The sequence below is a fragment of the Ostrea edulis genome, chromosome 5 (assembly GCF_947568905.1).
Source record: "Ostrea edulis chromosome 5, xbOstEdul1.1, whole genome shotgun sequence".
NCBI classification, from domain to species: Eukaryota; Metazoa; Mollusca; class Bivalvia; order Ostreida; family Ostreidae; genus Ostrea; species Ostrea edulis.
In genome coordinates this window covers 84,930,133-85,002,221 of record NC_079168.1, presented here as the reverse complement: position 1 = coordinate 85,002,221, position 72,089 = coordinate 84,930,133, and the positions used below count along the sequence as shown (strand labels likewise).

Genomic DNA, 72,089 nt, shown 5'->3' with positions numbered 1-72,089 from the left:
CACGTAAATAAAAATGAACCAACAAAAATATAAATAGTCTATACAAAGTTTGGCCCTACCCTGGAGTCAGAACCTCTACCCCAGGGATAAGAAATTTAAGATTTTGGTAGAGGCCTTCTTGTTCTACCTGAACATGTATTTGGTGTGCAGTATGTGTAAAGAAGAGGATTTTTAAATATTGGTATTTTTGGCATTTTTTGTCCTGCCCATAAGGTCCCAGAGATGCATGAGTCTTGTAATTTACGATTTATGTCCCCTTAGTCCCAAAGATGCTTCATACCAAATTTCAAAAGAATTGGAATTGTAATTATCAAGAAGTTTTAAAAATACATTCAGTTGTTTATGTTATAACGCACAACAGACGCTGACCATTTCGAGATACGGATCCACTTTGACTTTTATCGCACATTGAACGTAATTTGTAGAGCATATCACTTCCGGATTACAATAACAACTAAGTAAATGAGCATGGAATGCTTCAATTGCAATAAAATTACTGTATTAATATGCTACCTTTCAAAGAAAGGAAATATTACAACCATTTATAGGAAAATGCATTTCATTAAATAATGTGAGTTATCGAGATAAATCTAGGGAATATCTTGAGGATATCGGTAAAACTTCACGCCTTGCATCAAAGGATATGCGTCTAAATGCGCATTTTCCTTCCATCCAATTTACACCCAGGTACTAAGCACTAAATGCAACAGTGACTTGGATCGTCTGACATCATATGACTGTGCATAGCTCTTTACGGACCGTCTGCTAGCAAAGCACCATTTGTATCGATGTCAACTTTGCCCTACAATTGGTTAAGTACTATCACATGACCACGGTGTATAGACGTCAATTCTAATCCGTTGTTCCAGTACATCCTGAAAGTTCCTTATTGCAATAGGTCACCTGAGCTTACTGTGCAAGTAAAAGGTTAAATTCAACCCAAAGCTCAAACTCCTAAATTGGGGGTGGGTGATCCTTCAGTTCAGGAATTCAATTCATTGATTTCAAAATTATACTTCAAACAATCATTACTTTAATTAGAGGATGATGCTCCCTGGTGTTTCTCTTGTTTGAAACACTGTGGAGTAGCTTGGCTATCTATAGCAAAGATGCTAATTGCCTTAAAAAAGTAGGATAATATTGTAGCCAACCAGTGAATCAAACTTTACATGTAATATAATGGTTTTTGCATGTAAAAATAACAGATAAAGTATATTGTCCAAAATAAGTGGGGGGAGACAGGCAGGCCCCTCCCTCCCACCTCTTTCTATGTGCCTGATTTACCCAAAGAGACTTTGTTACATAATCTTCAGCGTCCCTGTCTGATAAATGATTGTACAATTTCTTAGTATCAGATGAACAAAGTAGTGACAGTCTAAACTGTACTAAAAGTCAATGAATTTACAACAATGTAGTACGTAGCATATAATGCCGTTAGTCAAAGGATTACATTGTAAAAGGTGTATAACATCAAAATACCAAATCCTATTAAATTTATGGTAAGCATGGAGTATGAATACATTCCTATGAGAGCACTTTGTACATGTAATAATTTCATGATAATTTTGTGATTTGATTCTGTCCACATTAATTTTTGTATTCTAAACGAGGGGTTATTTATATTCAGTTGGGATAGGAATAACCCCCTCGTTTCCACCATTTCCACAGAGATTATGTCCACCTTACTTAGCACATAAATGTAATAACAATTTTTTTCATAATTCAAGGGGGCGGGGGCTTTGCCTCTCTAAATCCACATGATATGTAAATGACTATAATGAAAATATTCTAAACTTAGGGGTGGTGGATTGGACAGGAGGTTAACGAGGCTACTTAGAGACCATCAACCCAGAGTAGTTATTCAGATTAAAACAACACTTTCTGCACTTTTCCAGTTTGTTTTCTTTCTTTTAAATTTGATATCTACTAGATATAATCTAGTAAAATAAATTTGATATGTAGTTAAATAGTAAATTTATCCAACATACATATCGGAATCCTACTTTAAAAAATACATATAATAATATAATGCATATTTCATTAAAAAAATATAATTAAAAGATCTCTCAACATAAGTCGATAAGGAAATATGTCCGACCTTTTCGTCCACTTGTTGCTTTGGTGGTTGATGGGCTTCTTGTACAACAGTCCGTGTAACTGGATGTCCTGCGTCCAGTCATACGAGTTGGAATTTCTCGATTCCTGCGTTCCGTTCATTGTTACTGTCGAGCCATGCTTGTATCTCCGGCAGAAACAACAAAAACAATCCATCTACTTCATCACACTTCCTGAATGCTGTCAAAAACCGCGTAATATCCGCACTACTTCCGGATTTCGCTTTCGGAGAGAGTTCCGAATATGACATTTGGCGGGAAATTTCAAAAATTACCAAAATACGTTTTTTAACGATTTACACTAGACCTACACACCTCTTCTAGAAAAGCAATTAATCAATTAAATAAGAAAAATATAAATGGAATAAACAGTCTCTCAAATATTGATAATTTTTTTTGGGCAAAATATAGGTTAAATCTTAAGGTAGTGCGAAATGCAACATTAAATAGCACAGGCACCGGTTTATTTCATCAGCAGTACTGTAAATTTATATGACAAGTCACGAACAGTTAGTTTTGAGTCCTATAGATTTAAGCCCGTTCTTTTGCGAGAAGAAATTGTGAAAAGAAGACGTCCAAGGGCCCCGGGATCCAGGTTGCCGGAGTCTCCGGGGGGGGGGGGGGAGGATTAACCTTCCTTCATTCCCCAATATGATGAAATATCAAATAAAGTATATTCACTCGTTCGTACAAGTACACTTACAATCTATTAATATTCACAAATTTTTATATTCAGTAACTCATTCATTCGTGATAATGTACATAAATATCATCCTTCGATCATTATATCCCATTATATGGGGGGCAGGGTGGCAACGGGCATGGTATTTTCCGAGGGTGGCATCGGGCTTAATTTGAATAATTTTCCCATTAAATGGGTGGGGGGGTGGTAGCGGACAGGTATAATACTCTGAACCCCAACCCCCTTGATATTTTTGCGGCGATAATTCCTCCGAAATGTATCGATTCCCTGCCTATATTTCATCCCTCTTTCGAATTAAATGTAATCGTTTCACGCTTTTTGTAAACAATAAAGATTGGCCTTCTACCGTCCGGTATACACATTTCAGAGAAATCATCACCACAAAAAAGAAATTATCAAAAAGGGGGGAGAGGTAGCATCCATACTTCAGGTGCCTGTGGTCCTAGAGTCAGAACTCTGGGGTCTAAATTTAAAATGTTTTCCAGTATATGCATGAATTTAGCTTTTATCAAAGTTTCACATGTACTCTGGGATCATGAAATTTACAATTTTGTTCGATAAATAATTGAATTGAATTGATTTCATTTCATATAAAGACGACTCTCATCACCGGATACTTTCGTTATTTCCAACCAATGAAAATTGTCCTTGCTGTAATAGACCGCTGTTGTGTCATATTACCCACAATGCAATTATTGCACATACATCTCAAGATCACAAGATTATAGAATATGTACATCACAAGATATAGAATATACATCACAAAATTATCGAATATACATCACAAGATATTGAACATACATCACAAGATTAGTTTAAACAATATTTATTCGTAAATAATTCGATAATGTTTACAAACAATGTCTTATACATGAAATAGATTGAGAAACAAGCCAAGAAGCAAGATTATCGAATGTACATCACAGAATACAGAATATACATCACGAGATATTGAACATACATCATAAGATTATCGAATATAGCAACTCTACCATAGTATTATTATTTTTTTTCATTAGCTCTAAGATCATTTTGGTGACGAAATTTGTTGTTGCCGAATTGTAATTTACTATTCTGTATTCGGTGGGGTCGTTTAAAAATCTTCTTCTCAAGAATCACTGGACCAGATAAGCTGAATTTGCCTGAAATCTTTCTGACATAGTTTAAATGCAAGTTTTTTTTAAAAACCAACCCATGGGGGTAGGTTGGGGCCACATAGGGGATCAAAGTTTTACATGCGAATATATCGGTAAAATCTTTGAAAATCATCTTCTCCAGAACCACTGGACCAGAAAAGTTTATATTGACATGAAATCTTCCTGACATAGTGCAAATTCAAGTTTGTTAATACCACGCCCCCCCCCCCTCCCGGGGGGGTAGGTTGGGGCCACAATAGGGGACCAAAGATTTACATTGGAATATATAGGGAAGATCTTTAAAATTCTTCTTCCCAAGAACCATTAAGCCTGAAAAGTTTACATTTACATGAAAGTTTTCTGACATAGTGAAGATTCAAGTTTGTTAACATCACGGCCTTCGGGGGGTAAAATGGGGTCACAAAAGGGGATCAAAGTTTTACATACAAATATTTGAAAAATCTTTAGAAATCTTCTCAAGAACCAAAGGGCCAAAAATGTTTACGTTTACATGAAGGCTTCCTGACATAGTGCATACTATTTCCCTTTACGATCGTTCAAATATGGAAACCATTACCAAATATGGAGGCAAGTCAAGGTCAAGTCAAGGTCAGGTGACTTTCAGTAGTTACGTTTGGTGTAGTTTCTGTGGAAACGAGGGGGTTATTTACACTCGGTATTTCCTATCACCCTCGTTTGGGGGGTAGGAAAGACCGAATATGAATAACCACCTCGTTTCCACAGAAATTGCGCTTGGTGTAGAACAGCTTCCCAACACGTCGATTACACTCAGAATCACATACAGACCAGATTACACTCAGACTCGCGTACAGACCAGATTACACTCAGAATCACATACAGACCAGATTACACTCAGACTCGCGTACAGACCAGATTACACTCAGAATCACATACAGACCAGATTACACTCAGAATCACGTACAGACCAGATTACACGCAGAATCTTATACAAACCAGATTACACTCAGAATCATATACAGACCAGATTACACTCAGAATCATATACAGACCAGATTACACCCAGAATCACATACAGTCCAGATTACACTCAGTATCTTATACAGATCAGATTACACTCAGAATCACATACAGACCAGATTACACTCAGAATCATATATAGACCATATTACACTCAGAGTCTTATACAGACCAGATTACACTCAGAATCATATACAGACCAGATTACACTCAGAATCATATACAGACCAGATTACACCCAGAATCACATACAGTCCAGATTACACTCAGTATCTTATACAGATCAGATTACACTCAGAATCACATACAGACCAGATTACACTCAGAATCATATATAGACCATATTACACTCAGAGTCTTATACAGACCAGATTACACTCAGAATCACATACAGACCAGATTACACTCAGAATCACATACAAACCAGATTACACTCAGAATCACATACAAACCAGATTACACTCAGAATCACATACAGACCAGATTACACTCAGAATCACATACAGACCAGATTACACTCAGATTCACATACAGACCAGATTACACTCAGAATCATATATAGACCAGATTACACTCAGAATCATATACAGACCAGATTACACTCAGAATCACATACAGACCAGATTACACTCAGAATCACATACAGACCAGATTACACTCAGAATCTTATACAAACCAGATTACACTCAGAATCATATACAGACCAGATTACACTCAGAATCATATACAGATCAGATTACACTCAGAATCATATACAGACCAGATTACACTCAGAATCACATACATACCAGATTACACTCAGAATCACATACAGACCAGATTACACTCAGAATCATATACAGACCAGATTACACGCAGAATCATATACAGACCAGATTACACTCAGAATCATATACAGACAAGATTACACTCAGAATCATATACAGACCAGATTACACTCAGAATCACATACAGACCAGATTACACTCAGAATCATATACAGACCAGATTACACTCAGAATCATATACAGACCAGATTACACGCAGAATCACATACAGACCAGATTACACTCAGAATCATATACAGACCAGATTACACTCAGAATCATATACAGACCAGATTACACTCAGAACCATATACAGACCAGATTACACGCAGAATCTTATACAAACCAGATTACACTCAGAATCATATACAGACCAGATTACACTCAGAATCATATACAAACCAGATTACACTCAGAATCATATACAGACCAGATTACACTCAGAATCATATACAAACCAGATTACACTCAGAATCACATACAGACCAGATTACACTCAGAATCTTATACAAACCAGATTACACTCAGAATCATATACAGACCAGATTACACTCAGAATCACATACAGACCAGATTACACTCAGAATCACATACAGACCAGATTACACTCAGAATCATATACAGACCAGATTACACTCAGAATCATATACAGACCAGATTACACTCAGAATCATATACAGACCAGATTACACTCAGAATCACATACAGACCAGATTACACTCAGAATCACATACAGACCAGATTACACTCAGAATCACATACAGACCAGATTACACTCAGAATCACATACAGACCAGATTACACTCAGAATCATATACAGACCAGTATATTTTCATTGATTTACCAAAGTTTTCGGATATTTTAGATGTGGTAGTTTACAGGGTGGAAGATATAAACGAGGGGTGTTGTCTCATGTAATTTGTTGTTTTAGTGCGCTGAGTTCTGTAGAATTCTGATGTATCGCACCGCATATACGTCAAATATAGAAGAACTTTATCTATTCACAGCATAACATATAACCTCTCAACATTTTCGTCAGATTTAGAATATTTATTTTTTTGTTTTTACTCATTTTTCCCGACAAATTACCAATATATATATAAAGAAAGAAAAATAAATGAGTAGATAAATAAAATATACGTATTATATGTTTAAAGTGACATTCAAGTCCGATAGGCCGGGTGTTTTGTACAATGTGAACATATTTACTAAAGATCAAGTCGCGTGTAAGTCGTAATCTTGCAACACGTGTAACTGTAGTTATTGTAATATATTTACTTACATAGAGAATTGGCGACAGAACTTCGTCTCTGCATGTATTCTGTCAAAGATTATGCCAGACAACAGGTTAAAACTTGATACCTTGTCAGGATGGATAAAAGGTGTAAAGGAATACTAAAATCTCGCATTAGACACATTAGAACAACGGTGCGTGCCATCTATATCTTTAGACTGTAAACCAGAAGTGATGAAAGAATTGGATAGGTTACACGAGAACATATATCAAATGGTTCCAGCTTGCAAAACTTGTGACAACATTATCTTTGTAAGGCGTATTTAATATTACAACTGTATTCTAAATGAACTTGGCTTTATTTTTGCATTTGGTAACCCAACCTCTACTTTTTAAAATTCCCCTTTCACAAGACGAAATTCTTCAAAATCATGCTTCAGTTTTGAACACATTTTTAAATATCTCAGTCAATGTGACAAATGAATATGAGTTTAAACAAAAATTTACAACAACTCTTTCAAATATGCATTGCAGGATCAAGTGTTTCGGACGAGACCGCAAAAACCGAGGTCCCGTGTCACAGCAGGTGTGGCTGGATAAAGATCCCTCCCTGCTCAATGGCCATAAGCGCCGAGCATAGGCCTAAATTTTGCAGCCCTTCACCGGCAGTGGTGACGTCTCCATATGAGTGAAATATTCTCGTGAGGGACAATATTCAACCAATCAAACCCCTATCTTTGCTCCTCATTGAAATATTAACAGCTGTGGAGGAGAAACTCCAGGCGTATTGTAACAATACATATTCAAGAAATGACGTAAGTCAAATGTGGGTTCTTCAAAAATCCAAAGAACTTTTAATAAATTTCAAATCCCAAAATTGTTCCCAAATCAACGGCTTCGAAAGGTATGACTTTCCGACACCCTACACAACCATTTCACGTGATAAACAAAATACTGGGCTCTTTGATATCATAGACAGCTGCTTCTTCAATTAAAACAGAAGACGATAATATTCATTTCTTGTGATCAGTCATTCAAAAAATTACGTTGTTAAATACCATTCTGATTCTCCGCACAAGTTGATATTAAAAAGATACATACTAAGAGTCAATCGGATCACGCGCTCGTCTTTTTCCGTAACCGGTAACGGAAATAGCCGAGTAGTTACGATTGACTAAGAGTCTGGCGAACAGGTCTTCTGACGATCTGTTGGAATCCACATGGGCACGAATTGCGAAGTAGGTACAGTTTCGAATGTCATTTGGCCCAACATATCGATGATTTCACATGGAGCTCAAACCCTGGCATTCAAATAAAGAATAGATTAGCAAACCTAAACTCCGCTCAGTTTGATCAGCAAAACGATTTGTGTCATATGACGAGAGCTTGAAGTTGGCATAAAATTGCAAAAATGCCATTTTCAATGAAAATATCCACAAATTCAGGTGGTTTTTCTTTCAGAAAACATACAGCGCATGCGTCGAGCAAATTCATATTCAAGTATGTTTTTCATTTTAAAATACATGTAATACACAATATATATCATTTTCGTGCTGCTCGACAAATGCGCACATCTTTTCCTGAGCAATAATCTGCATGACATTTGACAGTGTTCAGGCTTATTTTGAAAGAAAGGCGGGAAATGTCTTATTCATGATGTCATAATGCTATCCAATTAGGAATATCATTCTGATTTTGTTGACATAGTATACCTGGCATATATTTTACTTTCTTAAAACACAGATTAAGGTTAATTCCAGACACATTTTATAGAGAGGAAGATTTTGAGCCTTTTTATGTATACAATCGTACCTTGTTCAGAAATTTTCCTTCACTTTCATAATTTAAAACTGCTTTAAAAATGGTATTGCTTACAACCTAATAAACTTAATAAACTTTTTGACTATGGTAAAGGCAAAGGAAATATCATATTACCTGCAAATTATTGGCACAGCTATGGGAACAAAAATGGCACCATCGTATGCCAACATCTTTATGAGGAGACCGGAACATAGACTTCTACATTACGCACCAGTAAAACCCCTTAGTTGACTACGTTTCATAGATGACATTGAAATGAAGTGGGTTGACGGTCGTGAAAGCCTGGAGGATTTTATTGAGATGACAAACTCTTCACAATTATATCAAGTTTACTGTGGAAATTTCCACCTCAAATAACACCTTTTTGGATACCAACGCCACATTTAGAAATGGGGAAATTGAGTTTAATCTTCACACTATACCCACTAACTCTCATTTGTACCTTATGCCATCCCGTTGTCACCCACCGCCTAAGGGTTTGGCTACGCGCATCCACCGCATCTGCTCTACTCTTACTATTTTCCAAGAACAAGGAACAATCCTCAAAACTCATCTCACTAACAGAGGATATTATCCTTGCAAGGTACAGTCCACGATTGATGAGATGTCACGACAGGACCGACAGTCCCTCCTCCAGTATAAAGAAAAACCTCAGAATGACAGGGTTCCATTAGTCACTGCGTATCATCCCACCCTCAAGAACATCAACGTTATTCTAAAAAAAAAAAAAAAAAAAAAAAAACAACACTTGCCCATTCTGTATGCCAACAAACGAATGGCTGGCTGGTGTTTTTAAGGAACTACCGATGGCATTCTCCAGACGCCCCAGAAACCTGAAGGATGATACTAAACTGGATAACCCTTAAATACCCAATAGAAGTTTCAAAACATGCTCAGACTTCAGATGTCAATTATGCAAATATAGCTCAGACACTGAGGGTTTAAACAGTCCTGTCACAAGTCGCAGTTATAAAATATTGGGAAACCTTTCCTGCAAAACCAATAACTGCATTTATCTCATCAGTTGCGATGTCTGTCTGAAGCAGTACATAGGAGAAACAACAGACCTTCGCAGACGGGTCAACAACCACCAGTCCTCCATCAGAACCAATAAAGATTTTCCAGTAGCAACACATTTCAATGACAATAACCACCAATGGGAGGACATGACAGTAGTGGTTATTGATCATGACCTAAGTTGGTCAGATGCCGAAAGAAAGCAGAAGGAAAATTCTGGATGCACAGGTTGAAGTCATTTGAACCGCATGGTATCAACAGACCTACTGACTTCAACAGGATGAAAACGGGCTAAACCTGTACTAGACTTTAAGCTTCATCTAGACCTATTCGTCTGATCATGTCCCCAACAGTGGTACTATGACAATTTTTGAACATTTTTTTTTTCAATTCTGTTTACAGAATCAGCCCCCACCCCCTATTTTTTTTTTTTTACTATGACCTTCATAACCTTCAGTTTCCGTGATTCTATGTTCTTTACACGTCTACCCTAGATATGATCAGTACGGGAATGTCTGATGTTGATTCGGTATCCTGGGCTGCTTATTAGCTCACCTGAGCGGAAAGCTGAAGTGAGCTTTTCTGATCGCCTGTTGTCCGCCGTCTGTCTGCCTGTAAACTTTTTACATTTTTGACTTCTCCAGAACCACGGGGCCAATTTCAATACAAACTCGGCCAAAAGCATCCCTGGGTGAAGGGCTTTCAATTATATTCAAATGAAGGGCCATGTCCCTTTCAAAGGGGAGATAATCACAAAAATGCAAAAATAGGGTGGGGTCATTTAAAAATATTCTTCCCAAGAACCACTGGGTCAGAAAAGCTGAAATTTACATGAAAGGTTCCTGATATAGTGCAGATTCAAGTTTTTAAAATCATGGACCCCAGGGGTATGATGGGGTCACAATAGGGGATAAAAATTTGACATACAAATATGTAGAGAAAATCTTTAAAAATCTTCTTCTCAAGAACCACCGAGCCAGAAAAGCTGAGATTTACATAAAAGCTTCTTGACATAGTGCAGATTCATGTTTGTTAAAATCATGGACCCCGGGGATCGGATGGGACCACAGTAGGGGATCAAAGTTTTACATACAAATATATAGGGAAAATCTTGAAAAATCTTCTCAAGAACCACTGAGACAGAAAAGCTGAGGTTTACATGAAAGCTTTCTGACATACTGCAGATTTAAGTTTGTTAATATCACGCCCCCGAGGGTAGGATGGGGCACAAGGGGGATCAAAGTCTTGCATACAAATATATAGGGAAAATCTTTAAAAATCCTCTTCTGGAAAACTACCGGTGTTGTATAGCAGCCTTTCCCCCATAGTAGCTTTACCCCCCGGAAAAATAGCAATATAGTAGCCTTTCCCCATAGCAGGGTTAACCCCCCACCCCACCCTCCCCACGTTGTTGGTTTTGATTTTAGAAAACAGATTATGGAAAGTCAATCAGGCTTTGTACAACAAATATTGATATTGCATAGATCTGAGTATTGAATAGTGTATGTAGCCGATAGTTTGAATGTAGATACATGTATTTTCACAGAGATACATGTAGTTTACGGTATTACTGAGAAAGTATAAAACACACGAAATTATATATAAATTCATAAAAAGCATTTTGTGGACAACAAAGAGTCAGCACACTTACAATTTATCAGAATAAAATGATGTTCTGCATTCTTAATTGTATCGATATCTTGAATTAACAAGAGGCCAATAGGCCTTGACGGTCACCTGAGCCCATGCAGGGACCTGTCTGAAAGGTTCTTATATGCACAACCCCCCAAAGTCTTTACAATTGAAACATTTGGTAGACTGCATTATGTAACCTCTTTACAAAAACATTCAGTGTTTAATATCTCAATATATTTTGGCAGATTAATAGACGGAATTTCAGACCCCCCCCCCCCCATCCAGCAAAGTCTTTCCCCAAAAGTATTACTCGGGTAGGCAGCATCTTGATCACCTCATCTTTCATCTTTTTATTTATCTAGTTTTCACATAACATCAAAAGAACTAGACATAAGGTTTTAAGCATTATAAACATTAACTCTCTTTGACCATTTACCCCCCCCCCCCCTCCCGCATCCTGAAACCCTGCAACCTACAAATAAACAATTTTGTTAGAGGCTTCCTTCCGCATCATTACTATATACACTCAGTTTGTCTAATATATTTGCCTAGTACTAGAGAAGATTTTTGAAGGAATTGTCACTATATGACTTTTATGGCCACACCCTAACACAGGAATCCCTTCCCCGGGGGTCATGAAATTTACAATTTTGGTAGAGGCTTTCTGGCTCATCGTTACCACATATTCAGTTAGTCTGCTATATGCCTAGGAGTAGAGAAGATTTTAAAGAATTGCATAGATTTTACAGTTTTTACCCCAACATTAAGTCCCATTGAGATGGTGGGTCATGAAATTTACATTTTCTGGTTCCCTTCTCCTACAGATGTTACATGTCAAATTGGGTAAAGATTGGTCCAGTAGTTTTTGAGAAGTTGTTAACGCTGGACGGACAATGGACAATGGACGACGACTGACGCAGACCAATAGCAATAGGTCACCTGAGTGACCCAGGTGACCTAAAAATGTTTATTATAAATGGTAATTATAAGATGTTATACTGAGTTCATTTAAGACTTTAAACTGTATCGGAGAACAGTTACGTAATTTATGTTCCAAAAACGGCTACTCAAGCAGCAAAGTATTAGCATTTTACAAGGAGACAAAATAGGGAGAAAATTAGTGAATCTCTTATATTCACCTTTAGATGAATATTTATAGGATTTCCAGTTGCATTCTAGAAATGAGTTTGAGTTTGAAACATTCAAGAATAGTCGCTTTTTCATTTTATTTGTAAAAGAATATTAACAAAATAAAATCCACAAATCAGAGAGAAACGCACATGAATGGATGTGCAGGACTGCAGTTTTAACTCTTGAATAATTCTATCCTACAATTTTATAAAATTGTTATATGAAACTTAAAAAGTAACGAGAGGCCCATAAGAAACATTGCTTACCTGAGCAGCAGATCCTAGCAATAAACAAGCTTGAGCAAAACTATCATTACACTAGTACTTTGATTCAGAAAAAAATTCAAAGGTAATAAAAAATAATTCAATATTTGATTATTATATCCCCCTGTAGAGGCCCTATGACCCTTCATTTAAACATATCTAATCTAAGAATGTTTTGTGCCAAGTTTGGTTGAAATTGGCCCAGTGGTTTTGAGAAGATTTTTAAAAGTCGTCAACGCATTTTTACTATTTCGCTGTTAATGTGGTCCTTCATTTAAGTTGAAATTGGTCCAGTGGTTCTGGAGAAGAAGTCGAAAATGTGGAAAGGTTGCAGACGGACAGACGACGGACAAGAGGTGATCAGAAAAGCTCAGTTGAGCGAGCTAAAATCGCGTTAGGAATGCATACTAAAAATCAAAACTTTTCCAGATTATTCTTTCGTATAGGAATGATGACGTTGTCCATCTGTCAGATTCAAAATAAATTCATCTCTGGAAAATTTTTGTAAACGAATACGTATAAATCAAAGTACTGACAGTACAGCTGGGACCGAGTTGCACCGCCTGGAATTATTACGAGTATATCGATAACATGTTCACATCTATTAATCCATCAATGACCCCAGAACAGTTGGGGGGAAAGTGTTCTCTCAAAAACATCTAATTCAATTGAAAAATCCCACTTCCCCCTAATGAGATGTAAAGAATCACGTCTAGCGAGAGAGCGAGTTGATTCCTTAGTAGCGGGAATTTGGAATCAGGGGTAGGCAACCAACAGAATTGTACATTATAAGTTTACTCTACTATCTGTATGAAAAGTTTTTGTGTTAATCAATTGGAGAGAGACAATTTTGAATCCTCGCACAATAAATACTTATCCGTTTAATTAACAAATTCTGAGTTGCCTAAATATGTGCTGTTTTAAAAGCACGAACTATTCTGATTTTACAATCTAAATACGTATATGATTGTTTTATATAACATTCGACTGAATGAAACGATGTTTGTTGAATTAATATATATATATCCAAAAATCCCAACCAAGGGGATTCGGAAATTAATTATCCATTTAGGATATAAAAGAAATGAATAACCAGAAAAGGATTGATTTCAGAATGGAAAGAATATGTATGGGAATGGTCCGCCGTAAACGTAACCGGAATGAAAAGAAGGAGGGAAATCTACTAGATCTATATAGTAGGTTTTCCTTGGGGGTCATCTGGCTATAAAAGGGGGGAAATCCTACTATATAGCCACATTTCCGTGGGAGGGGGAGGGGGGAGATCTACTATATAGCCATTTTTCCGGGGGGAAAACTATTATATAGCCATTTTTCCGGGGGAAAACTATTATATAGCCATTTTTCCGGGGGAAAAACTATTATATAGCCATTTTTCCGGGGGGAAAACTATTATATAGCCATTTTTCCGGTGGGAAAGGCTACTACATGAACACCGGTACTGGGCCAGGAAAGTGGAAAGAACAAGGGACGTTATTGGCCAAAACCGATCATATTTTGCAGGTAGAAAGGTGATAATTTTCTCGTTTCATTCATATATAACATGTACCATATACTTGTTGCTGATATTGAGAAAATAACGTTACAATATTGCATTGTTAACTCTGACGCTATCTTCCGACGGTCGCTTTTTCGGAACGAGGTCATCGACCTTATAGGATTTACAGTCCCCTGATTCTTCCAAAATATTTTTCTAAAAGTTACAATTTTAACTTTTTATATAAAAATACTCATTAAGATCAAAGACTATTGAAAACTAGCATGCTATGGAAAATACGTTATTCATTTACTTGTAACTCTATAGTGGTCATAGACATTTTGCGGAAGAATCTTGTGTTAATCAGAGTGAGGAAAATAATGCGTGTATTTGTCAAAAATTGTTGAGTAGAACGCAATCATATTTTCGAAGGTGCTGTTCGATGTTCTATTCAAATGAAATAAGGAAAATAAATGGCTCTTGAATTTTATTTTTCCTGTATTTTTTTTTTTTTTTTTTTTTGGTCATAAATATAAACACTTCGATTAAAAACGTCTATTGAGTCGGATAAAATTACTTGTTATGCCATGTACACCAAGGACCATATAACAGGTCTGCTTACATGTGTATGCAATATACATGTTACAGTACCTACGAATAAAATGTGTCTACCTGCTGTGGGTATTTACAAAATATATTTGATAAAGTGTGGTAAATGTACATGTACTAAACGATACAAATTTAAGTTGCATGAATGGGATATCATTTTCGTGGGTACAGCAAAACACGTCAAGTAATATGAACGTAACTTCAGATGGTATATTTCATATCGCAAATGCATTTAAAAACCTCACAAAAATGCGTCCGTGTTTATATCTTTACATTCCCCTAAATGGCCAACAAAGAGTTGTTCCAACTCTCTCTCTCTCTCTCTCTCTCTCTCTCTCTCTCTCTCTCTCCATATGGTGTTCATCTTTGATAAATGAAAATTACATCAGTCAGTGGGCATGTCATTGTATGCACCGACATTCAGTCTAAATCTGGAGTGGACTCTGGGAAGTTGTTTGAGTACATGTATAGACAATGTGGTATATTTAACTGCTTTTCCCAGGCACTTATTTTCATATGCGAATAAGGATATATTGAGTGAATTGAATGAGAAATAAAAATAGGCTTAAAATTATGAATTGAACCCATGTAGCGAAGGATACCCCCCCCCCCCCGACGATCTAAGAATTCGAAGATCAGGCAAAAAAGTGTTTTTTTTTCATTTGCTAATTTACTACCAACTTATCCTTCGACCCCCGTGTCTGTTTCCAAGAGACAGTGTATGTAACAACATACTCTTTTTAAAAATGAATTTAATAAATATCATGCATGTATTTTCGTTTTTCAATGTGCGGGTCAGGCCTATCCAGAACACCTTGACGAGAGAGAGAGAGAGAGAGAGTTAGAGAGAGAGAGAGAGAGAGAGAGAGAGAGAGAGAGAGAGAGAGAATCACCTTACGGTTATACTCCAGTTTTCCTAATCATGGAGGGGGCATACGTCAATACTAATATAAACTTTTAGTAACAATCATCACAACACATATATCATATATTTTATAAGATTGATAAAAGTTTAAGTGTCATTAGGCTGGTCAAGTTGTTCCTATAGCAAGGAAATGGTCGACATCACACACACCCCTAAGTCGAGGGGCAACCCCTCCTCGATACTACGGTGTCTGAATATTTATATCTATACAAGATATGAATTTACAAAATCCAATTCTGGCCATAAGATTTCTTTAGAAAGAAACAAAAGAATATGTGAATTATGTAACCTTAATTGTGTTGAAGATGAATTTCATTTCCTTACTGATTGTCCATTCTATGTTGAAGAGAGAAATATGTTTTTTAATGGTATACATGTATACAAGCTCAACAAAAAAATTATCTATCTAACAAATAAGGACAAATTTACTTGGTTGATGATTAATGAAGACAAACCAGTAATTGTCAAATTGAGTGAATAGTTAGTGCAAACTTTCAGAAAAAGAAGTGATGCTTTAAAACTGCAAAAATCATTATAGTTTATTATTCATATATTGGTATAATACCGATACTGTCCATCTACTTGTATATATACATGATTAGCAATTCATATATGTATGTACTTGTTTCCCCAACATGCTGCATCCACATGCAGTTTGCAGTCTATGTAACCTGTAGTTAATGTTGTAAACTTTCTTTCTTTTTTGAATTTCCTTCTTTATAAAATGTCTTACTGTTATGCCCTCTGGGCCCAAAATTGGAATAAACTTATCTTATCTTATCTATACATGTATATATACACATGTACAATCTGCGCAAAAACTGAGGTCTCGTGTCACAGCAGGTGTGGCACGATAAAGATTCCTCCCTGCTCAATGGCCATAAGCGTCGAGCATAGGCCTAAATTGTGCAGCCCTTCACCGGCAGTGGTGAGGTCTCCATGTGTGAAATATGCTCAAGAGGGGCGTTAAACAATATTCAATCAATCAATCATATGCGAAATAGAAAAAAATCTGCCACAACAATGGTCGAAGTTTCAAATCGATCACAGTTTTTCGACGTTTTAAAGAAACCACATCTCACTGGAAGACATAAATAATGATTTGCTGTTATTTTATTTTTAATTTAAACCATTTTAAGAACCTTTGGAATCAATATCTAATTACTAATGTAGTAATCTTTAATTTCAACATGCATCATATATACATGCATGCATGTACGTTAAAATTGATGTAAGAAAACTGCTTTTAAAAAAAAAACTCGCACAAACACGTCAATATTATTAACAACAAGTTTTATGCATTATATTTGATATATTTGTATTAAAAATAGTTTAAAATTTAGCGAAAAAAGTAACAGACATCCCAACTATCTAGCTCTTGAGATATAACGTATCAGTACCCATTTTTGCCGAAAATGAACGAATTTTGGTCCGATTTTTGTAAAAAGAAAATAAATTCGAATTATTAAAGGTCTATGCGTGTCTTTGATTTTATTATTTTTTTTAAATTCAATTAATCTTACGTGCTAAGGCTAGTTGTGTTAGCCAATCGTAACTGCTCGGCTATTTCCGTAACCGCAAATGAACCTTACCGGTTACGGAAAAGGACGAGCGCGTGATCCGATTGGTGTGTTAGCGTGAATCTTGCGCGACGGCACGTTGTATGTTTTAAAAGCGTGTTAGCGGGACAGTGCGACGGCGTGTTTTGTAATAGCGCGATGGCGTGACAGCGTGTTGTGTGTTAGCACAATCTCGTGTTAGCGTGGTAGCGCGACGGCGTCAGGCGCGTAGCTGCCTATACGCAAGTACACAACTGAGTACACATTATTTGAGAAAGAGAGAGAGAGAGAGAGAGAGGGGGGGGGGGGGGAGAGAGATACTTTGCCGTTAAGATAGTTGTGCCTAATATAACTGCATTATATAATGATAATCCCGGTTTATGATTTAATCAGGATCATAATGTCCATTCAATAAATTTATCATTTTAATGTTCATTATACAGTGAATGTACACGTAGTACATGTATACGGATTAGGATATTCTTCGTTATTGGCACACTGATTTTGACTACGGATAACTCCGTTTACCTGGTCAAAATATAGGGCTCACGGCTGGTGTGACCGGTCGACAGGGGATATTTACTCCTCCTAGGCAACTGATCAAACCTCTGGAATATCCGGTGACCGCCCAGTATTCCGACGGTCCGATAGTCCGACGGTCCGGTAGTCCGACGGTCCGGTAGTCCCGACACTCCGATAGTCCGACGGTCCGATACTCCGATAGTCCGTTAATTTGTGGACACATATAAGAGATCGCTATGTAACAGCAGAAAACAGAATTAAGTGCCGTGTGCCAGAGCAATTTTTTACGTCACAATAGCAAAACATCGCACTGTGGGAAAACTTTGAACGGGTTCGACCTACATCGGGTATCTGTAAAGTGCGAAACGAGACGAAACGAAATCTACCGAAATGTAACCCACCGAAACGAGACGAAACCCACCGAAACGAGACGAAACAGATTGTATAACCGAATTCTATCAATTATAATAATTAACAATGCTGTATAACCGAACTCTATTAATTATAATAATTAAAAATGGTATCTTAAGCCCCTGTTAAAGTTACCACATATAAATAAAATTCGCCTCCCCCATTGATGTAAGCTTTCGGCTTGACAGATACGAAGTTTTAAAAGTTGGAAGGGGGTGAGTAAGCACAAAGTTCATATCCGAAGTTGATTGAATACCATGTGCAATTAGTTTCGGATCCATAAATTTTAGAACAGAGGGTTAAAATTCGGCAAAAATACACGTTTCAGTATGTTTTGTTCTAAAGACAAATATATATATACATGTGGATATTGTGCATTTGTATGTAGTATATCAAAGGTGGATTCTGAGTATGTCTTCCCGTTCTCTTTGTCATTTCTGTAAGCCTTTTGAGTTTACAAAATGCTGACCTCCTCCTGATATTATTGCATAAAAAAATTCTGTTTTCCGTCCCGTTTTCAATTCCCCGTCTTAGCAACACCACAAATGTATAGAGTTATACTTAGACTCACTACATATCAATAATAATTTTTAATAGCACATGTATATATATATCTTACCTAATTGCATTCATATAATATGGTATACTATGAAACTTTTTCCATTATTGAAAGTACTCGCACCTCAGCAGTTAGAGATAAGATAAAAGGTTAAGAGCTCTTTCTGCTTTCAAATTTCTCAGACACCAGTTTATTAAAACAATGTATCTATACCCAAAGGCGGATCCAACGCCAGCGACCCCATCCCTTGTTTAGTGTGTTTCGCCAGACCTCTGAGACTGTAACTCTCCGTTCTGAAATTTATGGATCTGAAACTAATTGCACATGGTATTTAATCAACTTCGGATATGTACATTTTGCTTACTTACTACCACCATCACCCTTTCCAGCTTTTAAAACTGCATATCAGTCAAGCTGAAAGCCTACATTAAAGGGGAGGCGAATTTTATTTATATGTGGTAATTTTCACAGGGGCCTAAGATACCATTTCTAATAAAAGAGTTCGGTTATACAATCTGTTTCGTTTCGTTTCGGTAGATTTCGTTTCGTTTCGCACTTTACAGGTACCCACCTACATCTACATGTATATATTTCGGCATCGTCGGAAGCCCACGGTTGATTACGCTTCGTTCCTTTCTCCATCACCCGTGGGTTCATTCATTCCTACTCGCTGTGTGTCTGTCTGTCTGTATGTATGTATGCTAAATTTAAGGAACATTTTCATTTTCAAATTGCTAATTTGTCCGAACGATTTTCTATTTCGTCCGAACAAATAGCTAATTCGTCCGAACGAATAATATATTTATATATGGCCTTTCTACGCCGCCGTAAGTTCACACTTGATTGATTTGGGTCAGAAATTGATTGTCTGATTTATAATCAGGCCGTGTCGATTTTGGCGGATTTTGGTAATTTCCATAAAATAATGCCAGACATGAATAAATTTTAACTCTATTAATTAAAATTTTTGGTGATGGTCAACATGTCGGACTATCGGACCGTCGGAATATTGAACAGTCGGACTATCGGACCGTCGGACTACCGGCCCGTCGGACTATCGGACCGTCGGACTATCGGACTGTCGGAATACTGGGCTTGAACCGGAATATCCAGGGGTCCATGTTTGTCCAACTCTCTGTTTTGTGTTGCTTATAGGAGTTATGAGATTGATCACTATTCGTTATTTTTACCTTTCATCAGTAACATTTACCATACATGTTTCTACCAATACCATGCTGTCGAAAACAACGGGGAAAAATCATATAACGAATGTAAAGTCAGCCCACGTACACACGATGAACACTATAATTTTGTGAATTCTTTTGGGTTTTGAAATTGACAAGAAACCCTGTTTCTATGCACAAAATAGGTGATTTCATTGGTAAAACCCAGGAGCTACCCCCTGGACCCCCACAAGGACTTTGCCCTGGCCGCATGGCGGCCCTCAGATCCCTTGCTATGCTTCGCGTACACTTCATTTTCTTTCTGGCTACGCGCCTGGGCGTGTTGTGTATTAGCGTGATAGCGCGACAGCGTGGTGTGCGCTAGCGTGTTGCGCTTATGCACATGGCCCTATCGGGACACCATACTAATAAGGGTTTGTCATCCTATACGCAAAATTCCGAGTGAAAAAGATTTTTTTTTTTAATGCTACTGCTTTGAATTCCAATATAAACAGGCAAGAACAGTTAAAATCTATATGACAGATAAAGCATGTATATGTATTCACTCCCCTTATCGATATTCGGACTTCATCTCTGATCGACCAGGAAAATCGAACATTTTAAAAACACGTTGTCAGCTAAATTCAGTGATCATTATGCTCTCTTATAATCTGTTACGTACAGCGAATATATTTTTCATTTTTTTTATTAGGGACCTACTGCAAATATATACATAACTTGCATGGTCATAAATGTTAGTAAACTACACGAGGGAATCAAAACAGGGCTAATCTTAATAGAATGGTTATTTTTGTTTGTTTGTTTTACAGAAGTTTTATAAAAAATATAATATAAATACCTTTATTTAATATTAAAGACTCAATCCACGTCTATGTAGCATGTGTACTAGACTGACAACAATTAAGTTTCTCAAGTAATAAACTATTTATTACATTATCTAGTACAGCGAATAATCTTTAAAAAAAAAAAGAAAAAAGAAAGAAAGAAAGATCTAAATAGATGAATAAAAAACCCAGCTAAAGGACACCAATCAATCCACTGGAAAAATAGTTCTGATTTCATAAATGCTGAGGTATATACCCGTAATGTTATTTAATCTTGTAAATAGGCCTACATGCATATTTTATTGTACTTTCCGGAATTTTGCTTTCCCAGAAATATGGTCACATGGTTTACGGAAATGACCGGAATTTCACGATCGAACCCACGCGGCAGCCATTTTACTGTGATACCAAAAGGAGAGAGAAGCGAATACTAAACGGCCAAATTCCATCAATGCTGTAGTTTTAAGGTATTACATGAGTGATATATAGCTTACGTTTTTGTAAACATCTCTTAGGTTACTGTTTTGTATTCATAAGTATACTGCATATAGTTTGCTTAGTCATTTTTTATTGCTAAATTATTTTGAGTCATAATGGCAACCCTTTGTATTGCTTGTCTCTTGTACGTGAGCGCGTAATATTTATGGTTTTGCACTTTTGCCCCCACAACCTCTGGAGCAGATATATTATAAAGTTATAATTCAAAGAAGCATAGTTGTGATTGGTTAATGCGTGTGCTACAGACTACAAGACGTCGTTTGAGGACGAAAAGCATGCACAGACGAGCACATGGTCACGGGGCGGATCTGTAATGGCGATGATCCAAACCCTTGTTGTTTATTGAAACAGTAATGCGGCGCGCTAACCTATAAACCATAAATAGCGAGGGAAAAGGCATAATTTACCAATATGATTAATGCTGGAAATTGGATATTTCTTACAATAGGTTTTAGTAGATTAAAATATATTTTTACAATTTTACACCCCTGGCCTGGAGATGCTAGAATGTGTGGTGGACACAGAAAGTTGTCACCACACTTTCAGTCCCAAATCCGTGCGGGACTGGAATGCCTTACCATAGAACATCACCTCAACCCAGTCCTTAGAGGATTTCTGAAAGCTCTAAACTAGGTCAGAGACTGAATCATGATGCTCTTTAAGTACTTAAAAAATTTTAATGGGAACTCCGAGGCAAACTGTTTTTATCTGGGTCAGAGTTTAAAAACGCTCAAAAGATGATCTCACTCCAGAATGGAAGAAGATATTTTGGAACAGACTGTAGTATGCAGATGACTATACCCAGCTGAGGAATGTGGTATCATTATGCCGTCTTAAAACCATTTAACCCTCAACACAGGAAGTAGGGACTGGCGTACTAGAAACTATGTTATATTTTGTCTGACACCATCAACACATATGGGAAGAATTTTAAAGCTCCGTTGATTATCTTAAAATAAAATGCATGATAGCATGTAGCTCTTACAAGGGAGTCTGCCATACTTTTTAGTCTCTGTCAGATTTTAATCTTTAATACGGAAGTTCCGAGATCCCCAAAGAGTTATTTCCCTTTGTCGAACTCTTCCGTAAAATATGACAGTGGGTACATAATGCTAATTACTATCATTGTATTATTTCTTAAAAGATGATGTCCAGAGTCTCAGGGGAAAGGCAACTTTAGTGAGTTTATGAGTATTAGATAACAAAATGGCTCAAACAAATACTGTTAATTGCCATCTTTCTTTGATGAAAGCGTCACTCATGTAGAAGAGGAAACGAATAATGATTTAATAGCCAATTTGATAATCTTATTCAAACAGATTATGCTTGATATGGCCAGAATATGCATACCAGTGATTGATAGGGAAATAATTTTTGTGTAACTCGGAACTTGCGTATTGGAATGCAATTGAAAGCATTTAAAATGTGTTAGTGTAATTTTTACATCATGGTAGTTAATGCAATGTAGTTGAACAATATAGAGACATGACTGTAGACTAATAATTTATTACAAGTTTACTGCATGTCCTGTTCCTGACTTCCTCTCATGTTGACAAGTTTGTCAAGTATATGTCAGATTTATTAATTTAATTTTACCCATTTTTTTTATGCTGGTTGGATTAATAATATGTATTTTCATCCAACAGTAGGACCAAAAACTCTTGCTTTTACATAAGTATGCTTGTATAATTACACTGAAGTCTACACAAAGTGAACAAAAGGTTTACTCAACAAAAGAAACCCAAGACACAGTCTTCACGAAAACATTTAAAGCTTACTGGCCCCTAAATTTCCATATGTTTATCACATACATTATGGAATGCATGGTAAAATTGTACAATTAATTTACTGAAACTATGGTTATTATTTGTATTCATATCCACCCTAAGACATCCTTTCTGCCGATACCGTACATTGTATTTTCTCTCTCTTCGTCTGCAAACAACAAGACTACAAATTCACATATTTTTCATTAACGTGAAAACAGCCTGAGTGCACCTTAGGAAGTAGCCTTCTCTACTAATATCAAATGTAAACGATTAATTCTATAAACTATAGAAATTGCATAAAATCAGAGATAACTGCAATTGACGAAGTTCAGTTTAATTGGACATTGCAATAAAGCAGCAATTACCGGTGTGCAGTGTGATACAGAACGTGGCCATTTTTGTTGTTTCAACAAGTTGTTCGTTTAATATTCACATGGTCAACATACAAGTTATCTTGACAATTACAAGTATAGTTATCGTTCTTTATGAAATAAACTGAGCTATTTTTTAAATTGATTTTGATGGTAAACTTAAGCAAATAAGACGTTTAGAATATCTAAATCCAACATATATTTAATTTGACTTGCAGAAAGTCTACAAGCCCATCGGATGTCCTGATTTTTAATTTTCACTGATCCGACTAAAATTCACTGGCCTCGGTCTTCGGACCACTGAGTTTTCGTGAAGACTGTAAGACACAATGTAAGGTCTTGTATTCAAAATTTGTTTTTTTTAACCACCAATACGAATTCAATTATCTGTTGCCACTTTTGAAAAAAAAAAATGCAATTGGCAAATTTAGTGAAACCCAGTTTGAGCACTGGACTTGTGCTGGGTTACAGTTTAAAGTGCAGTGTTGTGGGTTAAACTTCATGAGGTGCTATTCAAAAAAAGGTGCATATTATACTGATGTGCTCAGAAAATAAATTCGTAAATTCTGATGTAATTTAGCATATATAGAATGCAATCAAATTCATGGAAAAGTTTAAGAAGGGTTTAGAATTAACAGTTGTCTTGGATGACTAAGCACTAGTACAATTGATAACATTTTGATCGAGCACATGCCCGTTTGGCAACCAGAATATCTTTTGAAGTTGCTGAATAAATTTGCATTACAACCTTTGTTTTGTAGTTTTTGTTATATATGATATAGAAAAGAACATTAAAAAATACTTGCATGTAAGGCCAATTCAACTTAATTGATAGATTATCATCCCCGCCCCTCAAAAATTGGCCCGCCCGGAATTTTTTAATTTTGCGAAACGTGCGATTTCCGGAATATTTTCATGTCCAACTCCGCTATTTACATTTCTTGTTTACATTTACAAAAGCCACGTGAAGAAAATAGATCTATATGGTTTTCTTAATTTCTCGCGTTCTTACAGACGTAATCTTGAAGAAGTTAGGTATGTTTCTGTTTTATCCTTAAATTAAAGCTTAACCTGGAATTAGTGTATGAAAATAGCATAGATTGATATCCATCTGCCATTATATGATACGGATCTGTTTAAAAAAACTCGTTTGTCTTTAATATTTTTCTCAGAAAATAAAAAATAAAATCCTCCCACACGCCCCTATACTTTTTGCTGACCCAGGATGATAATCTACTAATTAAGTAGAATTGGCCTAAACTTAAACAGACGTACTTAATGGTTAAAGCACTCATTTTGTCACAATAGTTATGGGTTCAATTTTCGATCCTGACGTGTAAAACCCAAGACATTTTAAAATAGGTAGTGACTGTCGCTTCACCAAATGTCCAGCAGTAGCAGTGTAAATCATTGGTCTGAGATAAATCCTATTAACTGCCATGGTCCTGAGTCCTTGGGCAGTCTTAACGGGTCAAAATTTGTGGCACATCACCTAAAGCTGGTGAAATTTAAACACAAGTCAGGGGCTGACAAATAAATTTTTTAAGCACTTGGTCCTTGGGCAAGTGGCTAGGCAAAATTTACTTGCCCAACCAACATTGCACATTGTGGTAGAAATTTTAATTAACACCCAAATTAAAATAAAATGTATACAGTATTTGTGTTCTTTTTTTCACTTTTCTCAAACTTTATATCTTTAGCCACGGGAATCGCGTTTCACTTGCGATACTGATATAGTAAGTAGCAAACAATGTGTGAACCTCACTGATTTGGTGAGACTTCAGGGATTCCACGCGAAAGAGTTTGCAACCCTTAAAAAACGAATTGTTCTTAGCGTTACTAACAGTAGGAAACTCCCTGCAAATAGTGCAGTGCACTGAGTTACTTTGAACATCATATTTCGTCCACGGCCACGTGTCCTCCCATGATTTGATGTAACACTGCTTCCTCTGAGTTTTCTCGTACTTTGCGTGCTTTGATACCGAAGGTCTAGGATTTTCGCTGTTTATCAACATCAACTAATTGCTGGTCATCGTGCGTTTCCGAGCCTTTTCGCTTGACTTTAGTTATAAATTTGTCCATGCTTGAATCCGCGCTGCAATGTCAACAAATACATATATGTTTTTTTATGCACTTGACCTTCAGGCTTTACCTTCATTTCATAAAGCGTTTTCGAGACTAAAAATTGTCAATTGTTAACTCATACGAAAATATACTTTCATTTCCAATGCAGAAACGATAGTTATGGTCTAAAAAATCACTTGCCCACGGGCAAGTTCCTACTTATTTTTTACTTGCCCGATCGGAAAAATCACTCGCCTCGGGCGTCAGGCAATGGGATTTGTCAGCCCTAGCAAGTGAAAATTCTTGAATTAGACAAAACACAACAAATTAAAATCTAAGTCAGTATGATTATAAATCATAGTGATGAACCAGCTCAAAGCACTGGCTCTTACTGCAAGCTCTAATGAGAGAAAGTTCATGAAAATGTCCAAGATGGAGTTGCTCATTCGTCAATAAAAAAAAATTTTGCAGAGGTCTTGCAAAGTCACATCTCATTAATTGATCTCAGATGATGGGGACTTGTGTAGATTATCTCAATTTCATCCGAGTCTTGTGATCCCATGCACAATGCAGTGTGCCACATTAGGCCTAATGTATAATGAATTGTAGTACTGAGCAAGGTGATAAAGGTATAGATTTTGATGTCATGATACAACAGAAGCAGTGTCAGATCTGAATTAGGGGTTGACAAACCACTTCCATGGGAAACATTTCTGGATCCGCTCATATGTAGGGAGAGGGCTAAGACGGGCTGTCTGCTGCCCAATCCTATTCATTTTTTGATAAAATATTGTTTAAATAAATATGTACATGTAGCTGCGCTCACTCCAACAGCTCAGTCAACATATATCGTGGTTTTAACATAACAAATGTGAGGATTCCTTGGGGGAGTGAAGCCTACCAATGAATGATTTGTGAAAATAAAAGAAACCATATATAAATTCAATGATCACAGTCTATGCGAAAGACGTCGGACCTGACCGATGTGCAGTGCCTCAGGTCCGATGTGTCATTTTTTACACCGGACCGGAATGACCGATGTCTCAGTATTCGGTTTTAAGCTTTATTTTGACGCGGAGTCAATTAAATGTTTGTTATAAGTAAAAAATATCACACAAATCCAAATACGTAAATGAATGTGATTAAACCGCATGGACCGTCTAAAGTATTATGCGGGAGGGATCCCTGGTATAGTACTAGTATAATAAATAAGATTTCCTTGGTTTTGCATTTTCACGTGTTTCTCTTTTTTACATTAGGTTTTTTGGTCTGACAAAATTTGGTTTGGTCCGGTGTGTTCATTGATTACACAGGACTGAATGTCCTGTGTGGTCCAAAAAACTTTCGTATAGACTGTGATCAGGGTAAATAGAATACTAAGAATAGTACTGGTGACGTGTTTGGGACGAGTGGAAATTGAGACCGGATAAGTACAATTTTTATGCTTGTTTGAAAGGCTGAAAGAGTTAATGTGTAAAATGTAGAGTTCATAGTTCAATGGATGTACTAACACTGGAATTAAAAGAGTGTTTAGAAGATATAAGATATAGAAGAAAATTTGTCCTATGTCGAGTGTAGAATGTAAAACTTCTGGCATATATAATGAATTATTGTCCATTGTCAAGGAAAGCTACTACATTTCTACACACAACACCCAAAAATTGAACTTCTGATAAGACATGTTTGAAAATCAAGATCAATAGGAGATATGTATTTAACCTAAGCTTTTAAAAAAAAAGGTTTTAGAATGGAAGCAAAATGGATGGCATTTTTGTTTATTTTAAAAGGATTCCCTAGAATGTAATATATTCTATGTATTTGTTTTGTGATCTTCGTCATACCTGAATTTATTTGGATTGTACAGATAGTGGTTTAATGTGTTGTTGAGATATGCTTATCTTCTAGTGAAGTAAAAAAAAAATTACCCTAAGCCTACTTTACTAATAGATAAGTTTCTTAGTCTGCTGTCAAAAGGAAAGTAGATCTACTTTACTAATAGATAAGTTTCTCAGTCTGCTGTCAAAAGGAAAGTAGATTATGGGGATTCCTAACTCTTTATTGTGTTATTTCACTTCCTGGTTGATTTCCTTGGAATTTATTTTTGGGTAACTCATCACTTTATCAGGTATCGGTAAGTTGAATAAATTGAGAATATATTAGTTGTCATGGTCTTCATAGAGGAGGGGGAAATGTTCAATACCTTTAAAATTTTCAAATTGATTAGATGATATTTATTTTGGGCGGGGAATTGTACATTTTGTACCAGTAGAGCAAAATCCTTTCTGTTTAGCTGTGTGTTATAGAATGTGAAAAAGAAAATTTTGTTAAAATTGCAGTTCAATTGGCTACCCTTCTTCTACAGTAGAAGAAATGGTGTCTTGCAGATAGAAAAATAGCTTGATGGAATGAACATGTTGAAACATGTATAGTTTAGATGTCTGTTATATTGCTTGTAAAAGAATGAGTAGGTACAAAAGGCGAAAAATAATATTCTCTTTGTTTTTTATCCTGTCTGACTGAAACTTTAACCTTGCTACAGTTCATAACATTTGAATGGTGAGTGATGGGGCTTTCGCATTTCATATATTGAATTCCTTGTGATAAGACATTTCTTTTGGTACCAAGGTACCGAAGAGTTTGACCTGCTTGGAGCTGAAATTTATAAGTCTCAAGTATATATCTAAATGTTTCTTAGTCTTATGATAGCTTCATAAACATGCTTGCTGAACTACAGATAGTTTTCTCAGAGTTTTTAATAATTGTTTACATGGCTGTCTGTGCAGAGGCTGCAGATAATGGATTCTGGTGTTTTGATGTACATCTGTATATGCATGTATGATTCCAAGAATTGTTGAAATGCTGTTCCCATATTTTAAAGGAAGGTTGAGGGGGAAATAATCAATGATGTCATGACGATGGAAATGGAGACTTTCTCGCCTTTCTCCTAACCTATCTTAATTTCAACAACTTACATTATGAAAACTTGATGATTAAAGCTGTGATTTTTGTCGGATTGGATGTTGGTCTCTGACAAAGGTGAGAGAGTGTTCTCACCTGAAAACTATCTCCACCTGTCCAATCAATACCACAGCTCTGCAGTTTTTATATCAAAAGTCATTAGCTGAGGACAACTTTTTACAATATATCAATTTCTATGAATAATTCAAGACAGAGCAACAACAAAGATGCTTGTAGATGAAGAAAAAATCATTATCTGAGACAATACCCCAAGTTTTCTAAGGTTTGCATTCACGGTGAGATTGGTAAAAGGGGATTGTAGGTTTGGTTGGTTTTGTTTTTTCAGTCGGACCTATTTCTTCCTTTTTTCAGTCAGAAATATCAAAGGCTCCACTATTCTATGTAGTTTGCTGGAGAATTTGAATTATTGATTTTTATATGGTTGCCAGGTGATGTTGTACTTTCTATAGATGTTCATACATGACCTTGTGTGTTTAGGGCTCTGTAAAGTACCAGTAATGAAATATTTCAAAATATGCAGTCATTATAATTGCTACAGTTTCTGATGTATTGTTTCTTGAAACATGTATAACTGTTCAAGTATTAGTCCTTTAGGCTTTTATGCATTGGATACCCTTTCCACCACCTTTAATGTCATTAAGGTTTCTGAGATAGCAAATTTCACTAGTGTCACCATGCAAAAGTTTCTGATGCTTGATGCATTATATGATTTATGAGCAAGACCAAGATTCCCCCATTGTTCAATTTGTTATTCGTGTACATATATACGAAATTGTTCCTGAGAGCTATAGTTTTGTGTCCAAGCATCCTTGCAAATTTCCGTAAAAATAAGTCCTTATTAATAAATTAAATTTCACACTGATCAGAAAGAAGTAGGTGTTACAGGTAGATTACTAAACTTGGGCTACAAAATCTCGCTAAGTATTCCTTGATTTATAGATATGTAACATTGTAAATGGAATCATAAAGGATGGAAATTTTTTTGTAATATTTGAACATTCACATGTATCTTACCGGTATGTATGTGCAGTATGTATCTTACCGGTATGTATGTGCAGTATGTATCTTACCGGTATGTATGTGCAGTATGTATCTTACCGGTATGTATGTGCAGTATGTCAAAACGCTATGGTGGATAACTCTGATACCTATAGAGGGATATATTTTATCCAAAGAAGGATTTACGGGTATTCACAGTACTGTAGACTTCTAAATATACACGAAATATTTCTTAAGTAATTTAGCAAGAACCATCACTCGGGAAATAAAATTACTCGCTTTTATTTTTGTATTGCTGGAATACATGTGAAAGTTCTTGATTGTCAATGCACTCATGAATGCATATTCTCTGAATGCCTTTAAATGTCATTTCTAGATATCAAGTGAAATCAGAAATCTTTAGTAACTTGCTGGGTTGTGGCCTTTGAAATATCGAATTTTGTCATTGTATGTAAAATTTACTTTTTTTTTTCAAATACATGTTACACGCCCAAGAAATGGTCTTTAGACTTTTTGACCTAGTTTTTAAAATGACATAAAATCTAAGTGAAATCTCTAGCACATCACAAGTGCCTGTGTTAGTAATTCGGTACGACATTGTAAATTTTGTATTTTTCTGTATAGGTGCTTATCGTTCCATTTCACAAATTTTCATAATTGAGCACAAATTCCAAATGGAGAGTCTTTAAACCAGAACAATGCTGTAACAGTGTAGTATGTGAAACAAGGATTAAAACATGGATCTTTAAAACAAAAGATGTTTTTCAGTGGTTAGTGAAAAAAGAGGCAGTGGGCTTGCTATCCATCAAGGCCAGAATAAAAATATCGAATGCTTCCCCCTTCTGAACTGATTCTCAATTGACCCTTTTTACCTGTTTTGTAATTTTTAGAATACAGATGGGTGTATTGGTCTAACTAGGCCTAAATAAATGATAGATATTTCTTTCTGTCCTCTTCAGTGTCTTTCATCAAATTCTGATATTAGGGGTAGAATAAAATATGATTTACATGTACTTGCAAAGTCTGAATCCAGATTTAGAATTGCAGAAAGGGGAAACCAAAGAACTATTATCCTTTTTAAAAAGAAAGAAAGATCTATGCTGTTAGTAAGACTAAAGACACACATATTCTTAATTAAACAGATGTGTATTTTCGTTATGTTTCATGCATATCGGTATATTTGCTGTATGTTTCTGTACGCTGCATGCACATTCCCTTCATTCAAGGTAAATAGTGCTATCAATAGCAATTATCAGAAACAAAGAACTATTGTCTTTTGATGATGGGATGCATTCATGTCTTATCTCGCATCATTAAATTTTCAATCTGTATATCTCTTTAGAGGGGAAATAGTACAGTCAACTCAAATTATGATTATTTGGTACTTGTTTTAGGTTATTGATTTGCTCGTGAGAAAAACTAATTCTGTGACATCCATTTAAAACAAGCACCAACAATGTTTGTCCAATATTGACCAAATTTGGGAACCTGATGTCTGTCCCTTTTGCCTTGTTTGCAGTGGCTGTTGATCAACAAGATAAAAATTGCAGGTTCTTTGTTAGAAAACAATGCTGACAAATGTTTCAAAGAAATATAGTGTAACAAGGGGGAACAGGTCGATTGAGAGAAAGGACCAGGGTGCTACCTTGTAAAAGCTTTGTCAATACAAAAGTTTTGTCAGATCAATTGGAACCATTTGAAAAAGAAAGTGCTGGGCATTAAAAATCTATATATATACGAAAGCTATCCTTGGCTGATTAGTAAAGACGGGACACATGTCCTTTTCTGAGGATCAGTCAGGGTGGCTGTGGTTTGTTCCGTCCTTGCTAATTTGTCAATGTTGAGAATGCTGAAAATGCAGGCTTTTACATTTGTCGGATGTCAATGAGTTACTGAATATTTTATACCTGAGCTTGTCTTGATTTTGAAAAAAAGGGAAAGTGCAATGAAGCAGAAAGATGAAGTGATAAGGTATAATCGATGTGGGGGAAATTTCAATGTTATAAGTGGTGCCTTTGATCATGTGTCATAAGAGAGACCACTTCCTATACCATGACAGCAGTACTTGCCGTGACTAATTGTGAAATGAATCCCATCAAGGCAACAGCTTTTGAGTGTTTTGTGCAGATCAAGAGCCATGTGACTTTATAATTTTGTTATTTGTGATGTTTTTTTAATTTTTACTTTTCTTATTTGTTACAGATTGATTATAACAGCAGAAACTTGTGGATAAAGATCAGGGAGCTATTTTGAGAACTTACAAAGTGTCGCCATGGATGATGATAGTAAGAATATCGTTATTGCGTTTTGATAAATTTCTCTGCTGCATTCTCATTTTAAGACTTTCGTGAAGACTTATTAATATAATTAAGTTCTGAAGGTGCAGTGACACATGACAATCCTGGACTTCTTTTAGCAGATTGAGTAAGGATTCTGGGTAACCTGTTTGAAAGAGGTTTTAAGGAAAGCTAGCATTTTCTGAGACTGTGCATGCCATTTGAAGTTATTTCCCTTTGAGGTAGTTCTGTTTTTGGGCTAAAAACCTAGTTGTGTGGGTGTTTTGAGAGACATCTGACATGTTGCTACAGGTGTATCATGTTGATGGGGACCATTGAAACATTTTTTTTTTTTGCCCTATAAATCAATAAAGCCACTCACTCGCATTGTGCTCAGTATTGTATTGATTAAGTCAACAATGATTGCATTAAACAAAAAAAAAGGGATTTGGATGGACAAAAATTAGCCTGTTCCTTTGTACCTATTATTGATTGGAAGAGGGCTGTGAGAAATATCATCTGATAGTCTTACTATGATGCAATATAGTCCACAACAATGGATGGACGAGCTGTACTGTTAGTTCCTCAAGCACCTTCCTTGTGGCAGAACCTGATTGGCTGTCACCTAGCAACCACAATAACAGAAGCAAAGGAAAGGTAGCAAAAATTGATCAGGAGTATATGATGTGTTGTCACCTGAGGTCTGGCAGTAAGTAGGTGTAGGTAGCAGAGATACATTGTGCATGTGGTATAAAGGCTGGAAGAATCACAAGGAAAGGAAAGCAGAGAATGGAAACCAAACTGGAGAACTCGAGGCATACGGTAATTCAGGCATAGGTGGGAGTAGGATATTGATTTAGTGCTACATTCAGTATTTTCTCTGGCGGGGTTTTTTTTTTTTTTTTTTTTGGTGTGTGTCAAGAATTCTGAGGATAGTTGTTCGAGGAGCATTGACAATTTATTGGGTGACTGTCTAAAGCAAATCAAGATACATGTATATATATTTCTGTATAATATCGGGTTTTGTGTTTCTGTGGGTTTTTTTAGCCACTCCATCTTTAATAACAAAGGAATATTTTAGGCTTGCATATAAAGCTAATTTTGATACATGAAGTATGGAAGGAAAACTTGTGTCTGTTTTGGGGACTGAATCTTGGAAAGAACATCAGTAGCCTATTCTATTTGATGTCCACCATATTGTTTTAACATGTTTCATCTTGTTTTCCAGTGGGAATGAAACGTCCATTGGACGATGATTACGAGGAGGAACAAGATGATCGTAAGAGGCGTCGGGGTGATGGACCCAAAGTGGAGCTGAGATTCCTCCTGGCCAGCAAGGTAGGACAGTCACAAGAATGGTTAACGTTATCTTTTGCATGTATGGATTTTTATTGGCTGTTTCTTGGGGTACGTTTTGATATTGTATAAAAATTATGCTTTCTGGGGGCAATTGGTGAAAAACATGGTTCGAGAATCTGATGATGGATTAAAGCATCTTCTGGTGAATATTTTTATCCCATTTATTATTGCCCTAACTACTTGTATGACAAACAAATGTCCATCTACAGTTATGGAAATCACCTGGCACGACTGAGATCTGTGAAGTAGGGGGAAGAATGGCTTCTATTGTAGGAAAATATACATTTGCAGCCCTCGTATCTTTGCATTATAATTCATACTTTGTCTAAACTGGTAGTTTGAAATGTTAATTACATGCAAAGATACACAGGGTGGAGATGAAAATTGCTGCTTATTACTGTGTGGGAAACATTTTTGCCAAAGGGAAAAATGATAACTGTAATGCTATGGTTTTGAATAAGTGAGTCTAAGAGGCACAGTATTTTATATTTCAAACATTTGGAAAAACTTGGTATTATTTCCAGTAATTTGGAAAAAATTGGAGCTTGATAAGAGAATTTGGGATCAAGTATCGGGTTATTACAGGTGAAAATTTGTCACCTGAGGGGATTAACTGGTTCTAGTTTATTGATTCAAAAGCAGTGCTTCCTGGAACTTGAGCATTCAGTAATTAGTAGAAATACAAGGAAATTATGAGGCAATGTAGTCCAACACAAACATCTACTGCTTCCTGCAACAAGAAAGGAGAAAAATGTTCAATTACATGAACACACGGTTGCAGGCTAGTTCATCAGGTGAAGAATGGGAATTTCTTGTGAAGTTGGGGTTAAAATATCGAAAGTATTGATCTGAGAGGTTGTGCCTGGGAGCAATAATTGTATCAATTTATAAACAGGGTTATTGATTTTATTGGAAAGGCTTTGATTTTTGGAAAACTTGTACTATTGTCAGTTGTGAATGGTAGTACAAAGTTGATGACAATCTTGTGTTCAATGAAGAATTATTCACTTGGAGTATTTAATCAGTATTTGACAGACATGTTACTTTCAGTGATTGAAAAGTAGGTCTTAACATTTCTTGTTTACAGATTTTAATTAATGATCAAATTTGATGAAATAATTCATTTCAAAACTATTGGTTTATTTGTTTTATGAAGACAGAAAGAACATTGCAAACATTTTTAAAACTGCTGCAGAAGTGTTTTTTTGTTTTTTATTAAAAAGAAACAAAAATTGTACTATTTGAAGAGGTGTATGAATTTGATAATACCTCTTGCTATGTGTAAGAAAATAATTACCGTTTTAATTTTTTTCAGAATGCTGGAGCTATCATTGGAAAAGGAGGCAGCAACATCAAACGGCTGAGGCAGGATGTAAGTATATGTTTCCGTGACAATGTGACTGCACATCATATGTCACATAGAAATTTTGGCAAACATCCACAAAAAGAAACAAAACAAAAATTAATAAAATGTTATCCTGATCCTTATGCAGATTGAAACAGTTGGTCTGGAGATCTGATATGTTATCTTGGATATGAAAACCAAATATGCATAAAATCCTGAGCACACAAAGCTGATCCTGACATCTATTTAGATCCATGTAGTCTGATCCGTGAAGGTTTTCCCTGGGATCCTAATGATAAATTTGAGCTAATTCCTGGGCACCTATAGGCCAGGGACTGTTGATATATATCTCTGTTGTATAATCTGCAACATATTATGACTTTAACATTGTAATGATATTGATAATCTACCTGTCTTGTTCTTTTCTGCAGAAAAATGATCTTCCAGATTTATAATTGTTACGCTCCTCAGAAGATTAAATATCTCTATGCTGTTCTGATTCAATATTGTCTTTCGTACATTTAAAGACAATTGCTTTTACGCTGAACATCTGTTTGATAGAACAAAGATGAAATTAAGGAATTATATCTGTTAATTTAATGAAAAAATAAAAGAGATTGTTTTGAAGGTGAGCAGTGTAGTTATGCCGTAAAATATGAACACCATGCCGTAAGACATTGCTGATGCCCTATGTATAACTGATGTGAAATTTTTTCTCCTTTTCTCCCACCCCTCGCCCTGTCCAATTCAAATGTTTGAATTGATTCCCGTGACCCGCCCACTGGATTGCGTCCACATGGTCTGCCCTATCCCATGATGCAGTACAAAGCCAGTGTAACAGTGCCCGACTCGACAAGTCCCGAACGGTATGACATCCACCAATTCTCGATATTGCAGAATTGGTTCATTTCATTTTTTCCTTTTCATCATATGATTAATCATAAACTCACCCTTGAGCTGCTATCATGTATGTAATGAATCATGACCTTATTTTATTTAAAAACAAATATATTTATGTTTCTTGTCATAATTTTAATTTGTTATTAAATTAGTTTATTATATGTATATATAATTTCTATACAAGTTTAGAAAAAATTCTGAGCGAGTTTACACTTCAGATATGTTTCATAAAAATCGACATTTAGCTGATGGAAATTAACGTCCACATTAGTGTGTGATTGCGAAAATAAACAGATCTTTTTTGCTTCCTTTGTAACTGCTTGGCCTCGTTAATATCACCCGTAGAATTGCTGTGTGTTAGAATTCCTTGTGTAAACTCGGCCAGGCCCTAACCTTCAAAGGTTGGTGTGTGTTTTCTTGATGACGGTGATGTATAGTACATGGGGTATGCCTTTTGTGATAATCCTATCTAGTTTGTTGTTTTAAGGTTTCTGCACAGTTTAGTGTAATTTGTAAGATATCCTCTTCCAAGAGGTTCTACTATTAATAGAAACACTCTGCAAGCTGACCCACACTGAATGAATGTAGTTGTGTTTTTGTGGCAGAGGATAATGCACTTGGGAGGGTCATACATGGGGGAAGTTTGGTAGCAGCTCAATAAAACCTGGGGCTTTTTATTCTCAGACAGATGCTTGAGATGCCACTGAAATATTTGACAAGCCTTTTTAATACTGGCTTGACACTTCTCTACATCAGAAATGGAATTCCCATTCAGTGTGACCTCAAGGCCTTGATATTTTTTCAAATTTTGTCAGTCTTGTAAATGTTATGCATATTTTCTTTCATTTAACTCAAATTGTTGTAATGTGACCCTTAAATTCCTATCAAGGGTTTCTGTCTACTTTGCCAGTGAAGTAGTCAAGCTTTACCAGACCCCTCATTTCTGTTGGGTCAAACACAGAGCCCTGTCTGGTGTGGGGTCAAAGTTGTGGTGACTTTACGGTTGTGAGGGGTCATGCTTTGCTGTCTCTATGCACTCTGCCGTGACTCTTAAGACTCACCATTAACATTGTGAAGTACCGTGAAGCAAATTCCTCAACACTTAAGCATTGTATCAGAATAATTCAAGAGTTTTCTTTCTAACGCTTTTATAATGGAATGCAAATATAATAACCAATTAATTGACAAAGATCGACACTCTGCAAATGCAACATTTCTTCTTTTAACATCATTGAACAAATGCACCCAATTTTTTTAATTTTCTCTGGCTGTTACTATACATGATACATGTGTGGGCAGGTGTTTGGATTTTCAGTAATCGGATTCCGTATTCTTACAGAGTGCTGACCATTGGAGCCAGTCTTGCTACAGCACTTGAGTGTGTCCTTGACATCATTCCTAAATTAGAGGATGTGAGTATTATGTCTTCAGAGTTACATCCCGTAGTTTTAGAAACCAAGATGTATGCCTTTTATACAGGGTTCAAAATTACTTCCATGGCCGCAAGTCCAAGAATACTAAAAAGCATGTCGGACTAGTAAACTTTATGGCACTAGTCCACATGGACTAGTGATAATCCAGATATCAATCTTCAATTGGTTAAGATTTTAGGAAATTTGTTGGAGTCTTTTAAATGTTTGAACTTATTGTCGAATATCCATATGGTTAAGTATTTGCATGACAATGACATGCTGGCCTTCTAAAAGAAGTGGAAGTCTAATTCATAAAAGGTGTTACGTGAGTCTCTTTAAGGTTATTGTATGGTTCTGAAGAGAAATAGTAAAGTATAGTTGTCTTTTTCTACTGTGGGTGTCAAACTGAATTGATGCTATCATTTTATATGATATTGTGGACAGACTAGTGAAATGCTTTATGACTAGTGAACATTGATAGTCACTAGTCCATATGAACTAGGGCCTGAAAAGGTTTCGAACCCTGTATATATACCAGTCTTCACGAAAACTCGGTGATCCGAAGACCGAGGCCAGTGTTTTTATGTTCGGGTCAGTGAAAATAAAAAATCAGAAAGTTCGATAGATTTGTAGACTTTTTGTAAGTCTCATTAAATTATAATGTTGTATTTAGATATTCTAAATGTCTTCTTTGCTTAAATTTACCATCAAAATAAAAATAACTCAATAAATATCACATAAAGTAAGTGTTTGGACATCGTGGTTTGTTTATTTCTTTAAAGAACGATAACTGTACTTGTAATTGTCAAGATAACTTGTACATTGATCTCGTGAATATTCAACAAACAACTTGTTAAACAACAAAAATGGCCATGTTCTGTATTGCACTGCACACCGGTAATTGCTGCTTTATTGCATTGTCCAAGTAAATTTCACTGTGGGCCAGTAAATTCAGACAGTTCACTGCTCCGACCGGCCAGCAAGTTTTAAATGTTTTCGTGAAGACTGATACACAGAGATACTTAATTATCTGTATTACTGAATTGTGAAGAATTAAGTTTAGAATGCAGCTGAAGTTGGGATATATATGTTATAGCATTAATCTTGTGTTGACTTGTTTCAGTATAAAAACTACAGGGACAATGACTTTGATTGCGAGATGCGACTGTTGGTGCATCAGAGTCAGGCAGGATGTATTATCGGGAGAGCAGGTTTCAAAATCAAGGAACTCAGAGAGGTTAGTGGAAATCAAAAACTTCTTTATTTCATGTTAATACTCCTTGAAGGGGGGTGGGGTGGGGGGTCCTGATGTGACCTAAACAAATTTTATATACTGTTATATATTGAGTACAATTCTAATCTCGTACTCGTCTGGAATTTGGCCAAAGTTTCATCTATATTGCAATTGTTCTTTACTTCCGTTTGATATAAGCATTAATTATATTGCATTCAACATGAGAAAGAAAACTTATATCATGTTCTTGAAAGTGTTCCAATATTGAATTATTAATTACAACTTCATTCTGACAAGAAATGTTTGAAAAATTTTACAAAGAAAATATTTTTAACGAATGCAATGCATGAGAAAATTTTCAAGATTCATTAAAAAATCCTTATACAAAGTTTGGAATGGGTTACTAAATAAAGGGGTTGTTTTGTTCAAGCAAGAACCAGTACTACTTTTACATTAATACTACAGGCACAATATGATTGTTGAAATTCTTTACTGTTATTCCACAGAGAACTGGAGCACAAATCAAAGTATATTCCCAATGTTGTCCGGAATCCACAGAGCGAGTAGTGGCAATTGGAGGAAAACCAAAGATAGTGGTAGACTGCATAGAGACCATCCATGATCTCCTACAAACGGTGAGTTGTGAGCAGTGTACAGGATTGAGTGGATAACAAACTGTTTATATGTTATGTTGCTTTATTGAAGTATTTGCATTCTTTAATAAAAAATTAACTGACCTATGGACCTTCATGTATATTTGTTTTTTTGTTAAAAAAGATAAGCATATATAGAGATGTACTTCTTCATGCATCTTCACAAGTCAAGGGTTATTGATTCGTTACCTCGCACTAACCCTTGACATCAGTCGCTATTTAAAAGTTGGGCTCGAGAAGAAGGATGACGCAATACGCTAAAATTAATCAGCCAATGGAATTTCTTGTTTCAGATGAAAGTTTGGTAAGGGAATAAACAGAAAGTAAAAATTGGCGTCCGTTGACGAAAAGATATGTGAAAAACATCAAATCGATCATTTGACTGAAAACCAAAAGCTTTCGATATCATGTATCAGAGAAGGAAAAGATGTTTTTATTGGGACTAAAACCGGCAGTGGTAAATCGCTATCTTACGAAGTTGTTCACATTATTTTGGACAATTTGTTTAATTTGTTAAAACATAGTCGACAAACGTACTTCGACAATCCATCATTTTCATTCGGATCATACCCCAAATCCTCGTCTAATTGTTTCTTCAAGCAAAACGAACTCCCGAAAATCAATCGACGGTATCTGTCTTGTACTAATTGGCCACAAATTTTACACCATAATGCCTTCGCCATGCGTGTTTACTGTTTAGTTTTGTTTTCGACCGATATAAAAGCCGTTGTCTGATTGGTTTGCAGCTTCAGACTGCAAACCAATCATATGCTTCTTCTTGAGCCCAACTTTTAAATAGCGACTGATGTCAAGGGTTAGTGCGAGGTAACGAATCAATAACCCTTGACTTGTGAAGATGTTCTTCATGTAGCAGAATCAAGAATTCAGTGCAAAGGTATTTGTTTTTCAGGCACCACCAAAAGGCCCTAACCAGCCTTATGACCCATTATACTGGGATGAATTCATGGTTCCAGATTACGGTGGATACAGTGCATCAGAAGGAGGCCGTGGGAAAGGTGGTCCCAGAGGAGCACCACCTGGTGGCAGAATGGGTGGTGGCCCCATGGGCATGAGAGGTGGCAGTGGTGGTGGGAGGTTAGTTATTTATATTAATAAGTTATCTTGTATTCCCCATACATTATCTGCAAGGACTTCAAATTAATTAGATAGAAGGTGTATTCCAAAAATCAGGATACCACTGCAGGTGACACATATTTTCTAATTGTAGTTGCAAAATGTGTTGCCTATTTGTAACTAAATGCTTTGATATTGCAGAGGTATGCGAGGAGGAGGAGGTGGAGGAGGAGGTGACTATCGCCGAGGTGGAGGCGGTGGTATGATGAGGTCTGGAGGCAGTGGTGGAGGCCGAGGCGGTGGTGGTTTTGGTGGCAACCGTGGCAGCAGCGGTGGATTTGGAGGAAGTGGAGGAGGTTTTGGAGGTGGAAACCGTCAGGGAGGAAACCGCCAAGGAAGGTAAGTGTTGGAGATTAATATTGGGTGATCAGGTTTGTTTTGTTATTTTAAGGGGATGCCAAGATCCATATATGTACCTTGTATAGAAAATCCAGTGTGTCAAGAAAATGAAGAGTGTAACACCCAAGGTTGTAAGAGACAGTTTGTGAAGTAAATGGTGTGGAAAGAGCTGTTACGAGTTCTTCCATGGTGGAGTGATTGTTAGAGAGTTAGTGAACTAATGGTGTGGAGAGAGCTGTTAGGAGTTCTTCCATGGTGAAGTGATTGTTAGAGAGTTAGTGAACTAATGGTGTGGAAAGAGCTGTTAGGAGTTCTTCCATAGTGGAGTGATTGTTAGAGAGTTAGTGAACTAATGGTGTGGAAAGAGCTGTTAGGAATTTTTCCATGGTGGAGTGATTGTTAGAGAGAGTTAGTGAACTAATGGTGTGGAAAGAGCTGTTAGGAGTTCTTCCATGGTGGAGTGATTGTTAGAGAGAGTTAGTGAACTAATGGTGTGGAAGGAAAGAGCTGGTCGTGCACAAACCTTGGTGGATGGTTAGTGTATGGGTGGTTTTTCATATTTTCAGGGGCGGTGGAGGAAACTTTGGCGGTGGGCCGATGGGCGGTGGACCTATGGGAGGATATGGGTATGGTGGTGTTCTGAGAACTAAGCTCACTGAGCCATGTGGACCCAATCATACTAATTAATTTTACTTCCTGCTGATAAAGACATAACTTCCTTGTAGAGTTTTTATAGGTGCTGGGTGCTACATACAGAAGAATATATTTTACCGTTAAAGATTGTTTTAGGGTAGGCATTTAATTTTGGTTCCCCCTTCTTTTGCAGAGGCAGCAGCTTTGGTGGTGGCAGTGGAGGTGGTGGCAGTTTTGGAGGAAGCGGAGGCAGCAGTGGTAACTTTGGAGGAGGAAGCATGGGAGGAGGTGGAGGTAAACGTCAGCATACATATCGGTCATTTTAAGTCAGAAGTGGTGATAGGTTGGTTAGCTTGCATAAAATGGTGGCTTCTAATCTGGATGTGGCCTACTATATGAAAGTAATTTTTCCTGTAAATATGGAAAATTTGATGGGTTTTTTTTCCTGCCATAATCATTCTTTGTTTTTCAAACTGGGTCTAGGGTCCATCAAGTGGGGGAAATTTAACATGCATAATGGCAACAATGTGTACTGAAATATTAGGTAATGAACAAAATGTGAAGAAGAAAATATTGTGTTAGTAACAAATTTATTTTTATATCATCTCGATGGAAAAATCTAGGTATTTGAATGATTGATTGATTTGAACTTTTTTGATTATTTCTTACATTATCATTTGGGGGGAGAGGGGGGGGGGGGGGGATTTTGCGAAATTTTTGTTTGTTTGGGTGATCAATATTTTGAATGAACATTTTTATACAAGACCATCTCACTTCTCCAGTATACAGGATATATACATGAAAAAGGGTACCTACTTGGTGTACATTGTTTTCACAATTATTGGGATGAAAAGGTTATCCAATGATTCTAGTGGCCAGCTGTTTGTTACTGTAATCGAGAAGTTACGTTTGAAGCTTAATGGAAATCAGTTTTTGGTGTTCATTTGTGTGAATCAGATGTTGTGATACAGTAAGTTACTGTGTTATTAGTGTGGGCACTTTCTTCTGGGTTTTTTTCAGGATATGGAGGCGGCGATTACGACAGTTTTGGAGGGAATGACAGCTATGATGATAGTTATGATAACTTTGGAGGAATGGGACAGAATTTCTCTCAAGACAACTCAGTAAGTCATTCATAATTTTCTGGAGAATGAAGATTTTTATGGGTTTTTAAAAAAAAAATTATGATTTATTTTTATTTATTTATGATATTGGTAAAATTCATAGAGTGAAGAGATGAGTAGGGAGATGGTATTCTAAGTTATATAGCCCACATGTTCATTGAAATTTGTGCATATCATATATGAATAGTAGTACATGATACCAAGTCAATACACATGTACAATAGGTGATAAAATTGCTTATCTAACAATACATGTAACTTACTGTAATGAGTCAAGTTAAACCATGTTCATCTCTCGGCAATGTTTATTAATTACATGTACAGGATGTAATAAACGCACCGTATCTTTAAAGGTTATATGACACCTTAGTGTAAGGCATAAGACCCTAATAAACTTTATAATGATGTCACAGTCTAGGGTTTGATCTCATAATACAGCTGAAATGGTGGGGGATTAAGTGTCAAGTACAAGATTGAATCATGTTTCACTCATATTTTTTCGCGGACTTAAACTCTTTTGGTCACCTTTAAAAAATCATTTGCTTGCCCTCTCCTGACCCAGCATTTAAAATATGGGTAGGTAGGTAGTGATTTTTTTTTTTGTAAAATATTTTACCAATGCTAAGCTTTAAAATTTATGGAACACAGCATTGTTTTGCTTTAACATCAGCGATACTAAATTTTATGTCGGTCACCAACATACTTATTGATCCAGTAGTCTCAAATTTTAAATTAAAACGGATGTTTATAGCATAAAATGATTCTGGAATGTTTAGAAAATAATTGCATGATTTAAAAAAAAAAAAAACTTTAAGGCTGAAAATGTCAGGCTTTCTTTTTTTTTCTTCTTTTTTTGTTGTCAGTTGGTCGGATGTGGGCAAACAGATAATTTGTAAAGGTGTCTTTAATTATTATTGCATTATCTTTGTAAATGGCACTGTCACAAGAGATATTTGAATAAAGATGATGCTTAGAAGAAAGTAATTTACAATTTTCACTGCACAAAACCTGGTGGATATACATCACTAATCTCATAACCTAATGTTAAAAAACATTGCAGTACTTGGATAAGTTAAATTACTAACTTTGAGACATCTTGGTATCAAGACAATGACAGAATGTACAAAATTTTGTTCAATGCAAGAAAATAAAGAGCAAGGGGCAGAAGTGTATATACATATTAACTAAAAAAAATTTAGATAGATGTGTGAGTTGAAGATGTTTATTTTTATATCCAACAATCAAACCATGCAGAAGTCGTTCTACACTGAAAAGAAATATTCGTGCATGATATTTAATGCTCAAAAAATGTGTTATGTTTGAAACAATTGTATTCTATTTGTGAATCAAAACTTCTACAGCACAACAGCCTGTTAGATGACGAGAAAATGCCACAGTAAGTCACAACCTCGGACCCCGTTCCCCCCACATCCTGCCCCTTTGACCTTAGAAAGTTGCCCCACTGTCCTATCAAGCTCCTGAAATACCCGATCACTTTAAATGATAAAAGATTTTCTCTCTCAGAAAATTGGATTAGGTCTTATTAATATTGACCCATGTTAGAGCAGGTTAGGTATGGAAATTTCCCATTCATAGGTTTTGTTTGATTTAAAACCTGTGAGTAATCTCCCTTGAATCTCTTTCCACAGGGTGGTATGGGTCAGATGTTTGGAAACGAAGGAAATTTACCCTCAACCCAAGTCACCATTCCAAAGGACGTAAGTCTTTTCCTGAAGATTCTTTATCCTAATTCAGCCATCAAACCCAAATATTTGGCACATGGATTTTTCAGAAATTGTATAAATTTTCCCCAAATTAAAATTGTGTCCATATTGTAGCTTGCTGGTGCTATAATTGGAAAGGGTGGTGTCCGTATACAAGAAATACGTCGACAGTCTAATGCCCAAATAGTCATAGATGAGGGACTGCCCGGGTCAAATGACCGAATCATCACTATCACTGGGACCCATGAACAGATTCAAAATGCCCAATTTCTTCTACAAAGCAGGTAGGTATTTCTTGCCTAATCAGAGAAGGGTAAAGGTTGGTATCGGCTTTGTAGTCCTTTCCTTCACCCACCCGCAGTCCCAATCTGAGGTTTTGGCTTATGCTGGCAAACCGCCTCTTGTGACAAGTGGCGTGAAAACAAGTCACTTGTCAATGGCTAGGTGCTGAGAGGGTGATATCAGTAGAGAGTTACTTAGGTGTGGTGTTTTCCAGGACAATAGTGGTGGTGGAGGAGGGGGCCGCTACAATAGGAGTGGCAGTGGATACAATTACTAGGTGTGGTAAGTTAGGCAGCAAGTTCTATTTATAGTACAGTCAGTTATTATCGAGCAGTAAATCCAAGGTGTCATCAAAGAGATTAAATTGCTGTTCAGGACAACTGGGTGTGGCAGGTATAGATATAAAAGCTATCCGGCTGTCAGCATTGTGAAGGGTTGTGAAATGGGTTGGTATCTGCTGAGTCTCGTAATTCTCAACTGTCTTACGAGGATGGTAAGCTGATCTATCCCTGTATGATGCGGCTGTAGCATATTAGTTATTCCAATAATTAAAAACTATGGACGGTAGCCGTGGTCACATGTACATATTCACTGTTGAATGTACACTAGTTTTCCAGAGATCAGGATGGATACCTTTAACAATATTTGATGACATTGTGTTTAATAAATCATAGTAATTACATTGAGATTGGTTAGACCAATTCAGGTTGCACACATCATTGCATATAGGGAAGTCATTCTCAAAAGTGATAGTTAATCTGTCAATATTATTCTGGGAATAAAAGCCATATTAAATATTAATATACAGTCAGCTTCGTGGTTTGGACAATAAACTTCCACGTGTCATCTGATTGGACAGCTGTAACGGTAATTAGGTTGCTATGGTGACAATAAACTGTTGAGATGATTGGATACATGTGCCAGATGACGGACACTCAAGTGTGATGTAATTATGTAGTGGACAGCAGAGCGGGTTGGACAGTCATTAAATATGTATACCACTGGATTGATTATCGGGTTCCTAGGTGTTACAGGTGAATGCTTCAACATTGTCAGGTAGAACTAGTCATTACGAAACCAGGGAGTAATATAAGCATGCACCATTAAATGTGTGGTATTGTTACTGAAACTGCTTTAGAAAGGTAAGATCCATGTACAATATCTGCAAGAAGTGTTGCTCTGGCAATAGTAACTGAATTGATTGATTGGTCTGTACTGAAGGCCATTCTGCTTATAATTTATCCAAGTAACATTTTCACTGTATGTTAACAGTATTATCTTTGTAATTATTCATTCATGGCATTTTATATATAGAAATACTTAACTTTTCTTACAACACCTCTGTACTTCTTGGCATAATTGAGAACTTGTGGCATGCTTTAATTCCTTCATTCTCACGATAGGAATGCTTTAATTCTCACTATTGGATTGCTTTAGGCATAGCTTGTTTTCTGCATGCTTGATAAGGTGAAAGACTGCATTTGATTTCTACAGTATGAGAAGGGTTACTTTCCATGGGTGAATGTTTTGAGAATGGCCTCCAACTAAAGAATATATTGCAAATCTTGCTGCATGGTGGAGTTCATGTAACATTAATTAATAGGATATCACATCTGAATTACAATCTTGGACCTATTTCTTATCTCTGCCAGTGTTGGAAATTATTGCAATTAAATTTCTTAGTCTGCCAAACAAAATTTGTTATAAACAGGCTGGTTTCTGGTTTGTACTTGCTTGGTGATGGGAATGCATTAGAACCAGACATTAACTGATTCTTAGTCTTTGGCATGCTTTGTGATGGGAATGCTTATTAATCTTATCCAGTGGGTTCTGGAAGACCTTGGCATACTTGGTGATGAGAATGCTTTGATATTAATCTTTATCCGATGGGTTCTGGAAGATCCAAGTCTTTGAAATGCCTTAATATTAATGTTTATCCAGTGGGTTCTGAAAGTCTTAGTCTTTGGCATGCTTGGTGATGGGAATGCTTTAATAATTAATCTTTATCCGGTGGGTTCTGGAAGACTAGTGATTTTGTTGTTATTATAATCACAAACAATAAATCACAGTTTTCTCCGATCTCACTTGGGTGCTTGCTACTAACCATCCTGTATAACCATTACTGCTAGCATGTACTCAAAACTCATGGGAAATGGACTTGTCCACAAGTGGATGGAAATTTTCAGTGTCAATGCGGATGATTGTGGTTTTACAAGTTCTGGAGTGTTTTGAGCTGTACTTAATAGAGTACTGTATTTTATGGTTGTCTTGTTTTAGAACATGATTTGGAGATGCAAGGTTTGAACAGTTATTTATGCTCTCATCTATACTTGCTGAATTGATGGAAATGAAGTTTCTGTAGAGACACGATTGTAGTTGATTACACATTTAATTACATGTCTTCTGAATTAGTAATTCTTTGTGAGTTGTTGGAAGAGTTGAGTGATGTCTGTGAGGACTGCAATGATGTAGTTCAGTCAAATTTGTGGAGGAGTAGTTGTAAAGTAAGCTGGTGAAGGTGTTGTGTCCAGAGTTTGACGAACTGGTGGTTTTGTTTTGTTCTTCATATAGGCTAGTCAGGACTGACATTCAAAACCAACTGTCACTCATTTATGCATTTCATTTTTAATTTCTTTTTCTTCTCTTTTTTTTCAGTGTTAAAAGATACTCTGGGAAATACTGAAATATGCTGTGAAGAAATTGTTAGGACTTCTAGAAACTGTGGGAAAGGAATCTACAGTATAAAACAAATTGCCATGGTGTCCAGCCATGGACAGCCCTCACCAGAGACATTTTGTCGGAACATTTAACTTTTAGTATCACCTTCCATTTTCATAGTGTAGAGGATGCCATTATTATCATGACAGCGGTCCCAGCTGTTTCTCATTATGTGTCAAATCTCATTTTCTCTTTGAAAACAAAAGGATTTTGTACTTCGTCTGTAGATTAATATCTAAGTAGACAATGTTCTGATTTGCATTCAGTTTTAATTATGTAAATATCATCAGTATTGTTGTTTTTAATAATGATGCAGCAAGTCATTAATAAAATATCATGATTTCAACATTCTTTGCTTATTAACATGCTACTATACTGCTACTATACTGCAGTAATGGACTTGTTTTTGGGTCGGTCATCATTGGAAAACTGAAGATGTACACACATTGTTGGTGTGTCTTAAAGGGACTGATTCACGATTTTACCCAAAATTTTCTTTTTCACTTTTAATGATCAAAATCTACTGTCTAATGTTTTTAAATGAAAATTAGGTTACACATCATCACAGAAGCTCATTTTAGAGAGGTTATTATTTGTTTTGTAAACAAAGATTGCATTATGTTATTGTTTATGAAATTTTCAAAAGAAATGGATATCGATCTAAGTTTGTTATATCTCTCACATTTCAAACATTTGGGGGGTAAAATGTGTCGTATAAAAGTTAAAATTTGTGACTATGCAAAATTAAGATGAATTATATTACAAAATCAATATTTCACTCCATTGTTTGTTTACATAAAAAGACTTGAGTCTTTGTTTACATAACACAGATTTAAGTATGGAACGCCGCAGCTGTCTTAAGGCTATAAAATATGCAGTATATTGTCACTGATATATAATATCAAGTTTATTCCTTATTCAATGGGTCTATTCTCTATACCATTAAGGCCATTTTTTATATCATTACGTCTACTTGATATAATATGTAGTGAAAAACCAATAACATGATGTCAAATCAATGTATTACATAGTTGGGTATACATAATATTCAATCTAAAATCTATAATATGTTGTCGAGGTTGTATTTCATTAAGTCATATTCATAAATCAGAGGGTTCAGACGTTATAAGATGACGTCAAAACAACATGTCACTCCGTCGTTTTAAACAACGACATCAAACACACACAATATCAAGTCTATCCTCTGTATCATCAAGTTCATTTATTATGACATGCAGTGAAAACACTATAATATGATGTCACAACAATAATTATACAGTTTGAATTCTGATATAACTTGTGAAAACTATATACCAATAAGTCATTTCTGCATGACATGTGGTTCAAATGTATCCACATGATGTCAAAACACCTTACTATCATTTCATTTTCTTATAACAGTTTGATGTGACTGTATGTTATTAAGTCATTTTTATATGATAAATTGCGAAAACGTTAAAATATAGGGTTTTAATTCTATATCATACAATCGTTTGCATATAAAATGTAGCTACATCATTTAATACACTGTCAAAACTATACACTACGTAGTTACTTTGATATATAATGTCGTGTATGTATATCATGTGTTTCGAAGACTTGCATTTGAAGTTTTTCACACAAGAGTCGATGCTTTGTATAAATCCATTTGAAAATGTCGGAAATGCGCCACATTCTGGAAGAGCTGGGCTTTGGAGAATACTCTAGACACTTTGAAGAGCAGGACATTTCTCCTGACATTGTGGGTTTATTATCAGCTGAAGAAATGAAGTCATTGGGAATTGGTAACAAGTCTGACATGGTTAAACTAAGATATGCATGTGTTTCATATGGTCCTCGAAGACCCGAACAAGATTTTTCTAGATTTGGTCCAAAGGAATTTGTAGTTCCGCAGAATGTCCTAGAAAACCTCTTAAACGACGGGTTTTCAATTAAAGAAATATCAAGACTCCTTTCAATCTCCGAAAGCACGGTATATCGCAGAATGAGAAAGTTTGGAATGTCCAAGAAAAGTTTTTCCGATATAAACGACATTGAGCTAGATAATTATGTTTTGGATGCGTCAAACAATTTTCCATATTGCGGAGAGAACATTTTAGGACAAATAATAAAACAGAAAGGTATAATTGTCCCACGCTGGCGTCTCAGAGATAGTTTGCATCGTGTGAATGAGACGGGTGTGAACGAAAGAAAAAGGGGCAGATTAAAACGCAGAGTCTATGATGTCAGAGGACCAAATCATCTATGGCATATAGATACCAACCATAAACTCATTCGGTGGCATTTGATCATCGCAGGATGCATTGATGGTTTCAGTCGTTTGATAATTTTCTTGAACTGTCTCGACAATAATAAAGCTGGAACATTGTTGAAATGTTTTACTGAGGGTGTTTCTCAATTTGGCCTTCCACTCAGAGTTCGTTCAGATAAGGGATTAGAAAATACTGCAATTGCTGATTTTATGATTGCCAATCGAGGAATTGGCAGAGGAAGCATGCTTACTGGTAAAAGTGTGCACAATCAAAGAATAGAGCGCTTGTGGAGAGATGTCTATACTGGTGTGTTGGCTCTTTTCTACAAATTATTCTACTACATGGAAGATGATGGGATTTTGGATCCACTTGATGATTTGCAGATAGCAGCTCTACATTATACATACATTCCATTTATAAATCAGAAACTAAAAATTTGGCAAGATGCTTGGGCTGGACATAGAATGAGAACAACAAAATCGTCCCCGAAAGCTTTATGGACCTCGGGACATATTCAGAATCCTACGGGCATAGACTTTGTCAATGCAGAATATGGAACTGAGGGTTTTGGAATAAATTCCAATGATCATGATGATGTAGATGGCAGACCAATCATTACCTCCATTTCAGATAGCATGATCACTTCCGCTTGCAAACACCAACTTGACCAGGAAATAACTAGTTCTTGGAATTCTACAAATTTTGGAATTGACGTTTACTTAAAAGTCCTTGATATAATAAAGAACCATCAGTAAAATTGTACAAATGAAAATAAAGAGACAAAACAACAACTTTTAGAATTATATTTAATGTTGTAACAAATCAATAGTGTAGCTTACACAGAGTTTTCTATTCAAACAAAACCTAATGATCAACTCAAATGAGTTTCATCTACTTTTGGCTTGTTGATACATTGCTGCAATTTCTATCAATGTGTGTAGATGAAACATTTTTATTCCTCCCATAGGATGGTATCCTCATAAATAAAATTTATAATCATTCACTTCATACAAAGTACATGTATTGGCATTAGAAAGTTCAATTAATTGTCAGTAAGTTATTTACCCCCCCCCCCCCCCAATTATGACAAGGTTTTTTTTAGTTAATATAAAAAAATCATAAACACTAATAACTTAAATACTTGTGCTTCCTATCAATTATAAATGTACAAATAAAGAAGAGACCAAATGACCATATTGCTCTTAAAAAACCCAGTATGAAACAGGTCCGAAATATACATGAATATGAAAATTTATTATGAATGGACAAAAAATATATCCTGCATCAAAATGAAGCCTGTTGCTGAAAGCTGACTTGCACAACCATGTGATGGTCTTTACATGTACAAGGTGCATAAAAAAGTGATACTTCACAACATATTTGAAGCAAAAACAAAAAAATAAGTAATATTTCATCTAAAATGACGAAGTTTAGCAAGCAGTTATTTTCTCAAAATGGGGAAAATGAAAACTCTTGCAATTTGCTGCTCTTTAATACCAATACATTAAATTTGTATGATTTTTTTTAACTTACTCATTTTAGGAGGAGTTAAACAGGCAAACTACGTAATTCAAAACCCTGCAATTTTTCTCACAAATTAAACAAGAGGCCATGGGCCACATCGCTCACCAGTCACCTTGGCCCATATCTAAAGATTTTCCATATATATTTGCATTTAAAACTTTGGTCCCTATAGGCCAATCCGAAAACATGAGTTATCTTTCCTTGATCCGGGACGTAGTGTGCTTGCGTAACAGTAGTTTAAGACTTCCGGGTAGTATATTCGAGAAGCGTCATTATCAACAGTGCAGAAGGCCGCAAAGATATTGCTGTATAATTTTACAGTAATCACGCCAACAAATATTTTAACATTAATAACAAAATCCCAATGCATAGGTTTACTTCATACACGTGAAAATAACCAACTTTGCATGTAAAAATAATAGAAAATTAATGTTGTAAGTGGAGGAGGACCCCCCCCCCCCCCCCCCCCCCCGCCGATAGAATGTTCTATAGTTAAAGTGAAGGGCCTTTCCCGAGACGCAGTTAGATTATTCTAACTAGACCCCCCCCCCCCCCATTTTCCAAGATTGTACGTGTTGTATGACTGAAATTAGTATATATCATACATTGCATACATTTCCTCAGAATCTTTAGCCCGTGTTTTAATAGTCAGATTTATAATAAAATATCAGAAGTTACTTGTTCAATATCAATGAAGTACATTCAGCGATAAAAGTTCTGCCACGATGTACGTCTAGGTATGTCGGACTGACACCTCTGGATTCTGAAAATGTCCATCTCTTCGATTAGCGAGTAAAATTTATCCCAGCCTGTACTTGTAAGTGAAAGGCCACTGACAGATTTCCAGCTGTCTGCCCACAAATTTTATACAGTTACAAATACAAGTATAACCATAAAGAAATTCGTCGTCACAAACCATCTTTAAAGTGACATTTACACATGCAATGTTTTGAAAATAAAATAACTTAAAATTGAACGCTCTGAATTTATAGTCGGCAAGAGTGTGTACCTGTCAATACAGCCATTTTGATTAAAACATTTGGAGTTTTACTCAAATTATTTTGTAAATTTGTGGCGAAAAGGGGGGTCTAAATCTGTCATTGCAATTTCTGTTATGACACGATACGTGCCTATACATAATCAAGTACATTTCAAGGGGGCTAAAACGAATAAAAGAGGGAAGATACAGAGACGTCAAGACGTCAAAAGCATTCTATTGGGGGGTTAAACTTACCTTCCCCCAGAGAGTACATTTCAGAATATGTCAGCCCCCCCCCCCCCCCCCCGGGATTACACAGATGTATGAAAAATAATTTATATCAATCGAGCAATATTGACCAAGATTAATTTTAAATTTTTTTTATTTAATTACCTATTTTTCTGCATTTTAAACATATCGGTTGATATTAACAATTCCGGCCTCATGCTACAGTGTACAAATGATTTGCACACAGAATGAACACGTCCAGATACTTTGGAGAAAGTTACCCAAACATTGCAGTCTGGTTTATTTTTGAAAGAGTCGATTGGTAGTGGTGGGATAATTTTAGCCCTGATAAAACAATGAGAGCGTTGATTTCCTAATTTAATTAATTTTTTTTACTATTTTGGAAAGGGGGGATGTTATGCAAGATCTTTGCACGTGTCGATCCTTGTAAAAACCCGAGCTTTGAGTTGATGAGATGCCATCATCTCTTGAGAATCAGAAGTTCTGTTCTGATTTCATACAAAATAATTATGTCAGTCGTTATTGGAGACATATGTAAACGAATGAATGTCTGCATGATTTCCAATTTAATTTTTAACCCCCCCCCCCACCCCGAAAAATCACACCCGACTCGATCAAGAAATTCGTTTTTGTTTCCATTAACATTTTCTTACTCTCTCATACAAATGATTTCAACTGTTTTCGAGTTTGAACAGCACCCATACTAATATAACTCTTATAATATATGCGAAGTATGAGTGGGTTACTACCCGGAAGTTGTCATATTCACACTAAATGTAAGAATACAAAGAGAGATAACTCACGTTTTCGGAAAGGCCTATTATGGCCCCAATATACCACCGGGGACCATGATTTTTACAAACGTGAATCTGCACTATGTCAGGAAGCTTTCATGTAAATCTCGGCTATTCTGGCCCAGTGGTTCTTGAGAAGAATTTTTAATTTTCCCTATTTATTCCCATGTAAAACTTTGATCCCTTATTGTGGTCACAACCTACTCCAAGGGGCCATGATTTGAACAAACTGAATCTACATTATGTCAGGAAGCTTTCATGTCAATTTCAGCCCAGTGGTTCTTGAGAAGAAGTTTTTAAATGACCCCACCCTATTTTTGTGATTATCTCCCCTTTGAAGGAGGCATGGCCCTTCATTTGAACAAACTTGAAAGCCCTTCACCCAAGGATGCTTTGTGACAAGTTTGGTTGAAATTGCCCCAGTGGTTCTGGAGAAGAAAATGAAAATGTGAAAAGTTTACGCCGATGCCAGACAACGGACAAATTTTGAAGAGAAAAGCTCACTTGAGCCAAAACAATTCCTAGTCTTAATGTAATTCAAATCTTCAATACTCATACAAACATTCTGTAACATATACAAGAACTTTGTAACATGAAAACTTAGGTTGGAGTTGGGGGGACAAACATGCAGACAAAGACATTACAGTACCTTAATATGTCTGATTTAAAGACGAGCATAAAACAAGAGGCCCAAAGGTCTTATCGATCACCCGAGGATCAGTTAAAAGAATCATTAGTCCCAAGGGCCATGAAATCTAGAGGAATTTTTGTTCAGCATATCAAAGCTAAATTCTAATATTCGGCAACAGGATTAAACAAGATGTGCTCTGCAAACATAAATTACCCCAAAACTGCCCATACTACTGAAAAACTACATATTATATGATTTATGTCAACATACGTGAACACCAGATGAAGGTGATTAAAACTGTCATTTATTAATTCAATAAATGACAAAATGTAAACATATATACACAGAATCATTAAATAATGAAGAAGACATATATGGTAATTCACACCAAGAGCAAAAATGTTACAAGTACAAAATGACCAGACTTTTGACTAGAAGGACTTTGAGACAGAGTTATACCTGTAACTTATGGCAAGATGTAGAATACAAAAAATCATAAAGTAATGGATTTCAATTACATGTGGCATTGACAATAATACACATGTTAAATGTAAAGGAAAAACAATCTTCGACCTGCTACAATATAGACAACCACATACTGCCCAAAACAGAAGTACACCCATATGGGGCGATTCCCCATTATAACATGACGGATTAAATTGTTACAAAATCGCATCGGATGGCTTGTTACCAACCCACTATACGGCTATTTTGGACCAGCCCTCGAGTCACAACCCTTGTTATGAAATTCAAAATTAGTGCGTACTTTTCTGCTGTTTTTTATTATACATTTAGTTTTTATACAGTTTCAGTAAAATTTAAGAAGTAAAGACAATAATCATTATGATAATGTTGGTCCCACCCTCAAACCAAAATCCCTACCCCTGTGATTATGAAATTTGTGTAAAACATTTAAATAACATCATCTTTATTGCTATTGATAATAAATTGAGTCAAAAACTACTATCCAGGGTATTATGAATTTATAATTTTGGTGGAGGCGTTCCTGCTTTTCATATACATGTAGATGTGTAGTTGTAAAGAAAGGATTTTTGAAAATTAATTGATTTTGGACAGTTTTTGCCCTGCCAGTGGTTCTTGAGAAGACTATTTTTAAATGACCCCACCCTATTTTTGCATTTTTGTGATTATCTCCCCTTTGAGAGAGGCATGGCCCTTCATTTGAACAAAATTGAATCCCCTTTACCAAATGGTGCTTTGTGCCAAGTTTGGTTGAAATTAGCCCAATAGTTCTGCAGGAGAAGAGGAAAATGTGAAAAGTTTACGACGACGTTGACAGACAACTGACAAATTTTGATCAGAAAAGCTCACTCGAGCCTTCGACTCAGATGAGTTAACAAGAGGCCCATGGGCCACATTGCTCACCTGAATCACCTTGACCCATACCTGAAGACTTTCCATATATATGTGCATGTAAAACCTTAGTCCCCATTATGGCTCCAACCTACCCCTGGAGGCCATGATTTTTGCAAACTTGAATCTACACTATATCACAAAGCTTCCTTGTAAATGTCAACTTCTTTGGCCCAATGGTTCTTGAGAAGATTTTTAACGATTTTTCCTATATATTTCTATGTAAAACTTTGATCCTCCCTTGTGGCCCGATCCTACCCCCGGGGGCCATGATTTGAAAAACTTGAATCTGCACTATGTCAGAAAGCTTTCATGTAAAAATCAGCTTTTCTGGCTCAGTGGTTCTTGAGAAGAAGATTTTTAAAGATTTTCCCTATATATTTGTATGTAAAAATTTTGATCCCCTATTGTGGCCCCATCCAACCCCCGGGGGCTATGATTTTATCAATTTAGAATCTGCACTACCTAATAAAGCTCATCTATAAATTTCATCTTTTCTGGCCCAGTGGTTCTTGAGAAGATTTTTTAATGACCCTACTCTATTTTTACCTTTTCTTATCTCCCCTTGGAAGGTGGCCTTTATTTTAACAATTTAGAATTCCCTTTACCTAAGGATGCTTTGTGCCAACTTTGGTATTCTATACATTTAACTTTGAAATTCTATTGTGGCCTCATCAACTCCCCTGGTACCAATATTTGAACTAACTTGAATGTGCATTATTATACAAGAATGCTTTCATATCAATTGGTCAGGTTCTTACTACACATTTTGAAGGAAGATCTTTTAAGATACATTGTGTAAATTTACATCAAACTTTGCACTAAAAATAGTCCTGTCCTGACCCAGACCAGTGCACTTTACTAGTTCTTCAGTATATATGAAGATTATTTTATATTGATATAACAAATTTCTTTTAAATTCAGCAAGTTTTATGAAACAAATCCCCTAAAGCTGTACCCATGGACCCTACATACAAACTGTAGAATTTTTTGTAATAAGTATGTGGTGATACTTGTATAATTGTGTTACATATTCTTATAAAAAAAATTGAGACTTGATTGGGTGATAGAGAATGACTAAAAATTTGTTAAAAACTTAATGCAGTCCATAAAAGAGGTTTAAGAAAGCATAATCATATAATTCAAATAGCTTTTCATCTAAAGGAAAGTTCACATTTAAGTCTGGTTTTGGTCTTGGAAGCTGGAGAGAGTTGATGCATGTGTTGGCAGTTGGAATGAATGAGTTCATGACTTCTGGAAACTGGATAGTGGGTGGGATTTTGAACCCCAGTAGTGGCTCCTCATCAGCTCCTGTCACAAACTGTAGTACGTTTGCTAAGGACAAGTGTTCTCTCCGACCACCTGGAGAAGAAAGAACTTTACTAGACTTTATTTATGTTATTATATCATAATATCTGTGTAAAAAAATAAAGTAAACTGTCATTATTTTCAATCAGTGATTAACATTACATTAATAGCACCATCATGAAACAAGAGGCCCATGGGCCACATCGCTCACCTGAGTCACCTTGGCCCATATCTGAAGACTTTCCATATATATTTGCATGTAAAACCTTAGTCCCTATTATGGCCCAAACTACCCTTTGCAAACTTGAATCTACACTATGTCATAAAGCTTTCATGTAAATGTCAACTTCTTTGGCCCAATGGTTCTTGAGAAGAAAATTTTTAAAGCTTTTTCCTATATTTGTATGTAAAACTTTGACCCCCCCCCCCCCCCCCCCCCCCCCCCCCCACGGCCATGATTTGAACAAACTTGAATCTGCACTATGTCAGAAAGTTTTCATGTAAATGTAAAAAGTGTACAGACAGACGGACAGACAGACAACAGGCGATCAGAAAAGCTCAATTGAGCTTTCAGCTCAGGTGAGCTTAAAAACCAAAATGTCTACCTGGACTCTTTAAAACAGGAAAACATTCTCAAAACCGTTACACAGACTTGCATGTCTTACTTGCGACTTCTCTTAGATATCGAACAAATGCAGCGTAGACCTTCTTTTCAACTTCAATGTTGTTGCTGCCCTCTTGAGAAAATTGAGGCTTTAGAAGGAATGTGAGCATCCTAAATGTCAAAGGTAATGAATGTTTTTGGAAAAGGTACAGAAAACTTGGAAGCTGCATACAAATCTAAAAGAAAAATGCAATAGAATTAAGAATATACTACCTTTGATGAAAGTCGTCATCATGCAATCTTCTGGGGATTTACTATGTCAATCAATCTCAAACAGCATGAACTTGAATATCTTTAAACCCACACTATATTTTTTCCCTAATGCCATATTTTCAACAAGCTTTCATATCTATCTGATAGTTTGGGCATTTACTGGTACTGAGAAAATTCTAAAGATGTTTTCCAATATAAATCTATGTTAAAATCTATGCCCCTTCGTGGCCCCAGAGAATAGTTTGTGAAATATACAGAATCTGCATTATACTCAGTATAAGGATGTTTTCATATTGATTTGACAATTGTGGGAGCAGCCCGAGTCCACTGATTGAACAATTTAGAATGTACAATAATTCTTTCACAGAAGTTTTGTAAGTTCTTGTGAAAGATTTCGAATGATCACTACATTGTACCTATGTTCAATAATCCCTCCTCCCTTTCTAAATGCCAGGGTATGGTACACATGTAGATATGATTTAGTAATTTTTAAAGCCCTATACACAAGAATGCATATGTGTGCAAGTTTGGTTCAATCTACAGATGATATCTAATAATGTGAGAAGTTTACAGATTGTGACAGACAGATGGGTAGACATCAATCATTAAGTGTTAAAAAAATCTCACATATTAATAAACCTTCAGCACATATTTTCATTGATTGTAACTGTTGATCGATTCCAAAATAGCACACAATTACTTATGTACACAGCATTGATGGCAAATTCATTACATATAGGGCTGCGACGATTCAGGGTTAGTTCAATTCCGTTTCGATTCAGAGCAGCACGATTAAGTTAGATTACGATTCAGTTCATGTTCGGTCCAATTTATTCAATAACAGTACAAAAATTTATATTCTTAATGAGTAGCATACTTCATCTAATTTCATTCAAGTTTTATTTAACTATATGCCGTCATTTGTAAACATCATATCTATAACTGCATATTTTAACTTTGATAAAAAAAGAAAACATTCACTAACAGTCTATTAAATTTTGTTATATTAATGTGCAGCATAGTTTTTGGATTATCATACAAATCTATTAGTCAATCTAAAATGTATATGATATTGTTTTCATTTATGTCAAAATTCAACAATTCTATCATAATCAATTGAGTCTTTGAAAATCTTTACTTCTCTCTCATATCAACTGTCAAATCATTTAATCTGTGTCATCATCTACGATCCCCAGCACTGACAGAAAAGTCATAAATCATGTAAAGATACACTGCAATGATCTGGCTGATCATATTCTGTTGCCCAGTTGGTACATGTATCTGAGTGGTGAAAATGTTAAATCTCAACAGTCATGATTTGATTCTCTGTTGTATAAATATACACGTCTGCACATCCGCCATACTTGTTGTTTTGGTGCATGCAAAATCTAAACCAAACCGAAATCCGGAATTTGTAATCAGTACATAGAATCGAATGGTATAAAACTCAATGTATTGGAATTTTCGGTGCACCGCACAGCCCTAATGTACATATATCCATAGCACTTTTTCCAGTACATGAGTAAATTTGATATTCACACAATTATGAAGGTCTTTGAAATCAAAATTATACTAGAAGTATTACTGTATACAGTCCCAATGTCTCAAGCCCTCCTCTCAAGCTTGTTATGCATGGATTGTCTGTGGAATCAGAAAATATCTTCTGGATTACATCTGGGTCCAAAAAAGTTGGGATTTTGCCATTTTGTAGAATACTTAAAGCTGCAATACAAACATACTTGTAATCACATGCATTTAAACTCCAAAGGTCTGTAACATTATCATTTATAATACATTAAGATAACATTCAAGCTTCTATGTAAAAGAGTTCCTGTTAGCTTAACTTAAGAGTCTCCCTAAATTCTGAAATCAGCTTTAATTTACATTGTACATCTTAGTATCTGTATCATAATTTATGATAAGTCTTTTTTAAAACCCTACTTTCCCTGAACAAGGTATTTCATCGACCAATCAAGGGCCCCGGAAGGCATTATTAACAAAAAGAAGCACATTTTAAACATTATTTCTATAAAAACTCAACAATATTGCTTATTACAGAATCATAACAAGGCATCATTGTCTCTAGTGTTGATGATGAAATATTTCTATACTTTTGTGTAAAAGTAGATGTTAATAAATGTACAAAATTTTATTCATACAATAACAAGAACATATAATTCTATTAGATATCGCTACCCCACCAACCCCCTAAAAAGAAAGAGAAAACAATTAAAATCATGATATTATACACCAGGAGTACTTTAATATGATTATTCAATATATTGTAACATTTGATTATTCATATGTTACATTTATAGTAAAATTGGGAGGGTACAAAATTTATAAGGCAAATCCCCCTCCCCTTTTGGTCTTTTGGATGACAGTTTTCAGGCCAAAGTGTCTTGGCTCTTTGCACTGAAATTTCTTGTTTGACATTCGTTTAAATGTAGTTACTTAATTAGCACACTATTATAAATTAAAAGTTTAATACAAACCAAAAGTCTTTCCAACAACTTCATAATCTTCATGAAGTAATTCTCTCAGTCCACTGTCAAAATATTTCTCCTTGATGGCCTGCAAAACTAATCTGAAAAACTCCTTCCTGGGGCCTCCATAATCTACAGCCGTCTACAACAAAAAGTATATATATGCATATAAATTTATGCATAATTACATAGTTTGTAAATCCAAATCTTGATACAATAATAAAATATCCCCCCTCCCAAAAGTCAATATTCACTAAACCCAACAATATTGTCATCTGTTAGTGCTTTCATCCTTTAGAATTTTGACAGTCACACTTCATATAATAAAACTTTAGCATTCCTAGGTTGTTTCTCTACTCTTCAGCCATATTGTATCTTCGCTAGCCAAGGGTTTGTGATCCGCCGCTCCGCTTTTCTACACCTGTAGAGAAGCGGAGAGGATCATAAACCCTTGGCCACCAAAGATGCCATATTTGATGTCATAATCACCCCACATTTGTTCTTAAAAGTAATTTGTTACCATTTTTTTCAAATTTTATCATCACTCTATATGCATTTCTTAAATATCTATACCAACCTCATCATAAAACTGTACTTCTAAAGTCTTTCTAAGATCCTCAATTCCTTTGATTTCATCAAACGATGTCTCCAAAAGATGAGTTCTGTCTACCAAAATGAAGTTTGTGTCGCCTTCAGAACTATTTGTAACGTCAACGACTTCCAAAGGTCTACCAGTCACCATTTCATTTTGAACTTTACGCAAAATTTCAACAGGGTCCAATATATTTTGTGTTTTGCAAAAATTAACTATTCTATTTGTCACACCTGTTACAGTTTCAACATGCACAGGGGTTGCAACACTTTCATCCTTGATGGATGGGGTTGTAACATTTTCAAACTCTATCGATGGGGTTGCAACACTTTCGATATCAACTGTTGGGGCCACTGTAAGGGTAATGTCATTACTTTCGAATAGGCCCTGAAAAAAACTCATTCCATTAACATCAACTGGTACATCAGTTTGCACGATTTGTGTTACTGGCACTATACTGGTAGTATCAACATCTGTAGAAACTGAGGGTGCTTGGTCACATGTTTCTGTGTGTTTTCGTAGTTCCCTTACTAAAAATTTTCTTCCACATGTCACACATTTTTCTTCAATGCTCAATTCTGCCAATTTTTCAGGACGATTAACGATAGCTTCAGTCGATACATTTTTCTGTATTGGTCTAATGTATATGGTAACCTGTGGGTTCACATTTTTCTGCAATTCTTTAGCTGACCATGAACAGTTTATTAAAGTTAAATCTCTGCAGTTTTGAGTACTGCGAAGTAATTCAAAACCACCCCCATCTGCTAATTTTGGAAAGCCGACAAAATCACCATCTTCATTTACTTCTTTCGAAATAAGTGTTTCTGCTAATTCCTTCTCATCATCAGATTTTTTCAAAAGAATTTTTTTCTTTCCTAGTCCTGCTTTATTCAAAACTTCTTTTTCGTTGCCGTTTGGGACACTCTTCTGTCCTGTGTGTGCCAAGCAGAGAAAATGCAGCGTGATAAACTTTTCTTTCTTACGTGATCTTTTCCCAGGTTTACTTGCTGAAGTGCGAGAATAAGGGCTGAATAGGCGCGATCTTTCAGAAATGACAGAAGTTGAAGGTTGATGTTTCCTTAAATCGAGAAGTTGTTTCAGTTTATGCCTCAATCCTATTGTTTCTATGCCCAACCTTTTTAATTCATCGTCCGATAACATACATATCATTTCTTGTGAAACGTTTTCCCTCTCGAAATTTTCAAGAACGTTAGGTATACCTAATTCTTCAAGTATTTCGCGTAGGTCCTCCATGTTTTATTGACTTTTCGCGCCAGAGGATCGTGTGGTTTCGCCCCATAGGTGGTTTCGCCCCAATTTAATACAGGTAACGTATATAGTTGAACACTGCGCATGCGCGGATCTAGAGGGGGTGGGGGGTCCGGACCCCCCCCCCTCCCCCTCCCCCCGGAATTTGCAAAGATAAAAAAAATTACAATATAACGATTTATAAGAAAATTGAGTTGACTGTTATTATATTATATATAATAGGTTCGACCCCACCCCCCCTGGAAAAAATTTCTGGATCCGCGCCTGCTGCGTTATTTATATAGACGGGTCCCCCCCCCCCCCCCCCCCCTTTTACCTGTGTAGAATCTCTTACATATTTTGACTGTAAACAAATTTCGAAAATGAAAAATATATTTTTAAAAGGTTTTTAAAACTGCGAAATTAGAAAAAGTGCTCATAATCTCAGAATTGAAAGTGAGAGGTAAGAATAACACTGACGGAAAGAAAGTTATACTTAAAGGAAATAGGGAAAAGAATTTGCAAAATGTGTGATAGGAATTGTGTGGAATTTCAATCGGCGATACCACTCGACTACTGTGACTGGGGCGAACCAGGATTCGGCGAGAGAAACTCCGAATGCACTTTAAATCATTCGGAATACAACAACATAATATATAAAACCAACATAACGGTGTATTGTCTTGACATCGTATAATAACGTAGCGGTATATGTAACTTATGAACGATGAAATGAAACCTAACTTTGACAATGTGTTATAAATATTTCACAGCGCGTCATTTAAAACAGAGTAAATAACAGTAAACACGAGAAACTGATATAAAATTTTTACTTAAATTATTATACATTGAACCACATGTCATGTGAAAAGGATTTAATGATGTATTGTTGTGACATCATATTATAGTGTTTTCACTGCATGTCATAATAAATGAACTTGATGATACAGAGGATAGACTTGATATTGTGTGTGTTTGATGTCGTTGTTTAAAACGACGGAGTGACATGTTGTTTTGACGTCATCTTATAACGTCTGAACCCTCTGATTTATGAATATGACTTAATGAAATACAACCTCGACAACATATTATAGATTTTAGATTGAATATTATGTATACCCAACTATGTAATACATTGATTTGACATCATGTTATTGGTTTTTCACTACATATTATATCAAGTAGACGTAATGATATAAAAAATGGCCTTAATGGTATAGAGAATAGACCCATTGAATAAGGAATAAACTTGATATTATATATCAGTGACAATATACTGCATATTTTATAGCCTTAAGACAGCTGCGGCGTTCCATATTTAAGGCTAAAATATTGCTTGCATTCAGAAGGTCAAAATTTTGGATGTTAACATTAAATACGTTATTTTTAATGTTTAACATAACAAATGAAAAAATATTTTTATCAAAAATCGTGAACCAGTCCCTTTAAAACAGACCAATATCTATTTCAAATGGGAAAAAATCATTTGCAATGTAGAGGATACAATTTTCTGGATGTTACTCCAGTGTGATACGGAACATTAAAACCTGTTAACTTTAGCTGTTTTAATAGTGGCACCAGCAAGAGATTTCAGTGTGTCATAAGAATTTCTGTCTTTAGAATTTTTCGATTATAATTTTCAGGGCTGAGGATGGTTTAAAAGAGGTTGTAACTCTACCCCTCCCCCGTATTATAGAAATCCATTAATTACTAGGGTCCTGTCTATAGGTGGGTGTCCTATTATGATCAGGTTGTGCATCTGTCTGGGCTATCTGCAGCTATTTTTACGGTGAATCACTTGATCAATTATATGGGAAAATCAACAGGAGGGAAACTTGACCACATCCCTCAGGCCCTAGAAAGGCAGAGTTCATAAAGTTTACCTTGACCCATAGATGTATGCCAAAATTGGTGCAGCTGTTCCAGAAAAGGTTGGAAATTTTTACAACCAGGTTGAAATTTTTACAACCATTGCATGATCAGGGACAGAACCTGATAGCTATGAAGTCACTTGAGTGACCTAAATATGTACTAGTACTTGCAACAAGGCTCGAGAAGATACATATTCCTTTGATTGTAATGATAGGTAATGTTGTATCAATGCAATTGAAGTCATTGAAAAATATTCAAATTTTTATGCCCCCGAGATCGAAGATCGGGGGCATGTTGTTTTTGTCCTGTCTGTAATTCTGTCTGAAACTTTAACCTTGCTAATAACTTTTGAACAGTAAGTGATAGAGCTTTGATATTTCACATGAGTATTCCTTATGACAAGACCTTTCTGTGGGTACCAACATTTTTGACCCTTGACCTTGGGAGTTTGATCTACTTTTTGAAAATTTTAACCTTGCTTATAACTTTGGAACAGTAAGTGATAGAGCTTCGATATTTCACATGTGTATTTCTTATGACAAGACCTTTTTGTGGGTACCAACATTTTTGACCCAGTGACCTTGGAGTTTGACCTACTTATTGAAAATTTTAACCTTGCTTATAACTTTTGAACAGTAAATGATGGAGCTTCGATATTTCACACGAGTATTCCTTGTGACAAGACCTTTCTGTTGGTACTAAACCTTTTGACCTTGACATTTGACCTACTTTTTAAAAATTGACATGGGTCATAACTTATAAATGGTAAATATTAGAGCTTTCATATTGTACATGAGCATTTCTTGTGACAAGATCTTTCTACTGCTACCAAAATATTTGTCCTTGTGACCTTGGCCATCTTCGGAATTGGCCATTATCGGGGGGCATTTGTGTTTCACAAACACATCTTGTTTTTGATGATTCTGAGTTGAAATGTACTGCCATCTACATTTACTGTTACATTCTGTAGTACTGTAAACTAGATCTTTTTGCATTCTAGTATTGTAAACTAGATCCTGTTACATTCTGTAGTACTCTAAACTAGATCCTGTTACATTCTGTAGTACTCTAATATAGATCCTGTTACATTCTGTAGTACTCTAAACTAGATCCTGTTACATTTTGTAGTCCTGTAAACTAGATCCTGTTACATTCTGTAGTCCTGTAAACTAGATCCTGTTACATTCTGTAGTACTGTAAACTAGATCCTGCTACATTCTGTAGTACTGTGAACAAGATCCTGTTACATTCTATAGTACTGTAAACTAGACCCTGTTGCATTCTGTAGTACTGTAAACTATACCCTGTTACATTCTGTAGTACTGTAAACTAGATCCTGTTACATTCTGTAGTACTGTAAACAAGATCCTGTTACATTCTGTAGTTGTGTAAACTAGACCCTGTTACATTCTGTAGTACTCTAATATAGATCCTGTTACATTCTGTAGTACTCTAAACTAGATCCTGTTACATTCTGTAGTCCTGTAAACTAGATCCTGTTACATTCTGTAGTACTGTAAACTAGATCCTGTTACATTCTGTAGTCCTGTAAACTAGATCCTGTTACATTCTGTAGTACTGTAAACTAGACCCTGTTACATTCTGTAGTCCTGTAAACTAGATCCTGTTACATTCTGTAGTACTGTAAACTAGATCCTGTTACATTCTGTAGTCCTTTAAACTAGATCCTGTTACATTCTGTAGTACTCTAAACTAGACCCTGTTACATTCTGTAGTACTGTAAACTAGATCCTGTTACATTCTGTAGTCCTGTAAACTAGATCCTGTTACATTCTGTAGTCCTGTAAACTAGACCCGGTTACATTCTGTAGTCCTGTAAACTAGACCCTGTTACATTCTGTAGTACTGTAAACTAGATCCTGTTACATTCTGTAGTACCAGGGATCGACATTATACAATTATTGCTGTGTTTGAGGTCAATACGATGATTTAGACACCTGAGGAGTACAATATTCACCGAGCCCGAAGAAAGGTGGCTAAATCATCGTATTGACCTCAAACACAGCAATAATTGTTTTATTATATGATTAAAAAACCCTTCAAGATTGTTCTTTGCTTTAATTGTAAGTTTCAACGACCTATTTTTGGTCTTATGTGGAAAAAATAATTCCTTATATTCACCTGGAAGGTCACGTGCAGGTAAACATAACGTAGTATGATTTCTACATGTTGGATCTCAGCCAATTAGAGAGCTAGAAATTATTCAATCATATAATAATAACGAGGCAAGTGAAAACCCAGTTCGGACAAGTGAAATTTGATACACACTTGCCCGATGAGGCAAGTGATTATTTCAGTAGAAAATGTGATTATTATAATAATTGTGTTAAGCTTGACGAATATAAAATATTAGAACGTAATGTCCAACTCCCTATATTGCTGTTTTCTTTACCAAATTGTCAGATTATAGCAAAGGCCCATTCTAGTAGATCGTACTGTATCACCAATTGACAAAGCGAGATAATTAGAGTTACTGGTTGACAGACTTATTAGAGTCTTAAATATTTCGGACAACTAAGTTTTTCATTCGGACAAGTAAAACTTCGAGTAAGAAAAGTTAATGTCTCTCCCTGAGTACTGTAAACAAGATCCTGTCACATTCTGTAGTACTGTAAACAAGATCCTGTTACATTCTGTAGTACTGTAAACTAGACCCTGTTACATTCTGTAGTACTGTAAACTAGACCCTGTTACATTCTGTAGTCCTGTAAACTATTAAGATCTTGTTACATTCTGTAGTACTGTAAACTAGATCCTGTTACATTCTGTAGTACTGTAAACTATATCACAATTTTAACAATTAACCTTTACTCCCGTGTGCTGTACAAGTATATTTCTGTATAAACGTGATAAAATTGTACTCTCATACTATAAATAAAATAAATTGAGTAAAATATCTATTGAAGAAAGAAATATGGCCTGGAGGTTATAAAAACTTTTACAGTACTCAAACTCGGTCATGTTTGTTTTGAGTACAACTTTCAGCAAGCTCCAAAGCATACTCGAAAAATCTTTAGCATGTACTCCATTTGAGTATGAGAGATTTTATGAAAGTTTTATTGGGTGTCCGGATAGCGCAGAGGTAGCACTCTTGCTTCTCACCACTGCGACCCGAGTTCGATCCCCGTGATCGGCAGTGGTTGTAGGTGAGAGGGTATGACACGTGGGTTTCCTCCGGGTACTCTGGTTTCCTCCCACATAAATGACCCCCTAGCGCAAACATCCGTGCATCAAAAGGACCCCATTGGAAATAAGCTTTCGAGCTTAATGGGTTATCCTTGGTATCTTATGTATGTATGTATTTACCGAATAAAATTTATCTATTTTTATTATAACCTTCACTTTTGAGTATGAATACGATTTAAAGCATTGAGTTTGAGAATGAAAATGTGCCCAAAGATGTTTTATAACCCCCAGGCCTGGTTCATTTTAAGTTAAAGAGATTTGTTGATTTAGGACAAATGTACCGGTTTTTATTGGTGTAAGAATCATACTAGCTGGTTTTGGGTTTGCAACAGGTCCAAGGCCCAATTGTAGTGGCTTCAAATTTATATGGTTTTTGACTCGAGTGGAAAATATTTGGACAAAACGTGATTTAACTACGGTATAAGCCCTGGTTCTTTGATTGAACAGCTTGGTCCCAATAGGACAGATGGAACAGTTTTAGTAAGAGCTGATTGATCTAGTGGAGAGATTAGAATTTGATTGGGTTACACCCACTGTTTGACTTTCATTGTTTATCTGTCTCACAGTTATAAAATTTCCAGAAATATTGTGTGCATATCTTACCAAAAAGAGAAAAAATCATTCAATGAATGATCTTGCTCAAAATCAAGTAGATGAACAAGTGAAGATAAGGAACAGCGATCAATCTCTTAAGTTCTGTAAAACAATTAAAGGCAAACATGGATCCCTGGACATACTAGAGTCGGGATGGGATGCCTAAGAGGAGTAAGCATCCCCTGTTGACCGAACATGTACCGTGAGCCCTATATCTCAATAGCCATATGGAGTAGTCCTAATCGGTATATAAAGAAGGGCCTAACATGGTGTGAAATATGTTGGTTGATTGATTGATTAAATATTGTTTAATGTCCCTCTCGAGAATCTTTCACTCATATGGAGACGTCACCACTGCTGGTGAAGGGCTGCAAAATTCAGGCCTATGCTTGGCGCTTACAGTCTGAGCAGGGAGGGACCTTCATCATGCCACACCTACTGTGACATGGAACCTCAGTTTTTTTAAGGTCTTATACAAAGGACGGCCCCATTTATTTTGTGCATCTGTCTTGGCATTTAGTCGCCTCTTAAGACAAGCAGGGAGTACTTGGGACCTGTTCTAGCCCAGATCCCCACGGCATATGTTGGACCCTGTGATGGCTTGTATTGACAAATTAGATAATTCATTATAACAACCATAGAATTAACAGGTGTAACAGGAAGGGAGAAATTGCAACAGACCAGACCAGGATTTAAACCAGAGACCCCTAAATCTCCAGTCAGGTGCTCTACCAACTGAGCTATCTGGTCACCTGCGGTCACGCCCGTATGACTGCCAAATTCCTCCCTTAAATGTCTTCATACCTTGAAGACATCAATCAACCCAGGATCTTTATCCTGGCAGGCATTTTCACCTATTAGGCGCTGGTCTATGGCACCAAATGTAACAGCGAGAAAATGCAACATATCAGGCCAGGATTTGAACCCAGGCCCACTGAATTTTCTCTAGTCAGGTTCTCTACTATAACTGAACTATTTGGCCACTGGCGATTGAACCCACACAAAGATTGTTGAAACCCCTGTAATAATTTTATGAGTGCAGAATTTAGTAACTATAAACTGTGTAACATGTACATGGAGACTACTGTTATATCCATTATATATATATGACCATTAGTAAGACAGCATGTTAGCCTGGTTCCCTTGTAGAGCTAGATGGATTATTGTATATACTGGCCTATAAGTAAGATTTTTGGGAGTTAAAAATTGGTCCAAAACTCTATATCCAACTTATAGGCAAGTCCTAAAAAGATTAGCATTTTTTCTGGACAGCGTAATGTATTTTAAACAACTTGGTACTCTGACGATTATCATAATTTACGTTGAATGGACACATTATATTATTTATGTATTCTAGGATTATATGCATAACGTACAAGTATTTACATATTTTAATGATTTTATTCTTTGTAAGTGTATATTATTGAAATTGATTCGTTGAGAAAAATATTATTTGAAACAAATGTTAGAAATTGTCAACCAATTCTTGGAAAAAAGTTATACCGACTAAAGTGGGTCAATGGCAAATCCCTCCAAAATAGCCCACAAAATATACAACCGACTTATAGGCAAGTATATACGGCTCTATCAGTCCTGTGTTCTGATTGGTTAATACTTGCACAGCATTTTGGGATAGTTTCATTTGAAGATAGCAAAGTTTTCGATAATTAAATCTTCTGGATCCCTGACTAAAGGCTAACTACATTAATGTTGGCACAAAATATTCAGTTCAATTATGTTGGTAAACACTTTTAAATTATACTGCACCCACTGCCACCATTTTTTAAATTTTAAATACACATGCGCAGAAGATTCAAGGTGATTCTGCCTTGATTCAATTGTAGTCCACCTGGCCTTGTGATGTGAAACAGACTCGTCAACGTATGAAGAAAAAGGAGAAAAATCAAAGAAAAAACAAAAATTCTACTTTATTAAATGAATCTCTTGGCGTTCTACATCACAGGATGACATGTAAAATGAGCATGCAGACTAAATGGAAGAACTAGCTTGCATTGCAAAATGCATGATTGTGAAAATGCAAATACAAAGTGCACATAATGATTAAAAAAATTTCATAATGAAAGGGGGACTACTCTAGTAAGAAATGCATTATAATGTTTTATTAACGAATGTTTTGTCATAATAAAATATACTGTTTCTTTCTATTTCTTGATAAAAACACTGACTTGTAAATCTGTAAAAAGAAACAACTAAAATAAAGAATTATAAACAGATTATAGATATAAAGAATACATGTCTTATTTAAGTTAGTATTGTGGGAGTATAAATTCCCCATTCATTCAGTTCTCCCACAATACAAACAAGTTCAACATTTATACCTTATATGACCACTGGTGAACGCGTTATATTTTTACAGTGGTTTTCATTGCAAACGAATAATGATACTACACACAAACTATCCATTTTTACATGCATTTACAGAGCATGAAATGCACACTGAGACAAATTGATTGGTTCAACGATTAAAGCAGTGCCTGGTTAATTATAACTTTATTAACAAAACAATTCACAAATTCCCACATACATTTGCACCTAAGATCAAAATTCAACGTGCTACCCTTGGACCTCTAAAACAAAATTCATAATTATACAGAGGTGCTTAGAGAAAACTTGAACTGCAGGGACTCGGTGGTCAAGGTGAAGGTTTCATACTGATTCTTTGTGATTGTCAGTTATACTAATGGTACACTGTTACAGTTAAGAATATATTAATACTGAGAATTATAGTGTCAGATCGAACTGTTCCATATTCCATGTATAATACAGTCTACTCCGCTTATGTCAAAGTCGGTTATACTGAACTCTCTGTTATATTGAAGTGAAAATAAATCCCCAGTAACATTATTGATATGGTTTAACATCAGTTATATTGAACTTTGGATATAATGAACAATCTAGGTTGGTCCCCTGAATTTCTATATATCCACAGTAGACTGTATGTTTTGTAATTGTTCTTATTTATGTTTTAAAACATTAAAATATTTGTTAATTTTCCCCACAGATATATTCATTGTATCCTTCACTGATTTTAAATATACTTCAAACTGTGTAATGGTGGTTGATGCATACAAAAAACATTGTCTTGGATCGGGTTGAACACAGCCTGATGTTTTACAGAGCGCTAGTTTTCACATCACACTAGAACCACCATTTTGCGGATTTGACTGATTTCCTTTCGTAACTGGTCCTCCAGAAGTTTTCGTTTTCCCTCCATTACAGTCTTCATATTGGTGATGCTCTCGTGAACTGTGGAGAAGCCCTCTCGGGTCTCGCGTTTCAGACGTGCGAATTCCTCCTTTTGTGTAACAGCCATTTGTTCCAGGCGAGACGTTATTTTGTTCTCCAAATGCTGAATGAAAATAAAGTGATTGATATTATAATTTATATCACTACATTTTTGTGCAGTAAGAATTGAAATATTGTTAAAAAATATGATGTTAAACAATATTATTTTTAGATTTTTAAAACTGATGTGCAATTTTTATCTTTAATAAAAATTTCAATGAGATAACACATGTCATGTACATATAGCTACATCTCTTTAAATCTGTGTTAGCAAACTTTAAAACAACTGAAAACTTGATTAAAACATAATTAAATCACAATATTCACAGCACATATGTATATATACACATTTGTATATATACATGTACACCAGAGTTAACAATCATCACTGCATAATTTTATGACAAACAGAACAAGTATAAGGGGAATAACTCTATAAGTCAACTTTCAGAGTTGTATCCCCTGTTAAGCAGTTTGAATCAGACGATACAGGTTTAGATACAATGTCAGCTCATTCAGTACCTGTTCAGCACCTAGGCCTATACCCTACATAAATCATATTGGAGTATATTATTCTGCAGTATCAAATATCTCCAATTATCTGTATTTCTTTAAATGGAATTTCAACCCCAAAATATTGTATCTGGCGTAAATTCTTCACCCGGTTTAGACACAAGTTGCTTGGTTGTAATTCACGTCAAATGCTTTGTCAATCCCAACTTTGTATAGAAATGAACTACATGTACAATGACCAGTCAGCTTGTTAGAAAAGCCTGCAACAATGGACAAAAGCATTCAGATCCACCCGTTCATTTACAGGACAAAAAACATTCAGATCCATCCGTTCATTTACAGTACCTTACTGCCACCCAGGCCAAAACCCTGAATTGTCAATGTGCATAACTTGGTGACTCTGACTTGGGTCTATTTATATCCCTTAAAACCAGATTCATCGTATAAATGTATCTGGTGTAAAACTTCCACGAAAAGATGTGCTTCATAATCTTGTATACTACATTTTGTGTATGCAAATTGCATCATGTAGATTGAGCATTGCTTCCGATATCAAATTAACATGAAATTAGTGGTGATGTCTCCTTATGTTGGTTCATTTGCAAAGCATGCATGTACTGATCAAAATTCATTACAAAAGAATTATACATGTAATTACATACAAAATGCTATTTATTTATATATTTTTTTAAAATTACAAATCCATAGAATTTAACTAATTGTATTTCTCCATTTGAAAGGCTGTACATCATGGAGCTCCAAATTAACATAAACTCAAATAATTGACGATATCTTTAATTATTTGATGATGTGTATTGATCAATTCAATTGATGTGATCATCAAATCAAATATTGCTTTCATGAATGCAATTGATGTGCGCATCAATGTGGTGGAAATATTGTTCGTGAAAATTAATTTTGAGCTCAGTGTATTTGATTTGAAGATCTCTTTAATTCAATTGAAGATATCTTTAATTATCTACAATATTATATAAGGAATTAATGCTTGCATCAATTCTTTTAAAGAGAGCAACAGTTCAATTAAAGACTTCATTAATTCAAATGTGGATAATTCAATTACAGAGAGCAATAATTCAATTATTGCACACATCAACTGAATTGATACACACATCAATTAAATTATTGCTCTCTTCAATTGATTTGTAGTGCACATCAAAGCCATTGTTGATATCATTAATTTTTTATGCCCCCCTTCAAAGAAGAGGGGCATATTGGTTTGCACCTGTCGGTACCTGTTGGTTAGTCGCTTGGTCGGTCGGTAGACGACATGTTGTCCACTTAATATCTTGAGAATCATTTACTTGATCGCAATGATATTTCATATGTGGATTGGTTATGAAAAGAAGAGGACCCCTGTAGTTTTTCAGGTCAAAAGGTTAAAGGTCAAGGGTCAATCTACTCTGGACATAGGAATATACTTTTTGCTCATTATCTTGAGAACTATTAGCTTGACAGACATCAGACTTGGTACACTGGTACATCTTATAAAGTAGATGACCCCTA

The 72,089-nt window shown here is 35.9% G+C and overlaps 4 protein-coding genes across 17 annotated transcripts in view; 1 reads left to right on the top strand and 3 right to left on the bottom strand.

Annotated features, from left to right (window-relative positions):
- Window positions 1-2,337, bottom strand: part of LOC125649268 (pleckstrin homology domain-containing family D member 1-like) — a 48,951-nt gene extending 46,614 nt beyond the window's left edge. For both annotated transcript variants that reach the window (XR_008803340.1, XM_048876651.2), the window contains exon 1: window positions 2,099-2,337. Coding sequence is in view for 1 of the 2 variants with exons in the window: in XM_048876651.2 (XP_048732608.2) it covers window positions 2,099-2,271 (173 nt within the window). In the remaining variant the exon portion in view is untranslated. The remainder of the gene's footprint in view (window positions 1-2,098) is intronic.
- Window positions 2,338-21,270: 18,933 nt separating this feature from the next.
- On the top strand, window positions 21,271-47,105 carry LOC125649531 (heterogeneous nuclear ribonucleoprotein K-like). 6 transcript variants are annotated; one of them, XM_048877110.2, is made up of 15 exons: window positions 21,271-21,414; window positions 31,830-31,912; window positions 33,132-33,241; window positions 34,578-34,634; window positions 35,430-35,473; window positions 36,847-36,919; window positions 38,043-38,156; window positions 38,660-38,788; window positions 39,717-39,901; window positions 40,082-40,279; window positions 41,106-41,206; window positions 41,933-42,036; window positions 43,685-43,753; window positions 43,874-44,043; window positions 46,697-47,105. In XM_048877110.2, exons 2-15 carry the CDS (start codon window positions 31,900-31,902, stop codon window positions 46,722-46,724), a joined length of 1,395 nt encoding a protein of 464 aa, XP_048733067.1. In that variant the 5' UTR covers window positions 21,271-21,414; window positions 31,830-31,899; the 3' UTR covers window positions 46,725-47,105. The 6 variants fall into 6 exon arrangements, with proteins under 6 accessions (XP_048733067.1, XP_048733072.1, XP_048733071.1 ...); XM_048877113.2 differs by lacking the exon at window positions 21,271-21,414 and adding an exon at window positions 27,613-27,774; XM_048877111.2 differs by lacking the exon at window positions 21,271-21,414 and adding an exon at window positions 27,706-27,780.
- A 6,365-nt stretch (window positions 47,106-53,470) lies between these two features.
- LOC130055101 (uncharacterized) lies at window positions 53,471-61,078 on the bottom strand. The gene is made up of 5 exons (XM_056166571.1): window positions 59,811-61,078; window positions 59,243-59,375; window positions 58,333-58,469; window positions 56,536-56,710; window positions 53,471-55,924 (listed from the first exon to the last, which is right to left on the bottom strand). The coding sequence occupies exons 1-5, from the start codon at window positions 60,993-60,995 to the stop codon at window positions 55,659-55,661; spliced, it is 1,896 nt and encodes a 631-aa protein (XP_056022546.1). The 5' UTR covers window positions 60,996-61,078; the 3' UTR covers window positions 53,471-55,658.
- A 7,571-nt stretch (window positions 61,079-68,649) lies between these two features.
- Window positions 68,650-72,089, bottom strand: part of LOC125651613 (protein FAM81A-like) — a 25,079-nt gene continuing 21,639 nt past the window's right edge. For 4 of the 8 annotated variants that reach the window (XM_056166582.1, XM_056166584.1, XM_056166583.1 and 1 more), the window contains exons 6-7: window positions 70,911-70,934; window positions 68,650-70,116 (exon numbers count right to left, since the gene is read on the bottom strand). In XM_056166582.1, the coding sequence (XP_056022557.1) occupies window positions 69,901-70,116; window positions 70,911-70,934 (240 nt within the window). In that variant the 3' untranslated portion in view covers window positions 68,650-69,900. The remainder of the gene's footprint in view (window positions 70,117-70,910; window positions 70,935-72,089) is intronic. The other 4 variants (XM_048880296.2, XM_056166587.1, XM_048880298.2 and 1 more) reach the window with 1 other exon arrangement.

What these genes read in the sequence shown, in the direction of transcription:
- LOC130055101 (XM_056166571.1), bottom strand. Translation starts at nt 60,995, where the DNA reads ATGATATGTATGTTATCGGACGATGAATTAAAAAGGTTGGGCATAGAA. An exon ending in AGTTGTTGGAAAGACTTTTG is followed by an intron (nt 58,470 to 59,242) that starts GTTTGTATTAAA and finishes TTTGTATTGCAG; the next exon opens with CTTTAAGTATTCTACAAAAT. An exon ending in ATATCTAAGAGAAGTCGCAA is followed by an intron (nt 55,925 to 56,535) that starts GTAAGACATGCA and finishes TTTCTTCTCCAG; the next exon opens with GTGGTCGGAGAGAACACTTG.
- LOC125649531 (XM_048877110.2), top strand. An exon ending in TCCATGATCTCCTACAAACG is followed by an intron (nt 38,789 to 39,716) that starts GTGAGTTGTGAG and finishes TTTGTTTTTCAG; the next exon opens with GCACCACCAAAAGGCCCTAA. An exon ending in GGTGGCAGTGGTGGTGGGAG is followed by an intron (nt 39,902 to 40,081) that starts GTTAGTTATTTA and finishes TTGATATTGCAG; the next exon opens with AGGTATGCGAGGAGGAGGAG.